The sequence below is a fragment of the Uloborus diversus genome, chromosome 9 (assembly GCF_026930045.1).
Source record: "Uloborus diversus isolate 005 chromosome 9, Udiv.v.3.1, whole genome shotgun sequence".
NCBI classification, from domain to species: Eukaryota; Metazoa; Arthropoda; class Arachnida; order Araneae; family Uloboridae; genus Uloborus; species Uloborus diversus.
This window is the reverse complement of record NC_072739.1, coordinates 152,147,066-152,219,154: the sequence shown is the minus strand read 5'-3', so window position 1 is coordinate 152,219,154 and position 72,089 is coordinate 152,147,066. Positions and strand designations below refer to the sequence as shown.

At 32.6% G+C, this 72,089-nt stretch overlaps 1 protein-coding gene across 1 annotated transcript; it reads right to left on the bottom strand.

Annotated features, from left to right (window-relative positions):
- Positions 1–20,449: 20,449 nt before the first annotated feature.
- LOC129229491 (uncharacterized) lies at positions 20,450–59,756 on the bottom strand. The gene is made up of 7 exons (XM_054863809.1): positions 59,683–59,756; positions 52,360–52,495; positions 50,674–50,807; positions 40,240–40,465; positions 37,928–38,064; positions 31,722–31,956; positions 20,450–22,514 (listed from the first exon to the last, which is right to left on the bottom strand). The coding sequence occupies exons 2-7, from the start codon at positions 52,463–52,465 to the stop codon at positions 22,429–22,431; spliced, it is 924 nt and encodes a 307-aa protein (XP_054719784.1). The 5' UTR covers positions 52,466–52,495; positions 59,683–59,756; the 3' UTR covers positions 20,450–22,428.
- Positions 59,757–72,089: the final 12,333 nt, after the last annotated feature.

Genomic DNA, 72,089 nt, shown 5'->3' with positions numbered 1-72,089 from the left:
AGCGAAATTGCTCGATTTCAAAGACCTGTATCTTTTTTACAAACCAACTAAACAAAACAATATATGTATATGATGTATAGTACTTGAATGGAATATTCAATTGGCCAAGAAATTTCATTTTTAATTCCATCCTCTTTTGGTTTACAGGGGTCTAAAAATGTCATTTTTCTCAATTTTCTGATCTTTGAGGGGCTGTAATTTGTAAAGGGTAAACAAACACACAATTACAGCTATATTCTCTCATTAGTGTGACTCCAGTGATTAGTTTTTGCCATATTTCATTTTGCGTTTCCGTCCCCTAAGCGAGTTATGACCCTTTGAAATGAGCAAAAATTTTACATTTTACCTTGAACTTTAACCTGTTGCCATTATTTTAATTATTAAGTTACACCCACGTAACTCAGCATGTGAGATTATCATCTTATGCACTTTAACATCAAAGCGTAAAATTAACTGCCATAAATGTAATTCAAATAGATTTTGGCCAAAATGCAAAGGTCTAAAAGTCCCATTTTTAACTGCAAAAATCACTTTTGATGACCCCTAAAAAATCAAGGGTTAAGATTAGAGAAAAAATAAAAGTGGTTTTAAACATCATTCATATGCATCTTTTTGGGATATGAGTTTCAAAAAAATTAAAAATGGTCGAGCGAACTCATCCGTTGAATCTGTATGGAATAACCCTATAATCAAAAAATGTTCAACAAAATACTTTTAAAAAAATGTGTATTATTTAATCGATATCTTATAAATAATTATTCATCAGAATCGTCATTCAATCATTAAAATGAAGAAAATACACATTCCTATAATTCCCAGCTATTTGCTGCATAACTTCATTGTTACTTGATATGTCATTAGCAGTTATCTCTTAAATGCGAAAACACTGCGAATGCCCGGCGCTAGAAGTAATTAGTGGCCGTAATTATTGGAATTCGAGCATAGCAATTAAGTGGAAACGAGCATATTGCTACGAAATGGTATTTTAATGAAACGGTAAGATTATAATTAAAAGGTGCGTCTTTTTTCTTAGTATATCTCTCACAATCTGTGGAAACTGAATTAATGTAGCATTTTTGTTTCTAGATAGTTATTCTCCTTTGATACTTAAAGTGTTATATTGTTCCTTGCTTTTAGTTTTATATTTACATAAGTCTGTGTTAAACATATTTTTTTAATGTTACGTACTAAGTATAATTTAGTTTCTGAACGGTAAAACTGTTTCAAAGTTTTATAAGGAAAATCAGGCTTTAATGTAGCTTTCCAATTTGCTTAAATTTAACTTATTGCTTTTGTGGTGCTTTTTACCAACCATCAAATGATCTTGTTTTTGTTTTTGAGCAATCACGATTGCTTATTGTTCTCACTTGACTGTTTTTGGCGTTCCTATGATTTTATTCTCCCACCAGCACCCTCCGCAGCATCACCGTCAGCCGGCTCCTCACGATGCTGCACATCTAGCAAAAACCGTCTCCAGGTTTCGTCAGGTTTCGTCAATATCCTACACTTACACGCATACATACACGCACTTACACACATATACATATATATACACCTACACACACATACATACACCTACACACATCCACAAACACATACATACACCTACACACATGCACAAACACAAACACACACTCACATACACACAACTACCCGCACACTCATGCCTGCACACAGACACAAACACATATGCCTACACACGCATACACATACCCCTCCCCCCACACACCTACACACATACACACAACTACCCACACATTTATGCCTGCGCACAGACACAAACACACATGCCTACATACATACACATACCCCCTACACACAAACACACATACACCCCACACACAAACACACACGCCTACATATACACACACACTCGTGATTGCGAAAAACATAATTTGAATTCAAGATGACAAAATTCAAATTTTTTTTTTTCATATGAAAGTTGTTCTTACTGTACTGCCGTGCTAAGTGCGAAACTCGTATATGCTGCTGAGTTCAAAATGAGAAATTACCATTCAATGTTTTGATCCTCTATGTATTTGATTCAGATAACAACATTTTCCAAAACATGTTTGCATTAACAAATAAATGGCCATAAAAGTTTGTATTTAGGTGAAATATGTGACAAAGAAAGAGCTGGTGACCGTAACTCAATTTTGATAAAAAGTGTCAATACGACTTTTGTGATATTATTGCAGTATAATCGGGGTATATTTTTATGCTCCAGAAACAAACTTACAATATTGTTCGATTAGTTCACTTGTATACAAATTGTATTACATAAAACTTTGAAAAGAAGTATTCTTACATGGACAATACCAAACTGGCAGATTTGCTGCTACGATTTTTGCTCTACTTGTTTCAATATTAGGATGTTATGAAACATTATTATTATTTTTTTCTTTTTTTTTTTTTTTTTTACTGACTTCATATAGGTTTACTTTGCGACATGTTTTACATTTTGGCTGATATTTATTTTTCCTTTTCATTCAACTGGTAGGGTTTTTTAAATATCAGTAGAGGTTTTCATGTAAAACGCTTGTTTGATAATTTGTTGGATTATTTGACTATGTAATATCTTTATTGAGATATTTAGCAGATTTATTTTCATTTCAGGATAACATTAAGTCTTCTTTACTAGATTGTTTTGTGAAAATTTTGATAAAGTAATTTTAAACTTTGGCAACATATTTGGCAAACATTTGGCAAGCAGAAAATCGCTTTGCTTAGACTAATTTGGCGGAAAATTTGAAAATGCAAAACTGTTTGCCCCTGTAATTACTGCCGCATTGCTTGCTGCATTCCTGGAGGCAAAGGTTTAGTCTTTTATCTTCACACGCAAAAACTGATTTTTTTGTTTGTTACATAAACCTATAGGATTTATGATGAGTAAAGAGGAATTAATTTTGTATTAATAGAAGTTTTGAGGTAAGAAAAAATGACTTGAAACGGAGAAAAATCATTATTAAAAGCATACAGCCTAAGTAACCTAAAGCCTAAAATATTGTCAGTTTCGATTTTCCTTCATTATTATAGGAGTTCTATTAGCAAATTAACACAATCCAGTGATTGAAAATCTCATATAGTTGTTTTTAAACAATGAGGTTTCATATGCTTTTCTAGACCAATTGGACACAAACTTTCTTTTATACCCTTCCAAAAAGGAAGCTACTAGAAATTTCATTATTCAATGGTTGGAGTATTCAATGGTTGTGTAGGCGAAATAACAATTGGAGTGGTTCAGTTTTATCAATTTTAATTCATAGCTTAAAGAAAACTACTATTTACAATCTGCAGATACATATCTTAAAAAAGGAAAGGTTCAGGAAGGAGTTTCGTCTTACAACAAAGAATGCCCATTGTTTTCTTAGACTACGATTGTTTTAAAGTTCGAGTTTTGCCATTACTAAAATGTTTCCATTCTTTTATGGAGTTGGGTTTGCATGGAGTAATTAATTGTAAACAGACATATTCCTTTACTGAATTAATGTCCTTTTCTTCCATTTAAAAGCCCTAAAAAATCTGCTACATATTTCAACTAAAGTATTTTTTCTGCCATGTGCCAAATGCTAGTTTTAGACAAAAATGATATTGTTCTTAAAATGTTCGTTTACTTGCAACAATGCTAGATATGTAAAAACCAAACGCATTGGACCATTTTTAATACAATATTAATGGCACACGAAGCACTAAATTATTTTTGAAGCAAAACAATTTTATCGTTTAACTGAAAAAATGCTATGAGTTCTAAAAATACATATTTAGATTTTTTAAAATACTTATGTGCAATATGAAGCATATTTAAATCCTTGCAGTTTTATAAAAACCTATTTGTCTTATTTCAAAGCTTAATTTTTATGTATTTATTTTCTCTAATAGTAACAATTCGTTGACGCACAATCACAACTCTTTAAATCATTCTTTCTTTGAGAACTTTCGTAGGAGATTTCTATTGATGCTTTGTCAATGATGCTATTCCGGCTTTAAAATTACGAAAACACTTTTCAGACTTCATCAAGACATATTGTAGTCGGAAAATTTGCAAATCTAGTGTAAAACTCTGAGTAAATAGAGCTAATTTTCTGGAACGATACCTATTTGGACGAATGAAAATTTTTAAGTTTGACTAATTTTAGGTTTATTTAATTTTGGGCTTTTTTTCAATGCGTAGCTCGCACTACAAAGTGAAAATTATTACGCAATCAGAAAAAGCTAGAGAAGTTTAACTGATTTAAAAGTAAAATTTATTTTTGTTTAATTGAACGTTAGTAGTTAAATAATTATTTAAAAGCACAAGTGTGACTCGCACTTATTTTAAAAGAAAGTTATTTTTGTACTAGAGTTAGATATGTGATATCTTTTATTTTTCTCATATTTAAAAATGTATTTAATATAACGGTTCTATTTTAGACTAACATAAAAAACGTATTCTGTACCTGGGATGTAAAGGGCATTACATTCAACAGCCTTTTTATTTTATAAAATGAAAACTTTAAAAACAATCAATCATAATAAGTTCAAAATCAAAAATTCAAGTATAAAAACGAGCAAATTTTAATTTTAAAACTTCATAAATGGAAATTCATTGAGCAAATAAATGCAAAAATAATCTTTAGGCATAACTGCCGGAACGTTTTGTTTGGTGATATAATGCCCTTTACCTACTAGACCCAGAATTAAAACGCACTTTTTTGACAACTCTGGAAAAAATTATAATGAGCCTCCAATGATGACCAAGTAAGACTTCCACTACAGCTCTTATTTTGTATGATGGTAAAAGATTTTTTTTTCTGTAATATTTATCCAAATTTGTGCATTATTTATTTTTGAAGAGTAAAAGACTCTTCACATATGAGAGGACATTTTTAATACGAAAATAAGAAAATTTCTATTAATTTCGTATTCCGTTGAAAATACAACCATTAAATATTAACAATTAAAACGTATAATAGCCAGTACAACATTGCATTTACCAACTTTGGTGCTTAAAGAGCCAATTCAATGCCAAAAACAACAGAGAGTTTAAAAGAAAAGACATTCGACTTTTCGAAGAGTTCCAGTCTTATACTGTACAAGGATTTAGCTTTTGTAACAACGCTTACTCCTGTTTAGCGAGTTAAATATGCATTTTCATAAACAATATTTTATAGTATTTTTTTTTGTAATCAATGTTATTTAAATGAGTTATTGTATAACTTTAGTAACAATTTTCGGTTTTTATTACAGTCGTCTAAATATACGTCTTAAGTATGAGTGGTGCGGCTATTTTGGGCGTACATTTGAGCAACATATGCTAGCATTAATGAAAGAATGCGGAATACATTAATGAAGGTGCTGCAATTTTGGGAGTACATTTGAGCAATATATGCTAGTATTAATGAAAAGAATGCGGAATGCATTAATGAAGGTGCGGCTATTTTGGGCGTACATTTGAGCAATATATTCTAGCTCTAATAAAAAGAATCTGAGCAATCTAATGAACTTTCTTGCTGTAAAATTGAATGCTATATTTTATAGTGAACGAACAAAAAAGTCATTTGAAAGTTTTGAACGTTGAAAAAAAGTACTTGATTATATGCAGATACTAAAGCAAACGGGAATGAGAAAGAGACAATATGACAAATTCGATGTTGCTATGTGGATAAAGAAGGACCGTTTTGCTATGATTGTTATTGTTAGTACAATAATTGTAAGCGCTGCTTATGTTACTGAATTTACAACTTTGCTTATTTAAAAAAGTAATAAGTTTTTTATTTATTCATCAATACATTTATATCTTATACGTGCATTTATTTATTTTTATACGTAGTCTGTTATTTATATGTCTGGCCTAATAGTGAAAAAACAAATTTTTATCATCAAAATTGGTTTTATTGTTTTTCAAAATCTTCTCCATGAAGTTCTATACACTTTTGCATACGTTTGAACTAATTTTCGAAGCAGTTTTTCCACTCCGATTTAGGTAACTCCAAAACATGCATTTTAAATGCATTAACCGCTTCTTCAGGTGTCGAAAATCGTTGTCCACGTAATTGATTTTTGATGTAAGGGAATTTAAAAATGTCATTGGGTGCTAAGTCAGGGCTGTACGGTAGATGACCCATTAGTTCAATGTTTTCGCCTTTCAGAAATTTCTTTGTTTGAGCCTATGTGTGAGAGCTCGCATTGACATGATGCGGAATGATTCGCCTTTTCTTCTGCCTTTTTCGAATTTCAGAATTGACTGTCCTCCGTTGCTCTAATGCCACTGTTGCCACGTGACCGGTTATTCCGAAGAAACAGGCGACCATTTGTTTCGATGTGCTTTTGACAGCCAAATCCAACAATTTTTGTTGGATTTGGCTCGTCTTGGAAGACCCATACAGTCGATTGCTGTTTTGTTTCCGGCTCATACGCATAGATCCATGATTCGTCACCTGTGCAGATATTATAAACAGCCTTTGATACCCCTTTAACATATTTTGTCAACATTTCTTTGCACCAATCGGCACGAGCCTTCTTTTGAACGTTTGTCCGATTATGCGGGATCCAACGCGAACAATTTTTTTTACGGCCAAATGTTCATGTAAAATTTTGTTGATGCTTGTCATACTAATGTGCAGAGCTCCCTCAATCTCACGGTATGTCATATGACGATCTTGCTTTATCAGTTCACGCACAACGTCGATAGTTTTTGTGGCACAACAACCGTTTTAGGACGACCAGCATGAAATTCGTCCTGGATCGAACATCGACTACGATTAAATTCGTTATACCAGTTTTTTACAGTGCTGTAGGATGTTGCTTTATCGCTGTATAAAGAATTGAGTTTATCAAAGCAATCTTGTCTCGACAATCCACGTCGAAAGTTATGAAAAATAATCGCACGAAAATGTTCACGAATCAATTCCATTTTTTTTAGCGAGATGATTTTTTTACTTTTACTGTAAACAACACAAATCAAGCAAAAATGGAAAATCTTTCGGAAGAATTTAAGTTCAAAAACATCAAACTTCCTATTTAAATCGTCTGCTGTCGCCTAGCAACGATTTCTGTTGCCAAGGCCAGAAATATAAAGAGCAGCCCTCGTAGAACTAAGAATAAAAACGAAAAAAAAAAACGAAAAAAAAACATATAATTTGCTATACTTGAGAATCAAATACTGATTTTCAAATATGAATGCAAAATGCAATACATGCACTTTCCTTTCCAAAAATGTCAAAAATGAAATATTACATATAATGGAACAAAATAAGTTATTAATCAAGAATCGGTCTAGAAACTTGTTTTATTCTAAAAGTTTAAAATAAGGAGAGAATGAGAGAAGTAAGTAATGTCATCTACAAAGCAAAGCAAGAATAGAATTATAATGATAAAATAAAATCAACTTAGTCAACTAAAATATGTATTGCAAGAAAACTTTCAACAAAAGCAAATAAAATATTTCGCTCACTTACATTACTTAGAATAAATGAGTGAACGAAATAATATGGATATCAAAGAAGTAATAGAAAACAAATTGATGATGGGTTAGCGTTGTTGTGCACAATGAGCTCCAATTACGGAGAAAACTGCTGTTATTAATGTTTGAAAAAATGTGTCAACACTAAAACAGTCAAGAAAATATAGGAAATTAAAGTATAAAGAATGACTAATAAGACTAATTTATCTGTGTAATTACAGTTCTTAAATATTAAACGCTGTTTATATACAAGCGAATGAGAAGTGAAATTATTTCTTTAAAAAGCTGTGATTAAGGTGTTTGTCACTCTTACATGTCGTAAACGTGTAGTTAATTCTACATGATTAATTTTTTGTTATGCTTCAAAGATTAATATGTCAAAGTTTATTTCTTTTTGGATGTTTACTGGAGAATAAATACAACTAATTGATGTGTTGTTTTCTGCCAATTAAATGAGAGGAAAAATAAATTTTCAAAAACAATCCTTTGTATCGTAAGAAAATATTTTATGTAATTACGTTTTAAGTTACCTCTTTGAAAGCTCAATTGATAAGTACTTAATGACACCAAAAAGTGATGTAATACAGTGATAATAACAAATGAAAAAGTCATATTTTTACACACACACACACACACACACATATATATATATATATATATGTGTGTGTGTATATATATGTGTGTGTGTATATATATGTGTGCGTGTATATGTATATATATATATATATATGTAAAGTTCGCAGTAACTAGTTCGCAGTAGAGAGGTGATACGTTGACAAATTTGCAATTTTTTAAAAATTATTTTGCTGATGATGCAGTTGGTTCAATTAAGTGTGTGTTTTACTGCTTTTAAATGTCACCAAACAGCGGTGAAAGACAGATTATAGAAGCAGCGCTCGAAAGACAACTAATAATAAATAATTAAAAGTAAAAGTAAATAAAGTAAACATAATATTTTACAAATTACTGTGTTCCTTTGAAAGTTGTTCGTAACAGGTAATTTTCAAAAAGATAATTGTTTTTGCTTACAAGAAAAACTTTTCTTTCTTGAAATACTAAAAACAAATTCCTAAACATCATTGGGGTATCAGTGTTACTTGTTTAAAGTGCAAATAAATAGTTTATGAAACGCAAACAGTTGTTTCGTAGTACAATTTTTCGGCATTTCATGAAAGAATGCATCCCGTGTAAGCTAATCATTTCCCGTTTTTTATTAATCAAATATTACAGCTAAACTTTCTGTCTCAAGTTTTTAAACTGAAAAGATCCTAGTTGCTGAATTCTTAATTTGATTTTGGCAAAATATTATATTTATTTTTTTAAACAGTTTAGTCGTTACGCACAATAAGAGGGCACTTCACATTCGTGCTTTTACCTTATATTATAGGATTTCCAAGAGGTAAAAGGTTATGTGAGATATTGATATTGAAAGTTAAGTGGAAAACTTTTTGTGAACACCTTACGTCCTTACAGCTTTCAATTCGAACAGAAAAAAAAAGGCAAGTAATATATTCTTTTGAGGCATTGAAATGCAGCTAAAAGAAAAAAAAAGACAAGAATAATAAGATAACAGCCTTACGTTTTACAAATTCCAAAGTAAAACATTTAACATTGTACAATGAATTGCTTTTGAGCAAAGAGAGATAAAAGCATAAACACGTATACGTTCGATTGGTTTCTATACGTTAGTACTGCCAATAGAAACCAAAACGGAAGTTGCACAAGTAGACGATGATTAAGTCCTAAAAACGTAATTTCAATAGATTATTTTTAAGGTCCTTCGAATCGTTTTTGGGTATATATATATATATAGAATAATGTATGTAAATGGGTACAAGTTTGTAAATGGTACGTATTCATATGTCCTTCAACCTTGTTAAATAGGACACGGTTGCACAAAATTGATTAAATTTTTGCCTACAGAACAACGAATAAACTGGTCATAATTGATACGATGAAAATTAAAAATGAAGTACAAGTGGATCTCCGTGGGGAAAAATTGAGCACAATGTTTTCCCTTTTCTATCCAAAGAAATGAAACTTTATAATAGTTTTCTTCTTTCTTTTGTTCTACATTCATAACTTGTGCTCCTGTGATAAGGTCTATGCTTTTAATGATACATATATATATATATATATATATATATATATATATATATATATATATATATATATATATATATATATATATATATATATATATATATATAGGGCCTTGTGAACTTTAGGACCAATCCCCCCCCTTTGAGAAAGTGTTGATCCTGTGTTCACTTTTTCATTCTCCATTTTGATGTTCTCGCTTTTTTCATTTGCTTTTTCATTTGTATTTTAACTGTTTGTGTGAATATGTTTGTACTGTTTTTGTTTCTAGCAGCTTTGCGCTGGCATTACGGTACACTTTTTATTTATTCTTTCAGTTTTTTTAATGTCGTTGATTTTTCAATTTCTTTGAATTTCTATTTTAAAATTATCTTAAATTGTATCTCTTGTTATATATATATATATATATATATATATATATATATATATATATATATATATATATATATATATATATATATATATATATATATATATATATATATATATATATATATATATATATATATATATATATATATATACCCCGCTAATTATATGAATATCCCGCTAATTAGAATAATTTTTCGTGGAGAATCGGCTATACCATAAAGCAGACTGTACGTGTTCTTGACGTAACGGTTAATAATATTACAGCTTGTTATATTTGTTAAACTTTGACTGTTAAAATGTTAGAATTTAGCAATGAATATGCAATTTGAATTAAAAACGACATTTCTTTTAAAAACTTTGATAATATTAAGTTATACTTGTTCTTCAACTTTGTTAAACTGGAAATCATTATTTCAGCAGAATTAACTTGCTGTAAACCCCAGATAGCACTTACATGTAATGTTTGCAAACTATTTGTGTTCTTTTTCAATGTCAATATAGAAAGTAATTAACTAAGTATTGCAATAATTTTGCTCCAGTGTAGAATCAAAGGACAGTTTTCCAGCTTTTGTCTGTGACAAAAGCTGGAAAGTACATGCTATTGTAAAGTACATGCTAGCTTTATCAATATTATCCTTGTATAAATTTTGGTAGTTAACACGAACCTTTTACGTTGCTAACTCTAAGACATACTCGTATCAGCGGTTGACAACCATTAAATTAGACAATGAAAAATTTTCTTTACTTTCAAAAGGCGAATTATTTTCCCCACGTTTGTTAGCATTGTATATCTTTCACAAGCTGGATATAACTACGCGGATCACGGAAAAAATACAATACCTATGGACACTTCCATATAATTATGTACACTATTAGTGTGGCGTCTTAGACAGAGATAAATATTTTTATCAACAAAATGGGGCGCTAACATTTTACTGCTAAACACTTAGAGCCAACCATTCTTGAATCCAGATAATTCTAATAACTTCATTTACAACTATGCGGTTCTTCGCAACTGAAGAAGATTGTGGATACAAATGATAATGTTTCTCCGAAAGCAGTACATTTATTATTGACTTGAAAAAAGTATAATGTAGCCTGGTTGAAATATAATAAGAAGCTTCCTGAATTCCGCAGCCAAATAGCACATGCATTTAACAGCGAAGTTTTCAAACTTTTTTCTTTGTACGGTAGCAATTACCATTATTTTAAACGATTGAAGTAATTATTGTATCTTTTTTTTTGCAAGATTCTAAACGGCATTTGTAGCTATTAGTTGAAAATTATTATAATTACCTAACATTTTATTTCACATTAAAATTATTGATTACTTTTAAATAGATATCTAAAACAAATTTTCTGTTCACCATAATGCTCTTTTCATGTACTTAAATTATTTTTCTTTATCAATGGTGAACACATTTTCCTTTTATTGTTCCTTTTATTTCCCCAAAATCCTTTTTCAACGTATTTATTTATGTTGCTAAGCATAATAGAGGCATTGAAGCCAAATGAAACAGCGTATTTTGATTTACTCAAGAAACTTTGAGTGCAAAACCATTCTGGATGCTTTCAGTATTATTACTCTCTCAAATATATGGAATGGCTTAAAAGTGTTAAACTGTGCGCTATTCATAACTTTTCCCTCATGAACATTTATTTTTATTTCAAAGACTTTGCCTTACATTTTGCCTTGTGTTGCTCTTCAGCTTTGCAGGAGGTATTTATGCCGTACCCTGTAACATGTAAACAACCTTTACTTTGCTAGAGACCATGCAAAAATTTGAAGACTGCTGATTGGCTACCACAAAAAAAAGTCATCCAAATCCTTTAATGATTACTTTGCACTGTCTAAATCTAATTGGTGTGTCATTTTAAAACAAGATCAAACAGACAATATTCGAGGGAAGAGGGGTATCAAAAACATTCAAACTTGAGTTCAGAGTTTCTGAGGAACGAAATTTGTTCACGTGCGCTGGATGTGGCAAAAAAACATGGCCGTCGAATCTTCGTCTGTTGGTCGATCAGGAGTCCCCCAAATATTACAAGGTCCCTAGCTGAGTAAAGGTTGTTTATATGCTACTTTGTAATACCATCGTACATCAGTTTAAATATGCGATTCGTGATACAAAAATATTATTTACGGATGTTCTTTTCTCATCCAGCTACTACGGGATGAGGCCGAAGAACTTGCTTTTTTGGTCATTTAAGGGGTATAAGGACCGTTAGCATTCTAAATTTCCGATTTTCTGGAAAAAAATATTATGCATAGTTTAGTTCTGAAATATTTGATACCTATTTCAATACTATACAATTAAAACTTTTCGAATTATCGTAAAAAAAGACAAACTATTCCCAATGAGGTTAGTGTCAACAATAGCTGCTTAAACCTCTTTTCCTCAGAAGTTTTTTTTTTTTTTTTTTCGTTTTGCAAGCACGATATTTCAAAAAGTTTTTTATATTTTCATGAAACTTTTTTTATGTGTTTCTAAATTTTGGCTTATTAAACTGCAATTTTTTATAACTTGACACTAACTTATAGCTACGAAACTATGAGGTTTATAATATTTTGTCTTTACCAACTATCAGACATGCACAGGAGAAAATTCATTCCGGTAAATATTAATATTTTATCAAATGTTTTTTTTTTTTTCCAATTTCAATACAATGTTTCTTTTATGCTATGTTAAGTGTTTTGAAAAGTTGATAACCTTCGGAGTAAAATTCTTCCCTTTCTTAGTCAAAATCTTGCGAATAAATTAAAATTGGTAATTTTGTGATAAATTTTTGCAATTTTGGGACTAAGTCACTTTTAAAACCGTTCAAAAAATAACTGTTCATAGCAAGTAATACTAATTTGTGAAATTTACAGCTATTCGGACAGATTACGATCCAGAATGATCAAAATCACATTTTTAAATTTTTAATTTTTTTGGTCCCCTAAATACAAAAAAAAAAAGTGTTATAGAATATTTAATAAAAAAGTGTGAACTAGAAGTTTGTCAGCGTGAGTTGGAGAGCCAATAATAATTATTTTCCTCGAAATTTGAAAATGCTAGTGTGTGTATGAGTATTTTTTAGAAATGATATGTAATAACAGGAAATAACAAACGTTTTGTAGTACAACTGTAGATTACAGCAGACAGTATTTCGGGGTTTGAAGAAATCTGTTTTTCAAAGCAGCTTTTGGATGTAAAGACGTCCGATAACAGATAGTTACCGGATTAGATTTAACCGGACACATCCAAAAGCTCACTATTTTGCGTTGAAAAATTGGGTCCTGTTTCGGGGTTTGGAAACCCCGAAACACTGTCTGCAATAATCGTTATATTTGTGCTTCAAAACTTTGCTTTTTTCCATTAATTCCCGCTTAAAAACATTTATTTATTTCATGATATGTAATAGTTTCACTTTACATCACATATGAATGAAATTCGTAAATTTTTAGCTAAATTTTACGTCGTCAAGTATGTAGTAAAATATTGTCGTACAAAACGGTAGAACAAGAATAAAGCATTTCAAAACTAAAGTACGACACTAAATGCAAATGAAAAGGAAATTGTTCTCAAAAGAAGATTCACGTAGCGAAAGAATTTCCCTTACTAAAGTTATACATTTTCCTTGTCCCTTTTTTTACAAACTTTCTTCTTAAAGATAAAGTTTTTACATTGTTTGTTGATTGTATGTAGTCGATTCACGCGCCATTTCGTCTTTCATGAATCATGAGACTAAAGAGCTGGATTTTCTTTCATGCCAAAGATAATTTTCATCTCAATCCAGTAAACTAGCTTTAAAAAAATGGGAGACACATTGAGGCTGACCTTTTTCTTCTTTAAATTGTTAGTTTTTTTTTTAGTTTCATTGGAACTGTCGCTGTTTGAAGATTTTTTATCTTTTGAAATGTAGTATAGTAAATTATAGTCAAGCAAAAGCAAAGCTTTTATGTTTTTTTTTTTTTTTTTATTGCTTACCAGAAAAATTTGGGTATTTCCAACTTTTGGGAAACAATCTTCTGCAAAATATGCTTATATCTTAAAATAGTACTTTGTTTATATGGCCTTCGCAAAAAGGATCTCCGATATATTCAGATCAAATTTGCAAAGTACAAAAAAAATTATATATATATTCACTTTAATGATCATTTAAAATTATGATAGCAACATGAAATATAAATACTCCAAAGATTAACTTTTTAGTTTCATTAATTGTACTTATAGTAGAACCTCGTTTATCTGATTCCCGTTTATACGGATCAATTTTGTAACGTTCTAAGAAAGCTTACATTCGCATAAATAATAATTAAAAATTCTGGTAGCTGAACCAAGAGTACGCCACACATTTGCTTTTTGCTTTGATTAAATATACAACTCCTGCATAGAACGTACAATAAAGCATAGCACTAATCTAACAAACATCATGATGTACTTGTAGCGTCAGTCTGACGCCACTGCAATTTAACTACATATGGTAAAGTGTTCGCGAAAACCAATGCCATATAATTTTGTTACAAAGCATCGTTTTTACTTCCAAAAAAGGAAGTATTGTATTCGTGAAAAAAATTCACTTGAAAATCGGAATTAATTTCCAGTTTGCTCACCCCCGAATGAATGTTGAATTTATTTTTCAACCCGACCACACGTGGATATATGCCTAGGAACGTACAGAAACCCGAAATATCCATTTTGACGATTCCCGAGTTAATTACAGCGAGTTTTCTCGTGACGTCTGTATATACGTATGTATGTGCGTTGTGCACCTCCCTTTTTGATTGCATTCGGATGCTCCAAAGTGGATTTATTTCCCCTTTTGTGGGGAATTCATTGTTAATTTCGATGTAAACTCAAGTGGTGTTATAATGTGGCGGACACTTGGCGATGTATCGCTTGTCTTTCAGTCGCCAAATTTTGTCGCTAACTTGGCGACAAATTTGGCGATTTTTTTTTAAAATCTGGTTTCAATTTGACCACTGTTGGTGATATTTAGAGAGTAAACTATTGAATCACATTAAAACTGCCAATAATGAGAAAATGATGTTTAATTGGAGTTAAAGGAAGTCATGTGATGCACACATCAGTTCGTTTAATCTCATAAAAGATAAATTTGGTTTGTTAAGAACGTGTTTTACGTATTATCCATACTACTTTGATTATTTGGATTGTCTTTGCACCTCGTTGTTCCGGATAAATGAGATAGTAGTGTGCTTTTAAATGTGACGAAAATTTTTTTAAAAAATTTTGATGCATTGAGTAAACTGATTTTTTACCTTTAAGAATCTTCCTCTTTTTTTTTCTGGTTTTTTGATAAGTATTTTTAAATGAACAGCATTTTTCACCCAAATGCAGTTTTCTATTTATGCAAACAAATATTTCTATCAACTGGAAAAAAAATGCCTCAAAATGCATCTAATTAACAAAACTAATTGCTAATTCATATCATCTTATTCTTTATCTGCTCATTGTTTTTAACGCAAATTCACTTTCTTCGCTTATCGCAAATGTTTACTTAATGATGAAGCCTAATAAATCTTAATAAGCAAAGATTTTCTGATGTTGCGAAACAAAACATTCTTTCCAAAAGAATGTTTTTCGTTTGGAAAAGAGATTATGAGGGATTACCTAAACTATCACACTGCAGAAGAATTTCTCGAATCGCAGTTCTTTGTGTTTCCATTAGGTAACCCTTAACATATCAATTATTTTGTTAATAAAGCTTGCTCTCTTGCATAAATGTCTAAATGTCACAGATTGTTTTAAAGCTATTCTAATTATAATTCTAAAACTTCTTAAGAATGAAATTTAATATAATTTTGTAGTTGATTAACTGAATATATTGATAATAGATATTTAACAAAATTCAACGGAAAGAGCTTCGTTGCAGAAAACTGTTAAGAATGTATAATTGTCCAATATGTCTTTAGATATGCTTATTGGCGGGCTAGCTACTCCTTCTTTTATTTGTGTCTTCTCATTTGGTGCAGCCCCTTCTTGAATTAAGATAGATTTATCATATCTTGTGCCCTCCCGTTTCCCTCAAATCATGTTCGACCTACAAAGGTTTAGAAGAAAAGGGGCATTTTCGCTTTAAAATGCAAAAAACGTTCTGACCCTTAAACAGCTTAGTGCAATGTTAATTTCTTCACAAAAGGCAATCTTTAACCTTACCCGGCCCCACTGTTGGAAGACATTTTAAACAACGGGCGAAATTGTATACTTGACTCTAAGGCCTTACCGTAAAATGGGGGAACATTGTTCCAAAGTTTTTTTTACTGATTTTCAAGGACTTCAGTGACAAAGTGGTTGAAAATGTAGAATTTCTTTCAACTAGGTAGGAGATAACAGTAAACAGGTGGGCAAGTTGCCAATTCGAGACCAAAAATCAGTAAAAAAACTTATACTTTTTGGAGCAATGTTATCTCTGCAGGAGCAATGTTTCCCAATTTTACGGTAGTTTTCAGGTTTTTAAAAACTCAGGACCACATAAATTCTCTCACAGATTATTTTTCATAAGTTACATGGTACATCGATAAACATGTTTTTAATAACGTGTACTAAATGCTGCAGCTTTAAAATGAAATTATGAATTCAAAAAAAAAAAGACTGTTCAGTAAAATAGTTTTGCTTTGAAAGTGTTAAGATGCTCAGCTTAGGGGGAATTCCTGCATAACCCACTCATTGCCATAAAAATTTTCACGCCAAAAAAAAGTTGTCAGACTGAAACGGAATTTTACATGATGTCCACACTGATATTATAAAATGTTTACAAAACGAAAGAAAATGGTCATTTATTACAGAAAAAATCCTAAAATGAATGGAGGTTTGAATATCCTGTTGAGCAACCTCTGGTTGAATTTACATGCAACAGCCTAGATTTGAGGCACAGCAGTCTCGTACGATGTCCTACGCTATTTCGTACTACGGTTAATATAAATGGACCAAAAATCATCTAGATTGCAAAACCCTTAGCGTGCCTTAGTCTATCTGCCCGGATATTTTCTTCCGACTACATGTCTCCCTAGGTTGAGATATTTATCATCGACTTGAACTAGTTCCTAAAGGTCATTTTGCTCAGTTTGATGCCTGTAGAGGTTTTATTGACGAAGATATTAACTGAACGTAGTTTTGTCAAATAGCTCGCAGCGAGAACTTTCGACTATGATACATTCATAATAAAATTTTCATGCATTTGCGAAGGATCAAACTTGCTGACACGAAGCGAAGTAACAGTGTATAGACCCGTCCAAAGAAGCTCCATCGAAGTGAAAGGGAATATGTATACCTCTACATGATATTTTGCACACACTGAAACGGTCAACACTTCTAGAAGCAAATGAAAATTCATCTTCACGTAGAGAGAATGAAATGAACGGCCAAGATATTCGTTAATTTTATTTTTATTTACGATACTCATTTATTTTTTTGCGCTAACTCTTTTATCGTTAAAGTCACCTTAGTCAATTATTTCTACATTTCGTTAATTCTTAATGCCATTCTAAAATTCTCTTCGATTTTTTCTGGCAAAAAATAAATGCTTATTTGAAGCTAAAGATGGGCAACCATTAAATTTGTACTATATAGATTTTAATATCTGATAGCCCTGGTAGCACATTTTAAAGCCCGGTATTAGAATATATCAAGGTTTTAAGCTCTGCTAGATTTAGATGATTTATACCCAAATATCTCATTGTATTCAAAAACTTCATAATATGATATGATTAGCTAGTCTGACCACCGATAAAATGGAATGGCAAACTGTCGGTTTACAGGTGGAAATGAAGTCATCTATTAGTTTTCAGTGATGCCAGCTTTTGCAGAAATATATTAGCCTCTTAGCAGAGTCACATAGAAATTAACAGAGCATGAGCATCAAATTTTTACTTTTCCTCCTAATTGAGATAGACTCGTCTTGACTGGATGTTTTCCTATTTCTTATCCAGTTAGGCTAGAGTGTAGTTGGTTTTTTAGACGGTAAACCAATTCATTCAAACTACCGACAGAACAGGAACTGCTACCTGTGTTCTATGACTTCCACATCGTTGGTAACGGGTTGTACACAATGTTCGTGACAATTTTTAAGGACAGTAAAACAGTAAGGGACAAAATTTTGGTAAAAACAATATATATTGTCCTTTCGTCAGTATGGGTAAATGAGATCCTACCAGAGGAATGCTGACTTAGCTCAATTTGTCTCATTCACAAAAAAAGGGACATTCTTGACTGTTCTAACTACATAGGAATCGGTTTAATTAGCACTGCTTATACAATCGTTTTCAAACCTTTTTTTTTAGGCTTCTTCCTTTTGTGGAAAATATCTTCTTCTTCTTACTTATCTCTCTGTTCAGAATCAGATCCGAGTCATGAGGTTGTTCGCCTTAATCAACTTCAAGACAGAAGCAGGTCTCTTCAGTAGATCCCCGCGATCCAAACCAACACAAAAAATCAGATGTTGTGCAGTGGCCTCTTTAGTATGACATTTAGTGCAAATTGGGAAAGTCCTATTACCATGGGAAAATCTGAGGGTTTTTAGATGACCTGTGCTCAGACGAGTCAAAGCAGTTTGATCTCTCTTGTCACCCTCAAATACAAGGGAAGCACCAGGATCCTTGCAAAAATACCATAGATGCTCAAGAGGACATCAACAAGAGCTGTTTATAGTAGCCTTACAACTGGAGTATAGTTCAAGGTACGCCAGAGGATCCCCACTACTCTGAGTCATAGTAGAGCCCTCTTTCACCAGTGCATCCGCAATATCGTTACATCTCAAATTCACAGGAGAAGGAATCCATTGGAAAACATTATCGAAGACTATTAGTGCGGGTTCCGATCTACCACTGATCAAATTTTTAACATCAGGCAGATCGTAGAAAAAAACCAAAGAACTTGTTATTGAGACTCATCTTTTTATAGATTTCAAAACTGTTTATAATTTCATAAATAGAAAGTTACTTATTGATGCTATGCACGAATTCAACATCCCCGATAAACTTTAATGCTCACCGCTCTTACGTTAAGTAAAACAATGCAAAGAGTCAAACTCCAAGGTGACCTTTTTGAATCGATGGAATTTAGAAATGGAGTAAAACAAGGTGACGCACTTGCATGCCCACTCTTTAATATTGCTTTAGAAAAGACCATACAGGATTCAAAGGTCAACACCAGAGACACCATATTCTTTAAATTTGTGCAAAAGTTTGCATTTGCGGACGATATAGATATTATTGCAAGAACTCTTTTCGACCTCAGACAAGAATTCCTAGCCCTGGAAGAAAGGCAAGTAGAATGCAATTTACTGTCAACCAGAAGAAGACTAAATACATTAAGTGCTCTGGGGTAACAGACGCTGCTACCCACCTGCAAATTGGTACATATAAATTTGAAAAAGTTGATAGTTTTATCTATCTGGGCTCTGAAGTCAATATTAACAACAATATTACTTCTGAAATACAAAGGAGAATTGGTGCTGCCATTAGATGCTTCTACGGAGTGAAAAAGTACTTAAAATCAAATTTACTCAAAAGAAAAACTAAACTTTTAGTCTATAAATATCATATCAGACCTGTACTCACATGCTCCTCAGAAACCTGGACACTGTCACAAAACAATAAAAACGCGCTTGGTGTCTTTGAACGCTGTATTTTAAGAGCCATCTTCGGAGGAAAGAAGATTAATGGTATTTGGCACAGGCACTCTAATTTAGAGCTGTATCATGCTTTTAAAAAACCTAATGTGATCAAAATCATGAAATTTAAAGCTGGCCCCGTCATAAGATTAAATAAAGAACGATCAACAAACAAAATGTTTTTGGCTAAACCTACAGGAGTTAGAACAATGGGGTCGACCTAACCTCAGATGGGTGATTGCCTTGATAAGGATTTTTCTACCATGAAAGTAAAGAATCGGCAAGCCATGACCAAAAAAGAGAGGCATGGAAAAAAATGTTGAGAAGAACAGGGCCCACCCAGGGCTGGCGTGCCACTGAGGAAGGAAGGGCTCATCCAGGGCTAGAGTGCCTCTGAGGAAGGAAGGAAGACAGTAAGTTAGTAGCATGTGTCACTTTTATATAAGGTGTAAATAAATGAGGGGCTGATATTTAGAAAACAGAAAGTGACAAATCTCAAGTTTTACGGGGTTTTTTTTCTTGTCACGGAAAAAGCAGTAAACGCTCAAGCCAATGGCATAACAGCAAGTCAATTGCCAAAATGAAGTAGTTTCTACGAGTGACGTAAGGTGGCGCTTGCACGTAGTCCCTTATTCTTGTCCTGGCGTTTTTTTGCTTCCGACCTAAAATTTATTTTTTGTGACTTACTATCTTCCCCATGTCAGCCCCTCAAATGGTTAGATACTGTTAAAATCCCAATCTCCGCAAATGTTGCATTATTTCAATAATTCTAATTATTTCGTGAACATGTATAATAGTATTACCTTTCATGTAGAAATGTGTGTAAAGAATAAGTGAGAAAGAAAATACGACTCCTAGTCTGGTTAGAAATGTAAAATATTTTTTTAATTTTTTTGTATATTATTTTACAAACATGATCTTCTACAGCAATAATACAGGAAGAATATATGTAAAACAATCACTTGATTTGGAATGTATTATTAAAAAGGAATTCATTTTTTTTTACAATGCCTTTAAAGCTTTTCAAGAAATAAAAAGTAATTAGACTTTTAGCAACTTAAATGTACGCCGAAAAGTAGTAAACCATCAAGACTTATTTTATATATCGGTTGTTTATAGAATATTTATCTGAAATTATTTTTTTGCCGATAGTGCATTATTCATTGATTTAACATCATACTTACATTATGTATTTAAATTATATTTTTATACCATTCAAACAAAACCATTCAGGCCAATTTCACTTAGTATATTTCTATTATCGCAAATTCACTTTCCCTTTATTATCCTTATCTGCGTTGAAAAAAAAACAATAACCGTCCTCCCCCCCTCGTCTTGCGCTCCTGAATTGGAGAAAGTGGTCACAACTGTGACTTTTACAAGATTGTTCAAATCCACATTTTGTAGTTATGCTTTCAGATACTTATCTGTGCGAGGTATACACGCAAAATTATTAAAAAGTTCAACAAAAAAATCAATATTTATATTTGGAACAAAATTACATGCTTTAGTGACTCGTATCCACAAGTTTATTATAACTGTCTTTAACTGAAAAGGAGAACGATCAAAGAAAATGATGTAATCCCGATTGTGTCTGAATGATAATCTATGAAATTGGCCTTTACATGCTCATAAACCATACTTCAGAAATACACCGCCATTTCAGTCAACTCCAGCCGAGGACTGCAGTTTCCTGCTTATTAGCACTCATCAGCCCTGCATAGGAGTGACTGAGCGGGAGGTGGAAAAACCTCTTAATTAAGCTAAGAATGCCAAACAAACTGGTAGCTAATACAGAATTAGTACTGACTGCCTTAGCCCTGGCTATAGTGCGGTAACTTACTGAATATACCTGTCTTGCCTTCTATAATCGACTTGCATCGAACCATTGCTTCGGTCACTCGTTTGGTCAGTGCTAATTCTGTATTAGTTACCAGTTTGTTTGGCAATCTTGGCTTCCTTAAGAGGTTTTCAACCACCAGCTCAGTCACTCTCACTCCTATGCCGGGTTGATGAGTGCTAATTAGCACGAAACTACAGTCCTCGGCTTGAATTGACTGAGCAGGCGGTGTATTTCATGTATTTATGCCTTAGCCCTGGCTATTAGGGCGGTAACTTACTGAACATACTTAATAATTCTAAAAATTTGATTTCAGTTTAAAGAAGAAATTTATACATCGGGAAGTATAACATTCATTTACATACATAACAGCATCAGTTAATATGCTCAAAATATGTACATTTCTAGACTTAAAAGTGCATGTAATAATACCTTGATTTTGCGAACAAATTAATTACTTTATAAAAAATATGTTGCAAATTTGCTCCAATGTCTTTTCAATTCATTAACACATATCATATTGCTGATTTTGGAGTAAAGATTATTTACATGTTCTGTGCGTATATCATTATTAGAAAACTGTTTACATAAACAAAAAAATATATGTTTCAATAGCATTATTTTTAGTTAAACTAAATATGCTTTAAATTTTATGAAAACACGCATATTTCTAGAGGTGAATAATTTTGTGTGTAAATTAAGGGAATATTAAAGCCAATGATTTAGAAAGAAACGATAACAGTTTTAACTAAATGTTTGCAACTCTTAACGGAGTTTTTTTTTTTTTAAATCTTGGAATTAGTCCATTATATTACAAATCACCATTTGCATGTTGAGTAGTTCAACAAAGCCCATTTCATCTAAATCATGTGCAGTTGACTTTCATCCCGACTCGAGATTTATTGTTGTCTCTGCAACAGAAATGAAATGTTTTCTTTCTTCAGCCACTGCTCTGAAAGACCTCGGGATGTTGAACAGTTAAGGTCTCGTCTGAAAAGATCACTTAGGGGATCAAAACGTTGAAGAATTCATCAGTCATTTCATAATATTACTCTTTTTTTTACAAAGACGATAAAAGTAATGTAGCAGTAATAATTATCTTCAATGTGCTGGACACGACAGTCCTTCTGGTGCAACTATTGGACACTATGAAAGAAAGAAAAAAAAACTATTTAGTTGACACTTTATTTTTTTTAAAAACGACAAATTTTAGTTTAGATCAATCAAAAAACTATAGTCTAAGCTCTCTCGGAGATTTTATACTGAGATCTGTTCATCAAACAGAAGATAACTTTTACACATATATATGATTCCGGTGACAAAAGGACAAGTCTGCAGACTATTTCTGCCATGTGCAGGTAAACGGCAGTATCTGCAGAAATGAGTTGAGATATTTGAAGAAATTAGTTTTTGATTCAATACGAAAAATGGGGAAATGTTGGAATTAGACGCTTTTTTTGAGCTTTTTTTTTCAATGGAATCCAAATAAGCGAGCTTGTACGGTAAAGATAACGTACAATAGATGACAAAAATGCAAAAAAAAAAATGAAAAATTAAAAATTTGCTGTTACTGCCTTTTACCTGTACACGGCAGATTTCTCATTTGGAACGGAAGAAAAACTTATTTTTAATAGAAAATAATCTTAAATTTCAGCTAATGAAGATTTGTACAGCATATTCTGAACATGCTGTTCAATATTATGAACTTGTATTAGAATCTTTTTTTTCGTAGACCTTCCAAATAGCTCAAATCGGTCAAAAATATGATTTTTTTTATTCCATAGAAGTAACCATATGTGAAGTGTACTGACTCGTATGAAAAAAAACCTCTTGTTGATCTGATGTTTTATAGCGAAGTTATATGCGTTTAAAAAAAGTAAACAGAGCGTATTTTCCATTAAAATGGCTGTAAAACATGTAAACTAAGTTTCAATAAATTCTTACATTAGTATTAATGTCAAATATTTAGTCATCGTGAAAATATCTTTCGGGAGGTATTAAAATACGAAGAACATGAAATGTAGGTGAAATTAGTCTTTAATGTCATTTATCTCGGAACTGGAAAATTCGATGCGACACAGATTGAAAAAAGCTCCATGCGACTTAATTTTTGTTCGATATGCTTCAAATTTCAGAATATGATACTTTGGTAGTTGTTTGATAAAACTGGGTATGCATTAAGGTTTAAGAGAAATTTATGTTGCTTAAAAATATTTAAGTTTTGATTTTTATGTAATATTCGCAACAAAAACTATCGCTTTACGCGAAAAAAAATACTGTGCAGTTAATAATGGATCAATCCTTAAATGGATACCCAAAGTTCTTGGCAATGTTCTGTTCTTTAATAAAATGCAAATTGTTTGAGAAAAGAGCAAAAATTGAGTCGCATGGAGCATTTTAAAATTTTTATTTTTAATTTCAAAATTTTTAAATTGAATTAAATTTTTATATTGTTGCATTTTTTGGCTTGATATTTTGCATGCTAATAAACTAACTAACTTTTATGCCCTGTTTCATATTTCAAAATTAATAAACAAAAGAAAAAGCTTTCAAGGTCCACGGTCCCCTTAAGTATTTTTTGATGCCGATGAATTTAAACTTTAACTGTTAACATTGAAGACTATTTGTGTACTTGGTGGGTGGCGTTGACTGCCCAAAAAAATCTTCTACCGGGATTATGATTAGAGGAATATTTATTTCCCCTAGTTGCCTATCAAAATATTGCCAGAAGGAGGGAGACCTCTAGCCGCCATCTCTGATTTTAGCAGCTTTTTTTTTTTTTTTCAGATTTTGTTTCATATTTCAAAAGCATTTACTTAACAGAAAAATCGTAAGTCGATTAATTAAAAAACAAAAAATTACCTTTGAAAACGTCTATTTGTGTTGATTGTAGCTGTAATAGGTGAAAAGATATTTAGATCAAAGTTCGGTATTCTTTTTTTCTTGAAATCTGACTCCCCCCCTCCCCTGTTTTATTTCTGGGTCTCTGCAAAAAGCCTAAATATCACTTCTCTTTTTAGCTGGGATGCTGGGTTTAAAATAGATGAACTTTGAAATTAAATATCTCCGCACTTCCTACAGCTGCAATTAAAAAGAACCCACTTTTTCAAAGTTAATTTTATGCTCGTTAATTTGACAATGAATGATTTTACTGTACCCCGCCTTGTCTAATGGTCAGAGAAGTCTGACTGCGATGGGGAGGTCCCGGGTTTGAATTCTGGCTCGGGTATGGATGTACTTTCCTCTCTCTGGTCCTTTCTTTGTGTGATTAGCTACCCTATAAACGGGTCCTTATTGCATGTATGTACTGTAGAAGTCAAACTTTCAAACCAAATCATGGTGCAGTTTGAAAAGTGAAGCAGCGAACTCCAAATTGCCAGCTTAACTGGCACACGACAACTACAACGATTTTATTCGCAAGTAAGTAGTTTTCGAGAAACGAAACAAAAACTAAAAAGCCAAAAAAAAAGCGCAGATAGAATCTAAGATGGTGACACGAGCCATTCTCTACTTCTGGCCATAGTTTGAGAACACATGATATCACAGTCCAGGGTCACCCGCGTTTACAATCCTTTGTGGTTTTCAACCGGTTAGATGAGGCCCTGAAGCAATTCTGCTTTTTCGACCAAGTTTTGATAGGCAACTCGGTTCAAACAAATCTTTATAATCTATGTATAAAAACTTAGTTTTAGTTTTGGTTAAAAAAAAAAAAAAAAAAAACAGATAGGATAGAGAGGGGGGGATTTTGGCATTGGGATCTTAGACTATTGGGAATGTTTAAGTTATAAATTGGTTCAAAAGTAAAGTAAGAAGTAACAACGTCGAAAAAAGCACAAATTGCAGATTACTGCAGACACGTGTTTCGGCGTTACAAGGAACGCCTTTTTCAATGCAAAAAGTAATAAGCTTCGACTTAGAGCTTCTATCCAGGAAACTAGGAAGCATTTATCGTTTATTGAACGTGAACTTAATGATTTACATCTTTCTGTTTCAAATTCCGTTTCCGACTTTGATATTATTGATAGACATTCTTGGTCGGAACGAAGAGTTCTAAGACTTGGATAGAAATCTTAGAACCCTTCGTTCCTCTGATAAACATCAAAATATTTTCAAAAAGAAATTAACTAAGCTCTGTAACACTTCTCATTTGGTTCCTCCCGATAATTTACCCGTTGTTAATAAGAATGTTGTTAATCTTTCTAGTATTCCATTAAGCAATTTCAAAATTGAAGCTCTAAAATGTAATGATAATTTTGCTGTGAGTGTTAAACCATTCTTTTCAAAGCTTATTGGTCCTGTTGAAAAAACTTTTAAATTTAGTGCCTTGACTTCCTCCCAAAAAGATTCAGTTCGGCATCTTATAGCTTCTAACATTGACTTTAACTCGAAAATTTCTAAACCGGTATTTGCTAATACTGTTAGCCGTTTTGTTAAAAATTTAGTTTCTAATTCTGATCTGGTTGTTACCAAAGTTGAAAAAGGTAGCCAAATTGTTGTTCTTGAGAAATTATCTTATGTTGATTAAACTAATGGTTTGATTTTTTTTTTTTTAGTCCATATGTAGAAATTTTTAAAGATCCAAGTGATAAAGAGTTAAAAAATATTTTGTCTGCTGTCAAGTCTGTTCAGTCTATTCCTTCAAACGTTAAACGCTCTGTTGCTCCATCTATTGCTAGTTGTGCTAAATTTTATGCTTTACCCAATTTGCATAAAGCTGGTATTCCTTTCAGGCCGATTGTTTCCGATATTGGTACGGCTTCGTATAAACTTGCAAAATGTTTAGTATCTGTGTTTTCTAATCTTAGGAGTTACAATTTATTTACTATTAAAAATTCTGTTGGTTTTGTTCATAGTAAAAAATTCATAGTTTCGTTCCAAATAATTCTTTTATGGCTTCTTTTGATGTTAACTCTTTATTTACGAAAGTTTCCGTTGAGGGTTCATTGTTATGCCTTCGTAGAAGACTTTCTGAATTTCATTTCACCTGTACGGAAATTGAGGATTTAGTTTTTCTTACTCATACCCGTTTTAAGCAATGCTCTTTTGTTCTTAATGGGAAATTTTATATTATGTTAGATGCTCTGACTATGGGAAACACACTTCCATTCTTAGTGATATTTACCTGCATTATTTTGAGGTTAAGCTATTCCAAAAACTGCAGTTTCAATTTTATGTTCGGTATGTTGATGATCGTTTTGTTCTAATGAACCAGAATCAGTTTGGGAGTGATGAGGTTTTATCTATTTTAAACTCCATTGATTCTCATATTAAATTTTCTCGTGAGAAAGAACGGGATAATTGCATTTCATTTCTTGATGTACTTGTTTCTCGTACTGAAATTGGTTTTGAAACTACTGTTTATCGCAAACTTTTGCTGTTTCTTTACCTCCTATTAGACTATCGTCTCATCCTCCAAATCAAAAATATTCTGTTTTCAATTCTTTTGTTTGTCGCGCTATTAATATTTGTTCTTCATCAGAACTTCTTAATGTCGAACTTAATTATCTTAATGCTTTGACAGTTGATAGAGACTATCCGGCAACTTTGATTGATTCCATTTAAAATAAAAAACTTCAAATAAATCTCAAACTAATGTTCTTAACCGAACCTTCATTCGAAAGAATTTGGTTGTTTTGCCATTCTTTCCATCTGTAAGCTATTAGGTTGGTAAGATTCTAAAACGTTTCCAATTCCAGGTGTGATGTTCTCTCCTATTAATAAACTTTCATTCTCTTCTCTTAAAGATGCTATTCACCCTCTTAATTGTTGTGTTATTTATAAAGTTAATTGTAGCTGTAAACTTGCCTATATTGGACAGACTCGGCGTGCTTTAAAATTTCGTTTGAAAGAGCATCAAAATTATGTAAGAATTATATAAGTCTAGTATTGACGAATAACGGAACCTTTCTCTGAAAATTAAAATAATCGTTATCCAACGTTTTAAAGCACAAAAAATGCAAGCTACTGCAGAAACGTGTTTCGGTGTTACAAGGAACACTTTTTTTTTCAATGCAAAGAAGTATGAGCTTCTGAGAGAAAAGTCATCCGATAAAAGCATTGGATTCCTTTACGTATTTTCTCGAATGACTTTTCATCCAGACGCTCATACATCTTCCCATTGAAAAAGGTGTTCCTTGTAACAACGAAACACGTGTCTGCAGTAACTTGCACTTTTTGGGCTTTAAAACGTTGGATAACTGATTATTTGAAGTCAAGTATTGCTCAACATTGTTGAGATTCGAATCACCCTTTTGATTTTAACTATTACCAGATTATCCAAAAATGGCTCAATTCATCAGATCTTGACTTTAAGGAATCTTTCTATATTTTGAGGAACAGTTCTAACTTAGTTAATTATCTTGAACTAGTTCCGTATTTTTCCAATGTATGGCTCTCATATCTTTAATCACTGTCCTTCCCCACTCATTTTTTTTCTATTTTGCATACTTTACTTTTATTTTTCCATTAATTTTTATATAACTTGTTTTGTTTAATTTTCTTGTCATGGGTTGACATTTAACTCCTTTTCTTCTATTTATCTTTATTTTTTCCTTTTCCTAAAAATGTTTGTTTTTGTTTATTTCATTTCCTGATATTTTTTCTTACATTCAACTTTTCCTTTCTTGCGGTTCATGGTTATGAACATTTTCTTTTTGTTTCAGCATTGGCTTAATCTTTGTCCAATTGAATTCTTACTTTGAGCTTGACAGTGCCTGTTAGAGAGCCCCTGCCCTTTGTTCGCATTCCTATTGGTTCTTTATTGGTTTATAATTTTCTCATTGCTGATTGGTTAATCCGCTATTTTTTTTTTTTTAAGCTGTTTGCTTATCTAGCTCTTGGCTTTTGTCGGATGTCTTTTCATCCATAAGCTAATTTTTTTAGCATTGAAAAAAGCGTTCCTTGTAACGCCGAAACACGTGTCTACAGTTATCTGCAATTTGTGCTTTTTTGATGTTGTTATTTCTTACTTTACTTTTCCGCATAAAGGTATTTATTTGTCTTGTTTCAAAAGTATTTTGACCAAATTCAACTATTATCATTTGTACAAGGTGCGTTCCGCAAGCAATGCAACCAATATTTTCCTGACGCAATGATCCGGCGCAGCGTGTTCTAACCTTCTGGACAGGATGGATTAGCTAACAATGCTTCAAAACGCGCCTGGTCTCATTTGGCTGCGAGTTGCCGGAAAATCTGGACGTGTGTTCCCGTGAACCCCGTTTTACTTTTATGTAACACTGCGCAGTGAATATTTCTGTTTAGCTATTAAATTTTGTGTTAAACTTGGTAAGTGTGCCACCGTGCAAATCCGAAGCGACATCTACGACGCGTGGTAACTTCATCACCACAAAACGCCGTGTCACAGTGCCCTCATTGTCAGTGACTTCCTCGGCAGAAACCACACCCCATTGGTTCCCCACCCTTTTCAGTCCTGACCTGGCTTCTACTGACCTTTATTTGTTTCCTCGGTTAAAAGGAGCCATGAAAGGAAAACTTTGAGACACGATTGAAAGCATCCAGGCGCATGTTACATCAGCTTTCTGTTACACAGGTTCGAGAAGCATATCGACGCAAGAGGGTGATATTTTGAAGATATATTATTCATTACAAATATGTTTAAATAATGTTCTTTTTTTTTGAGCAATCCGAATTGCTTATTATTCTCACTTGACCGCTTTTGACGTTCCGGTTCCTTTTTCCATGTTCCCACGTAATGATCATCTCTAGTAATATATAACGCAACACCTCAGCCATATTTGTATTGTACTTCAATTGTTAAATATATTTATTTATTTCATTTTACACAAAATACCGAATAGCAACTCCTCATTGTTGAAAAGTAAACGAGGCACGAGATCGTGTTCGATGGATTTTTAATTTAATTGAGTTGCGACTTCTTGAGATGCAACAAAGTGATGTGTGATGTTAATAAAGTTTGATTGCATTTTATAATGTAATTTGGTCAAATTTATATACGAAATTAGGGAGTTGGTTTATACCTTCCCGACTTCCTGCTTATCTTAGGTTGGTTTGTAATTTTGTCGTGCTTCGACGAAAACTAACCAATGAAGAGCGTGCTATCGCACTGCTAACGTGCTAAGATGCTGTCGCAATTCGGATTGCGAAAATATCTTTTGAATGCAACTTGCCAGCATTCAAATGAAAAGGGCCCAGGACTCATCGCCAGATGCAGATATTTTATTTTATTTATTTACTAGCTGCACCCGACGCACGTTGCTACGCTAAAAAAAAAAAAAAAAAAACACATCATTATACTGATTTTCATGACAATCGGTTGAACGGGCAGAAGTTGCTACTCTGAAGTGCCACCTGGTGGCGAGTGGCTTCAATGAGCATATTATGCACCTTCTCCGTGGAAAAATACAGATATATATAGCAATTTTCATAATAATCGGTCCAGGTATCAAGTGAAGCCGTGACTATACTTAAATTTTGTACTCAAGCAGTTTGCAAGATCAATCAATCGCTTAAAATATCAAATAGAAAAAGTTTTAAATCCCACCGTTGCATGAATAGCCATAAAACAATAAAGAAAGAATTTATTTGTTCAAACTCAAGAAAAATGGCAACAGCTAACTTCTTATCAATGAGATCTTTCACGCGAATTAATTTCTGCAGCCAATAATTTTATTCGTATTTATCCAATGCATTGTGACTTAAATTGGAATAAAAAAAGGAACTATCGATCGGATTTTTTCGAACTGGTCTATAAACATTCCCAGTACCAAAAATAACAAACGGTGAATGTTTCAGCCAAATCTGCCGGGTAGTTTTTAAGTTCATGGATCACATACAGACAAACATTCATTTTTATGTATACAGATTATGATTATCATTTGAATTTGGTCGCATTACTGCAACACACCTTGCACTTACAACTTGACAGCCAACATTCAACCCCCCCTCGAAGAGTCTCAAAAAGAATAAGTACATTCATTACTGAATGAGAAACTGGTATAAAGAATGCTCCGCTTTCTGTTATCGTTTTGTTTGGATTACATTAAAGTCAAGCATCATTAAAATTACGAAGAAGAAATATTTTGAACTAATTCTGGTTTTGCGCTACATATGGTGCTAAAATTCCATTTGTATATAGCATTTTTTTTTAAGCTTTCTAAATTTAAGTTAGACACAAACTATTAGAACCATTCTCTGGCTAATGGCTAATTAACCAGTAAGCTTGGTTTTATTAATCGAATAAGTCTAAGTTTGTGCAAAGTTACAAGAATTAAATGACCGTCGCAATTAAGTTTGCTGTATGTTTTGATTCAGTAGTATGTCTGGCTAAGAGTTTACAGTTTAAAACTTTGCGTACCATTTAATCTAAAATAATAACTCACTTCCTTCTGCAAACTAATTTGGCGTGAATGTTTACATTAGTTTCTGCTGATAAAATAATATAAATTAACGATGATAAATGTGACAAGAATATGACTTATTTTGAGTATTATATGGAAAGCGTAGAAAATAAACTAACTCACTTAATGATAGGCAACTATGCAGGGAGAATAAAATCAGGTTATGTTCCTTGCAAGTTTTGTAGTTAAAAGGAAGTCAGTACCCCCCATACTGTCAATGTTAATTTGCACAGGTTCATGTACCTTTTTCTAAAATGGAATTAAAGATACAATTATGAAATTTTTTTTTTACCTTAAGTAGTACCCTTTTCTCTATACTGAAGTAAAATTTTACAGAAAGAAAGCTTAGTTTTAAAAAAATTCTAATGTGTAAGTCACTGTATTTTTTTTTTCAAAAAACGCCATTTTGAAATACGAAATCAGCTTTATAAAAAATATTTTACGAATATGAGAAACATTTTACTTCAGTATATGCAATTAGATGTATTTAATAGGTTGTAAAAATTTCAGCGCCTAATGCAGTTTAGTTACTGAGAAAAAAGAACATTTAGTTTCCAAAATACCATTTCGAGATATTGCACTTTAAAATGGAAAATCATACCTCATCAAAATAGCTTTACATTCTTTTAAAGCTTATTTTAACTTACTTCTAATATAAGCACGATCAAGAAGTTTGTATCATTAAAAAGGTATTGTTAAAATGGAGTTTCAAAATATATAAAAATCAAAAATCGAATTTTTGAAAGTATTTAGGATACTGACTCATCTTAATATAAAAGATTTCTCAACTTAAAGACAAGATTTGACATTACTTTTTTTTCCACTGAAGCAGCTTGAAGCAATAACCAAATAAAAAACCCTTATTTTAGGCCTTATTTGTAGTTAACCAATTTGCAGTTTAAGACATCGATGAATAATCTAATGTGGCAGAGAAAAATGCTAAGAAATATAGTTTTTCTGTATTGATTTCCATTACCTGATTCAACATTAAAGTCAACATGCAGATCAGACCTCTGCTGTTCTGCGATTTCTGCTTCCAAGGGCTCACTGGACATTTTCGTAACTTCTGAGAGCGTAGCGGTGCAACGAAGTCGCATCTCATTTCGTCTGAAGTGCAGTGACTTCACTTCAAATCTGAGACCAAGTACTGTGGATATTTCTCCACCTTTGTAAATGATAGGAGGCATGGGAACGAGAAAATCTGGGCGAGCCTGCAAGTTGAAAACATGTGTTTGCATACAGAAATAAATAGTACGGGTAAAAGAAATAAATAGTGAGAGTATTCATTTACGGTTTATACTGCCGTGCTAAGCACAAAAGTCGTATCTGCACTTTTTATCGAAATTGAGTTACGGTCACCTGGTGGTTCTAAGTTGGATATTTTACCTAACTAATATATATGTTATGGTCATTTGTCTGTGGGAAATACTTTCTAAAAAAGTGAAAAAGTTGCATCTGAATCAAATACATGGAGGCGCAAAACTTTAAATGACAATTTCTCATTTCGAACTCGACTGGACTTCTGCGCTTAGCACGGCAGAATACTTTTATCGTTAGTGTAATGAGACATGTACATGCGCAGTTTTTACTGTATTTAAAAGCCACAAACTCTTTCATTAATTTTTTTATACTCCAAAGCTAAATAATGTTTGCTAACACAATTATAAACTTTTTAAAGCATTATAATGGAAAATTTATCGTTGGAGACACGAAATTAGAACCTTTGATTTAAGCTGCATTTGTTACCGCTAAACACAAAAGCCAAAATGCAGAAAATTTTCTATAAAAAATAAATAAATGCTGATCAACTAGAATAATTCATTTAAGTGCTGAAAACTCAACCATTTATAAAACTATATCAGTAAACTGTAAATTATCTTGTCAATCATTATCTACTAGACACTCGTTTAAAAAAAAAGTAAAATCGTTCAGGGAACAACAACATTTATTAATAATACATAAAGAAGATGTTTTCAGTAAGTTACCGACCTATAGCCACGGCTAAGGGCAGAAATACATGAAATGCAGCGCCAGCTCAGTCATTCCAGCCGATGACTGCAGTTTCGTGCTTATTAGCAATGATCAGCCCGGCATAGGAAGTGACTGAGCTGGAGGAGGAAAACCACTTAAGGAAGCCTAGAGTGCCAAACAAACTGGTAGCTAATGCAGAAATAGCACTGACCAGACGAGTGACGGAAACATTGGTTCGGTTCAACTCGAAGATTGAAGGCAAGGCATGGTATTTTCAGTAAGTTACCGCCCTCTATCAGGGCTATGGCAGAAATACATGAAATACACCGCCAGCTCAGTCATTCCAGCCGAGGACTGCAATTTCGTAGCAAGCTAATTCCATATTAGCTGCCGGTTTGTTTGGCACTCTTGGCTTCCTTAAGAGGTTTTCCACCTCCAGCTCACTCACTTCCTATGCCGGGCTGATGAGTGCTAATAAGCACAAAACTGCAGTCCTCGGCTGAAATGACTGAGCTGGTGGTGTATTTCATGTAAACAAAATGTTGTTTAATTATTGTAAGATTCGTAAAAACATGGCAAACAATTGACACTGAAGTTGATAAAATTTATCACCATTAAAAAATGTGGTAAAAAAGCGGTTTAAAATATTATTACAATTAAGAAAAATGACATAACAGCATGTATTATATTTTTACTTGTCAAAATAATCAAATTAATACTTTTGAACAAATTATTTATTGAATTAACTATCAACCAATTAAAAACCTATTAAATAAATAATTAACCATAGTCAAGTCTTATTGTATTAGGTAAATACATATTTAAAAAACACATCAAAGAATTAAACTTATTTGCAGGGGCATTTCTCAGTGCATGAGAAAGTTTAGTGTGACATTGTTTTTGAAATATTCTAGTTCTGATTAAATGGATTACCAAGGTAATTATTATTTTCCCGGCCTTTGTCGGACACCCTGATCATTTGTTAAAGCAATTGAAAAAAAGTAACACTGCTTCCTTCCTTTTTAACTTTAACGTCACGGGATCCGTATATGTGCAAATTTTTCCTAGGTAAAATAAAAAAAACTCCTTTAATTCGTATGTTAACGTAACAAATCAAATGATCTCTAGATTAGCTATGTAATTTGCACACTAACCGTTTCTGAGCGTTCCCACAACACATTTACTAAATGCGTATCCTAATAACCACTGGATATGAAACATATATTTCACTTTGAAATTACTGCCATTTGTTAGCATCACCCGAACACAGATAATGTATTACCTAAATTCAATTAATTAACTCCCTCCTGCAATACATTTTACTTACGTTCAAATTTAACCGCGAAAAATTAAAGCATTAAGTTTAAATATTACAGTAAGGACGAGCGAAATTCCGGAACAATACATTAGAAGCGGCTGCTTATTTCAAAATCTTGTTCATTAATTTCAAGTTTTAATATTTTCTCTTGAAAGATAATTTCTGTTTCTATGATAGATGTGTAGCAGAATACAGTAGTTGTAATTTAGTGTAAATGAAATAAGAGCGCAAGTTTACACAATGCGGTATAATTGGTGGTTTAAAATGGAATATTGTGTGCGAGATGTTACATGAACTAAATCTTAAGTCTATTTGTCAGGGAATATAATTTTACAGTAATGTTAGTTTTAACGGTAGAGTGGCTTATTAATTAATGCAATTAAGTTGAAGCATTAAGAGAAGAAAAATTAAGGGAGCGTTTATTGTAACGTTAAATGAATTGTACGGATTTGTTTCTTAAGCAAGCGAGGGAGATTATAATCTACGAAAACGCTGTTTTGTAATTGAAAATAATTATAAAACTTCATAATTCGTATTGGTTGGTAGGGTGTATGTATTTTATTAATTCAAAGCGAAATGAGCTATTTCAAAATGAGCATTTCAAAAAGAGTGAACATAATTGCTTCAATTTTATGCGAAATTCTAAAGCAAAGCGTCCGTACTATTAAACGGGAAAACATCTGTGAATTTATAAAACTACTAAATTATTTAGAAGAAGATTCGGATGCGGAACGATTTAAATCTCAATGGAGAGTAAAGAAAAGATTTCAGTGCACTTTATTCTTGTCCTTAATTAAAAGAAACAAATTGTTTTTGAAAAACCTTCGTTTTTTTTTGTCCTCGATTTTTGGTATATCATATGCGTAAATAAACAGTAATTTGGTGTTGGATAATTGAAAGCGTTTTATGACAGGCCGTAGGAATTTCAACTACGTGACCCACTGTTGCCTTCTAACTGTGTTAACTTTTAATTTCTACCATTAGGTCATTTTAGTTAGGTCATCATCTTTTTACTTCCTTTTAAAAAAAAGGAAGTATTGTAGTCGCGAAAAAGTTTTCGCTAAAAAATCGGCCTTAATTTCTATTTTGTTCACCCCAGAATGAATGTTGAGTTTTTTTTTCAACTCGACCACACGTGGATATATGCCTAGGAACGTACAGACACCCGAAATATCCATTTTGACGATCCTCGAGTTAATTACAACGAGTTATCTCGTGACGTCTATATGTACGTATGTATGTGCGTATGCGTGTATGTGTGTATGTATCTCGCATAACTCAAAAACGGTATGTCCTAGAAAGTTTAAATTTGGTACGTGGACTCTTAGTGGGGTCTAGTTGTGCACCTTCCCTGTTGGTTGCATTCGGGTACTCCTAAAGGGGTCTTTTGCCCCTTTTTGGAGGTAAATCATTGTTAATTTCGATGTAAACTCAAGTGGTGTTATAATTTGGCAGACCCTTGGCGATATCACTAGTTTTCGGTCGCCAAGTTTTGTCGCCAACTTGGCGACAAATTTGATGATTTTTTTTTTTTTTTTTTTAAATATGGTTTCGATTTGGCCACTGTTGGTGATATTTAGACAGTAAACTATTGAATCACATTAAAATTGCCAATAATGGGAAAATGACATTAAACTGGAGTAAAAAGAAGTCATGTGATGCACACATCAACTCGTTTTCTTTAGTGTGCTTAGAGTGGGTTTGCCTAAGAGTATAGTAACGATAATTCGGATTTAGTGAGGAAATCAAAAAGATTTGGTTGGTACAGTGAAAGGTCTATGGGATCAGAACTCGCATTTAACGAGCGAACCTCGCTTAAATCGAGCAATATATTTGTAATTCGTAAAATTTCAGTTGATTTCCTCCTCAGTATAGATAATTCTATTTTCGAAAAAATTCCATTCAAATTATGAATTCAACCGAAAGTTCGTGACGTCTGTATGTATACATGTATGTGCGTATGTATGTCGCATAACTCAAGAACGGTATGTCCTAAAACGTTGAAATTTGGTACGTAGATTCCTAGAGTGGTCTAGTTGTGCGCCTCCGCTTTTGGTTGCATTCGAATGTTTCTAAAAGGGTCTTTTGCACCTTTTTTTTTGGGGGGGGGGGGAATCATTGCTAATTGCGATGCAAACTCAAGTGGTGTTATAATTTGACAGGCACTTGACGATATATCGCCAGTCTTTTGGTCGCCAAGTTTTGTCGATAACTTGGTGACAAATTTGGCGATTTTTTTAAATAAAAATCTGGTTTCAATTTGGCCATTGTTAGTGATATTTAGAGAGCTACCTATTGAATCACATTAAAATTGCCAATAATGGAGAAATAACATTAAATTAGTGTAAAAGTGTAGAGGTGTAATTAAGAATTATATATTTATTTTAGTCAATGCTATAATTTCCGAGAGATAGTTGGAAAGATATTGTTGCTGAAAGTCTATCTAATGCAGATGAGAGAGGAAAAAAAAGGGAAGCGACCGAGCGAAAATGACAAATTAATTTGAAGTTAAAAAGTCTTCGACGTACTTGACTTCTAAAGTTCGGGAAAACACCAGTTTATTTCGAAGACACGAATGCAAATGACGATGTTTTTCGAACCCCGTATTCCTCGAAAACAGCAAGAAGAAATAGACAGTAAGACAGTTGAAATCAAATAACTAACTTCGTTGGTACCTGTACAGACATATAAAACTGACAAAGCAAGCATGTATAAACTTTTATAATATTTTTCACGAACCCGTTTTTTACGAGCACTCGGTTATAACGAACAAATATCGCGGCCTCACTGCGTTCGTTATAAACGAGTGTAATCGTATCTCTTTTTCCGTAAAAGTAAAGCCGTACAACAGAAGATTACGTCATTTGCTGATTTGAAAAAAAGTTGCGAAAAACTAATATGAAACATAATTAGGATAAACGACAGAAAGAAAAACAATTTAAGATAAAGGTATACTTGCGTGCATAATGAAGGTTTTCCTTAAAACACAAATAAAACTGATATAATTGTTATTATTTTTTACTTTCTGAGAAAATAAAAATGTTTTACACCGTATTTGCTAAGTATACTTTTATGTTCTTCAACTCACCATCTTTTCTGCAGAACATATTTTCTTCCAAATTAAAAATAAAAGGATCGAAGCTTATCTTATCAAGAGCCTTATTTTTTGCATACGTTGTTAATAAAGGTAGAGTATTAACTCTAAAACAAGCCGAAGTAAATGCAAGTAGAAAATTTACATATTAAGCATAAGAATATAAAAAGTCATGAACTATTCATATAATTTTTATAAAAATTCATTTTAAAAATGTTTCATTATAATAACGATTTTTTTTTGTCTAAATATTGAAAAAAAACTTGCGTATTCATAAAAACCTGTATTTATTAATATTTTTATAATTTCTTACCTTAGTGTTTTCGTTTTTTCTAGTTTTATGCAAAACTTTGATTTTTGTTACTACAACTAAGATGTTACACCAAATATGATCTATCCTAAGGTATGATAGTATTAATTTAAACTAATAACAGTAACTAAGTATCTTTATAGTTAAAACCAGTACATTTTATTCCTTAAACGCAAGTCTTATGATTATTATTGGAATTTTTTGCTAATTTATTTGAGAATTTTTTATACACACTAGTAAATGTTGTAATGGTATAAATACGAGGCAAATTCATGCAATATATTTACAATTATGTAGGATTTTAATTAATCAATTTCCCAAAACATATTTTGTGAATTTAGGAAATCTGCGAACTATTCTTTCTAGTAAGAACACTGTGATTTTTTCTCAATTAAATCCTTTGTTATGAGTTCCATTAAGCAAATGGTGCTTCCCATGGTGAAGGACACTACTTCGCCATTAGTGACTCAGCAAAACAAGATCACTTACCTCTTTGTCGTTGATGTACCACTGCAGTTCTGCTGGAGGCTGTGATTTCGACGCCATGCAGCTGACATTCACTATATCCCCCACTTGGTATTCAGATTTTCCGCCAGATATTACAGGGCCATCTTTTTGAATGGAGTCTGAAGAGACAAAATACATTCTTTTTTGTAATTTATAAATGATAATGAACTTTTTATGCAGCAGAATTTTAACCTAACTGAAATTGCAGTAGAATTATTATGAAGATGAGACAAAATAAAAATCTATTTAAAATCTTACAAGGAAACTCAATTATTTATAATATAAATAATAAATATATAGATTGCTGCGTTGTGCTGCTTTGCACGGTCTGCCTCTAAATTTTTTTTTTCTTCAAGTTACGCATGTTCAACCATCAAGCTTATATGAAAAAAAAAAAAAAGTACCCCGTCAACGTGTAGAAAAGAGCGATTTTATGACTCAAAGTTTTAATTTAAACTTCTCTGGATTGTACTAAAATATTTCAAAAAATCATTTATTGCTATTAAGAGACTTAAAATCTCTGTTTAACAGATTTCGTTGTGAACATCCTCTATTCCTCTATGTTAAATCTTGATCATCAAATGACGTCTGTGCTAAATTTGGTGAAGATCCAACTTAAACTGTTGATTTGTGCATCATATCATATCACACTCTAGGGTCCAGCGTACCTACCATTATTTGTGGTTCTACCGGATGGTTGGGGTCCTCATTTGGATCATAACACAGAAGAAAGAAACACTCTATTTTATGATCCAAACCAGAAACCGAGCAATCCCTTGTCCAGTAACCTCAGATCTATTGGTTCACTTGGATGACTTTGTGAGCACGGGATATTTAACGTACCCCAGTCCCCATTAACGATCACGTAGGATCTTTTACTGCTTGGTAGAAAACCACAGACCCTTAGATTACGAGGGCGTTTTTTGCCACCATCACAGGAGTAAGAAAACGCCCTTACCTAAATTCCTAAGCATCAAAGGACCTTTGATCCAAGTTTGGCAAAGATACGACGAAAACTGTGAATCTGCACAAGGAAAACCCACTTATCGGAGGTTTTTGCTCCTCAAAAAAGAACGACCGAACTGTGTCTGACGTAAACTGTGGATTCATCAGAAATAGACATACACACATAAACAAATAGCCGTATATGTGTACAGACTTGTATCATCTTCTAGAAAACTTGTTTTTTTAAAAATAAAAAAAAAAAAAAAATCAGAGTACATTTTGAGAATATGGTAAAAAGAAGTTTATAACGGTAATTTTTGCAAGAAGAGTGTGTTATTCTATGTTTTAAAAAAGTTGTGAGTTTACATTCTAGCAAGACTGAATTTGATAATTCATTCATAAAATAATTATTCAAACAAGTCTGCGTAACATTTCAGATAATACATCGTTATTATACTGTTGTTTTCTGTTTGAATTTTTTAAACTTTCCAAAATGCAACGATAACTGCCAAAAATTCAACGATTGTGCTAAAACTTCAAGCATCAAAATGTTCCCTACCATTCCCCACCATTAGATACTTGAACTTTAAATGAGTTCATTGGATCAATGCATTCATTTTATTCAATAAATTTGTTTAACACTCTTCTACTCCAGTATCATTTTAATCCACGGCAAATTACAGCATTTGATCTATTTCAGTCTTTCTTAAGGGGAGTCAATACCCTAATTACTTTCAAAAATTCGATTTTTTAATTTTTATATATTTTGAAACTCCATTTCAATACTTTTTTAATGATACAATTTTCTTGATCGTGCTCATATTAGAAGTAAGTTAAAATAAGCTTTAAAAAATGCAAAACCTATTTTGATGAGGTATGATTTTCCCCTTTAAATCGCAATATCTTGAAATGGTATTTTTGAAACTAAATGTTCCTTTTTCTCAGAAACTAAATTGTGTTAGGCTTTGAAATTTTTACCACCTATTCCATACATCTAACTGCATATACTGAAGTAAAATTTGTTCTCATATTCGAAAAATATTTTTATAAAGCTGATTTTGTGTTGCGAAATGGCATTTTTTGAAAAAAATACAATGACTTACACACTAGAATTAAAAAAAAAAAACTAAGCTTTCTTTCCGTAAAATTTTACTTCAGTAGAGAGAAAAGAGTCTTCAAAAAAATTCAGAATTTTTTCTTTAATAGATTTTCAGAAAAAGGTACATGAACATGTGAAAATTAACATTGACAGTATATGGGGTACTAACTCACCTTAAAATTTTAAAAATAATTTAGTAAATTCAGTCCTACTTTTCAACATTGTGGACATTTCAGCAACTAAGACTCACCAAATGCCTGCGATGTAATGGCAGATGCTTTCGTGGTATTGTTGGATACGGTGATTTCATCGCTACGAAGCGTATGAGCTTGAGATATAATGGCTTCACACTGCAACCGCATTTTTCCTTCCAAGAAATGTTCTTGTTGAGCATAGAATCGAAGCGTTTGCATTGATGTGAAGAGACCTGCAGGACTCTCCTTGCTCTGGTGGTACCTTAGCTGGTGGTCTGGAGGCTGTTTCCAGAAAAAAAAAGGAATAAATCAGTATTTATCTAAATGAAAGTTACTATAATGAGCTTTGTGCTAAAATGTGATTGAAGTGAAAAGCTCAAGAAAATAAATTACAATCTATCAAATGATACAGGATATAGCTGTTTCTACAAGGTCCGGCTATTAATTTAGAAGACTAAGGTAACTGTAAAAGAACGAAAATCGGAAGGTGGCGCAAATGATTACATATTGAAGAGCGTTTTCTTGCGCATGTGCTGTGCCAGAGCTCTTCATTTCCTTGTCACCATAATGCGAACTTTTCCAATTGCTTCCAGCGTGCGTACGGACTGCGACCGACCTGTGTGTGGATCATCATCGACGCTTTTGCACCCGTCCCGAAAGAGTTTAAACCATTCAAGAGTTCAAGTGAATTTGTTTCAACATTTTGTATGATTCTGCAGCTGTCTTGTCCAATTTGAAGCAAAATTTTATGTTAATTCTTTGCTCCATTTTCACTTCGACGACAGGAATTTGCGAGCTATGTTTAATGCGCCTTTCCGCGAGAACCACTTACTTTAGAATGACGCTAATTGCACTGCACATGCGCAAGACAACGCTTTTCAATATGCAATCATTAGCGCTATCTTCCGTCTTTTCTTCCTCTTACACTAACGTCAATACTAGAAATAAAAAGCCAGACCTTGTACAGTGGAGCCTCTTCACCAGCTCAGACTGTTGAAGAAGCTTCACCGACGTAAATAAAGCACAGATTATCAAAAAACACAGCACATAGCTATTTCTGCAATGGAGCTTCTTCACTAGCTCAGAATGTTGAAGATGCTTTTCCGACGTAAATAAAGCTGAGATTATTAAAAAATACAGCATATAGTCATTTTTACAATGGAACCTCTTCACCAGCTTAGACTGTTGAAGATGCTTTACTGACGTAAATAAGCACAGATTATCAAAAAATACAGCATATAGCTATTTCTATAATGGAGCCTCTTCATCTGTTCAGCATGGTTGAACTTCTGGTAAATGTTATTCGGTTATAACCTCGGTTTTTTTTTTTTTTTTTGGTTACTACATTCGGGAAAATTATCATTTTTTGGTCAATAATTCTTCCAGTTCACCATTTTCCCTATACTTGGAAGCAATTCTTATAATTGCTCGTTTCTCCAACTCCGTTTGCTTTCTTTCTTCTGATGTTTTTTCCATTACCGCGCTATCTGGCTGACTTGCAGTTTGTTTACTGGCTGGTGTCTTTCTCTTGTCGTAAATTTGTATGTTAGCTTCTAATATGACCCAATCCACGTCGTTAACGTTCAGTTCTCTCACTCTTTTGTTGTGTGTTAAACTTTTTTGCACCGATGAGGAGGGTCCATTGTAGCCTTCAAATAAAGAGTCTCTCAATAAGAGCTGGTAGATATTGCAATGGAATAGAACAAGCTGTGTGTAAGGCATTAACGAATTTCTTTCTTTTATTTTAAGTTAGGGGTAACTTCACAGCTTTGACCGTAGTAGAAAAATTAAAAGGTCATTTGTTTCACCTGTATATTTACAAATAATATATGATGAATTTTTCGTCAATTTTATATGTTCATTTGCTCGTTTATGTTATGGTAATTAGCTCGTCCACGATATGGTAATTTAATCGATAAAATGTTCTTTAAATGTGTATAGAAAAAGAACAAAATCAAAATTTCGAAGAATGGCTTTAAGGTGCTAACCCCTTTGTCGCGAACGAATTTTGTGCTGAATTCATGAAAATCAGCAGAACGGTCTAGGCGCTATGCGCGTCACAGACATCCAAAGATCCAGAGTTCCAGACATACAGACTTTCAGCTTTATTATTAGCAAAGATACCCATGTATGCCATTTTGTATGAAATATACCATCATTTGACTTTCTTCCATGGCTTCCATGGTAGTGCAAATCCGAGTGGTCAATTTTTCAATGAGTCTGTTGAATATAGGGTCGGCTGAATTGAAGCGTTGATCCGGGTTTATGTTGACTTTTAGGATATCGGTAGAGTAAGGCTTATTAGTATAGACCTGTGACTTCAGGAAACCAAGCAAGGGAAAGTCGAGTGGGTCAAATTGCACGATCTTTGTGGCCAAATCATGTCATCTCTTTGGTATATAACCACACAATAAAACCACTCATACAAAATGTGCATCACGGCGTTTGCAGTGCGGCACGCAGCACGGTCTTGCAGAAATTACCTGGCTTATGCGTCCATAGCATTCAGTTTGTGCCAAAGGAGATGCTATCGTTCTGTAGTGCACACTGTTGACGGTGATTGATACACCAACGTCGTGTTCAAAAAACTACGAAACAATGACGCCTCCGATCCAAAATACACACCAAACAGTAACTCTTTGTGGATTCATTACCACCTGTTGAACCTCGTGTGGGTTGGCGTCGTCCCATATACGACTGTAAAGAACTATCCCATTTGCCGTAAAATGGTTCAACGCTCGCAACGTTTGAACTAACGATCACTCTTTTTGAAAATTAAGTTTTATCATTTGGACATACTTCTCAATTGTGTAATTGGCCATGGTGATATGGCATCATTGACTGAATATAGATAGTGATAAACAACGGATTATGCAAACACCACCAAATTACTTGGATACCACATGCCGGTAACATCTACCCTTGCGAAATTAAAGATCCTTCAGCTATCTGCAGTACTTTCTTGATAATTTGTGCTTTACATTTATTTTTCCATTCAATCACATTATTAATCTACATCAACATATATGACACTGGTCTACGCTCAAAATCTACATGGAAAAATAATAGTTTCTAAAAACCAAATAAACACGCTTTCGTAGCAAAATGAACTAAAAAGTGAAAAATAATCTTTGGATGATAGTAGTTGACCAATCACTTAATTTTAATGTAATGCAAAAAAGCGTGGGGTGCTGTCCATTTACATTTTTGCTTGGACAACAAATGGAAGAAATTCAAGACAACTGATAAGAAGCCCCCCCCCCCACGCTTTTTTGTATTACATTAAAATTAAGTGATTGGTCAACTACTATCATCCAAAGATTATTTTTAACTTTTTAGTTCATTTTGCTACGAAAGCGTGATTTTTTAGTTTTTTAAACTATTATTTTATTTTTTTGTTTTTTAGTCTTATGTTGAAGAATTATCTGGTGACGATTGTAAAATGAGTACGAGGTAATATCTTAAAGTTAAGACAAGGGCACCACCCCACCACCCCGAGGGGAAGCTACTGTGAGTCATCGATGTATGTTTGCGGAAATCATATTTATATTACTTTGAAAATTTGAGATGCATTTGAATAAAAGTTTTGTTCAACAATGGTCTGATCAGCAATGAATTTCCAATTAAAGGCTCACCTAAATTTTGGCATGAAATTAGTTAGAAACAATTATATTTCATGTTCTAATTACCTTGGAACATCGGAACAAATTTTGTCTGATGCAGAAAAATTAAAGGTTTTTGTAGATATTTTTAAATAATTTTTGCGAGCATTTTTTAATGTATTTTTTTAAATTTTTCCTTTTTCACATTGTTGGATTTATGCCAAAATATTGATTAAAATTGGAGGAAACTAACAATTAAAAAATATCATTAATTAATTTGATTACACAATATTGCATTGTCATCGCGTCGGAGGTCGCGTGCCAAATTTTAAAAGAATCCGATCGCAGGAAGTGGCCGAAATTTGAGCTGCAAGATTCCTTTACAAGATACATACATACATACATACAGGTGAAGCTAAAAAAAGCCATGAAAAAAAAAGCTTATTCCTACTCATATTTATGTGATATAACGAACATAATGATTTAAATATTTTTTTTAATCTCGTTTCCTGGATAAACATGATTTATATTCATGATATATGGAAAGTTTTGATAATCTTTGCGCTTTACGTACCAAGCAACTTATGCACTGCCTTAGGCTGGTAAACCGCAGTATCTACAAAAATGGGAGCTTGCGATTTTTAAAGAAACCTGTTTTTAATTCCTTAAAAAACTAGTAATTTCAAAATAAGTCGTTCCTTCCATGTTTTATTTTCATCATGAACCAAATCATCAAACTTGTATAATAAAGTTAAAGTGAAATAGATAGCAAAAACGCAAAAAATGAAAGAAGAAAAATTTGCAGATTTTTCTTGCCGGGGGACTGTTTCCCAACCCCCGGAAGTTACCAGCATCTGGGTTGTAATAAGACAATTAAAATATTTTTTTGACTGTCACCTCAATTTATTTCAAAGCAATTGGGCATTGTGAGTGACGAATCCTTGTCCCGCTTCGAGAAAGAAATTTAATCGAAAAAAAGTTAAGTGGAACCCAGCTAAGCTTGAAGACTATTGCTGGAATGTCGTGAAAGAATCCCAGAAGTAGATTACAAAAGAGACTCAAAACATGCTCAGAGAGAGCTAAAAGACCAAATACAGAAGTACATTTATATCTTACAACCAAAAGATAACAAACAACTTCTGGTGCCATATTTAATCCTGCGAACGGATATTGGTTGGAATTGACTATTTTTGTTTATGATAGAGATATTTTTTATAGAACGGTTTAATCCTTAAAAATAAAAGAAATTGAAGCACAAAAATATTAAAGTAAGATAAGAAAAAACGTCAGAAAAGCACGAATTCGAAGATTACTGCAGACTCGTGTTTCGGCGTTATAGGGAACGCCTTTTTCAATGTAAAAAGTAATGAGCTTATGGATGAAAAGACATCCAACAAAAGTTTTAGTCGGATGTCTTTTCATCCATAAGGTCATCACTTTTTGCATTGAAAAAGGCGTTTCCTGTTACGCCGAAACACGTGTCTGCAATAATATGCGAATTTGTGCTTTTCTAATGTTGTTTTTTCTTACATTACACTTCAGCACAAAGGAATTTATTTATCTTACAAAAATATTTTTTGATAAAATCAAAAATTTTGAGAACATTCTTTTCAGTAGGATATGTTTTCATATATTCAAACTAACTAACTCGCTTTATACGCTAAAGCTTTGCAAATGGTAATATCGTTCTCAATATGCTTTACAAATGTATAGTTAAATAACTCCTTATTACCTCCGCATTTAAAAAAGTTCTTACATTCTTTATCTTCTCAATTCACATTGTTTATATTAATATCGATTTTTTTTTATTTTACAGCTACCCTCAATACGATAACATAAGACTAATCATTTGCTCCAAATACAATTAGTAAATGAGTTAACTTATTCGAAATGTGCTAGACTAGAAATCTATTTTTCGATAAAAATATTTATCTCACACACACACACACACACACAGACAGATGTTTTATCGGAAAAACAATTTCTTAACCAGCACATAGAATTATTATAATCAAAAAAAGTCTTTCCTTTGTAAATTCCTTCATTCAGTTGGGAAACCATTGCATAAATCACAGAAATATTTATCGAAAGTTACCTTTAATCGACAAATAAGTTCATTGGTATGCTTATTTATTCGCTTATTTCATTGACTGGTTCGCAGGTGTGTTTACTTTCAGCATTATTAGCTTCAGAAATATATTAGATTGACCAGACTTTTTTTGGCGACTCAAATAACTAGTAATTTTACCAAACAATTTATGAAATTAATAGTAATGGAGTGGGTAGTAGTTGTGGATCAGAACATTCGAAGGGGAGAAGGTCCTAAGGGAACTAGAACCTAAATACTAATGTTTACTTGCAAGTCATCGTGTCTGATGACACCAATTGTATTAAATTTCGCTCGCACGTAATAAATTTAGCATAATTTCTGACTTTATATAAAGACTAGCTGCGTTGTCCGGCTTTGCCCGGTCCTCCTTAAAAATACAAATTGTGTCAAGTGACGTATATACAAAAATCAGGTTTAAATAAATAAAACAAAAACATCATGCAAAATTTCCCTTCCAAACAATGACGTTAGATATTAAAATACTTTTAAGAAATTAAATCAAGGAAGATGGATTTAAAAAGCGTAACCATGGAAACACAAATAAAATAAGTTTAAGGAATTGAAATGCGAAAGAAAATGGTTAACAATTTGAATGGAATTGCGATTTTTTGAATTTGATTTAAAAAGGCTTGTAACTTGTTTCCCTTTGGAGATAGAAGCTTAGTTTTCTACCATAGGTCGAGATAGATCTGGAGTAAAAAATGTCGCTTTTTCCAATGGTGTCAATTGATAAATTCAATAAAGAAAGTAGTGCCCAAATTTCAGCTAAGCCTAAACAAATTCGAGCTAAAAACGTAACTCCCGCCGTAATCAAGGAAGAGCATTGAAACAAATTGAGTAGAACGCGGAAAATTCTACTCTTTCTAACGATATATAATATCAAATGTGCAAGTCATTTTTCACCCCCATATTCGGAAATTTATGTGAAAATTGGGCCTAAATTGGAATAAAAAAAGAACAATTCATCGATTTTTTTTTCAAAGTGGTCTGCAAACCTTCTCAGGACTTAAAGGAACAAATTTTGAACGTTTCAGCGAAATCAGCCGGATAGTTCTCAAGTTTTGCGAGTTCGAACACACAGACGCTTTTTGGAGACTTCATTTTATCTATATATATAAAAATGGAGTTTGGTAAATTTGTTCCCTAAGATCTCAGAAACTACCCGGCAGATTTGGCTGAAACTTTCACCGTTTGTTCTTTTTGGTACTGGGGAGGTTTGTAGATCAGTTCAAAAAACATCCGATCGATAGTTCCTTTTTTATTCTAATTTGTCCAAATTTTCGTATAAATGCCCCAATATGACGGTGAAAAAATACTTGCACATAATAAAATTATGTGTCCATCGAAAGCGCTTATTTTTCTACTGAAGATGGCATCTGTTAAAAAGTTCTAAGTTGTATGAAAAACGAGTTATGAGCTTTTTTGTTCCCTGTTCGAAGGCTTTCATCAACCCAAGTCATTATTTAGTGTGTCATCTCAACTCCCAAGAACTGTTGTATTGTTGAATATTTTTGTGTTTCGTCTGACTTTTTGAGGCTTTTCTCAAGTCAAATCTTAAAGTAACTTTTTTCCACAAGATTGGCTAAAAAGGAATGGATTTGGCTGATCATTTTACTTTTAAACGGAACTTATGTAATTAATGGTTTATTATTATTATTTATGCTGATAGGACACTTGCTCGCCAGAATTTTTTCAGAAAGATTTCAGTAGCTGATGCATTTGGCAGTTTTTTCCACTGTCGCTGTTTTCGAGCCCAAAGACTACGTAATAATGTTTCACAGCTTTCACCATATAAACAAAACATCGCCAATCAAAGATACTTAAAAAAAAAAAAAAACTGTGTAAAATAATTCAACAACTAAATTAGGCAAATCATTTCTAAATTAGGCACAAAAACTTCCATTAATTTTTCTTTTTGCACGATTTCAAACAATCGCCAAATTTTACTACTTATTTTGGAAACATTTCGGATGAAACCGTTTAGCGCCATTTTTTTTTTTTTTTTGACCAAAAATATCTTAGCATCTGGCAACAATATTTCTACAATAAAAATTAGTAAGGAGGGGGAATATTATCGAAAGTGTCCCAAAATGATTCTCGCAAATTTGGTAAGATTTTAAACCGCACCGTTTTAACCGTTCACAAAACTTGAAATTTCCCAAAATAACTAAAGCAAGTGTAATGGGAACACGGGCGGCTACATTTTTTAAAACAGTTCGTACATCAATAGCCATACAAAGAAGGTTTTAGATTTAAAAAAAAAAGTACTAACAGATAAATCTTTTTAAACATGTAAAGTTTAATTTCATATTTCGGAAATTCTTCAAATTTGTATATGCTTAAATGTCGTGCTTTCGTTTCTAACTGAATACTATTTTGTTCTTTATACTTATTGCTATTTTAGTTTAATGAGTAAGGAAGAAGCTCGATTTTTAATCACGTCAAAAAGGTTTGTTTTAAATTCCTTCGCTTAAAACAGAAAACAAGGGCAAGTAACGATTGTTTCTCATAATTATTACTGACCCAGGCAACGCCGGGTATTTTTTCTAGTACTATGTAAAGATTTGTAAAATATATTAAAATAAACACGGAAAAGATTATTAAAAGAAAATGTGTTACAATGTCTTTTATTTTGTCCACTCAATTATTCATTTTTTGGCTATTGTAATATTCATAAAAGCTTGTTTATGAAAAGATATGTGTTCACTTTATGATGAGTACAAAAAAGGATGCGAGTACTTAATTTTTCCATTGGAGTAAACAGTAGTAAAGTTTAATGATTTTTAGCCGAGACGTTCCGAAAGTGTAAACCGAACCAATTAGATCCTTGATTTACTTTCCCAACAAATTCATGAATAACAATTTTGTATAACTTTTTGTTATAACATAATAAAATGTTAATGTTAGAAAATTCAGTGCAAACAAGAATCAATGCAAGCAAAAATAATATTTCATGCATACTAGATTAGTATTTTTTCTCCTAGTGATCGCAAGGCTCTAAGCGTTATAAATGTTACAGCTATAGCGCAGTTGTTTCAAATGTGAATATTAATGTTAAAATAATATTATTATTAATGCTTATAATGCTGCAAATGAGTGCCTAGTAGTGAATATTTTAAACAAGCTTGAAGAAAAAAACACAGCATAAAGCATCAACCAGGCTTTAAGGAAACTGCTAATAGAACATTTTGCTGAGAATACTTACTGTGCACAGCGTGTATGTACCAGAATATATATACACCAGTAGAGAGCCAAAATCAGTGTGTTGACATATTTCAATTTTTGAGCATGTCGAAAAAAAGTTTTAGATTTTAATAATATCACCTTTTGAAATAACGTCAACAATTTCATGCCCGTGCAGACGATTGTGTAAAAAAATCCGCTGGAACTTAATCTTGTGTTTCTTTAAAACGCAAGAATCTGTTTCTGCTTTTTGCGAAAAAAGGAAAACACAAGATAAAAGAATCTGCTGAAAGGAATAATTTTACCTCTAAAATTTAGGCTGTCAATGATGTTGGTTCAGAATAACGTTACTAAACATAACAACATTTACTCGTTTCTTTCTCAAATTTTTGCTTGGATAGGTCTTTAAGTGTATATTTCTGCAGCGAGTTTTATCGTGCAACGATGTTAATTTCAGGATAACGTTACTGAACATGACGACGATACAATTTTTTAACCTTTTCCCCCGAAAGTTTTGCTCGAATAGTCCTCTAACGTGTACATTTCCTGGCACATTGTAAGGTGGGAGCATCAAAGAGGTTATTTAAACCAATCAGACCAACCATACTTTTCTGTAAAGGTTAGCGAAATTCGCTTAATCGTGATTTTAAGCCTAATTGTTGATAAAGCGTTATCATCAAGCAGCTTGCTATCAGTGGGCAGAAATGTAGCATTAGTTATTACAAAAGAGTCTGTATGAAAATTGCCTGATCAGACTTCAAAGTAAATTTTTTCATTCATCGTTCATTGTAGTTTACTAGAAAAAAAAAACCTGTTAACTATTCATGAAAATCTAATTTATGCATTTGACAAATTAAAAAAAAAGTTACGTGCACCTTCAATTTTCCTGCAATCTATTAACTAGAAAAAATGGCCCTGTCCCAATGAGTCCTGTATTGACCTTATTAGGACTATGCCCTTGTTAAAGCAACAATGGATTGTATATGACAATTTATTGATCTTTCTCTTTTCCATTGAAGTAAATATGGAATGTTTGATAATGATTTTAAGTTTTTAAATGCGATTTAATATGTTTTACATTAAGAATAAAGTTTCCTTTTTTCAAAAGTAGTTTTAAAGTACTTTTTTTATAGTTGACTCTAAAGTGGACCTGTGTTCCTAATAAAGCCATTTCGATGTATTTGTTAAACTACTGAAAAACATAACGTAGATTTACTTTTTACATGGAATGATTTTTTTATGAGTCGTTTGATGAATGTGCAAAAATGGGAGTCAATTAAATTTTAAATAGATGGGCGAGCTATTAAGCCCGAACATTTGGTTTGCCTCATTTCATACTCTTGCCTTACTATTAAGAAAAAATTAACCTCAAAACTTTGTGAAACAACTTGTATGAAAGTTAGTGCCTCATTATATTGCTAAAATTATATTATTGTGCTCCACCGTTTGATCGTACATACATTTACATAGAAATACTAATTTTGAAAACAATGAAAATATTTTTATATGATTTATATTCATTTTCTACGTATAGTGTATAGTGATTTATGCATAATTTGGAAACTTAAGTAGATATTTAAAACTTAGTTCCTCACCTCTCGACCATTTATTAGCCACTTCAGACTTGTTTGTGGCCTTGAAGGCGCTGAAATACATGTTACATTTACCAACTCTCCTATAATGTAGTGTTGCTTGTTTCCAAGTATCTCTGGTTTCCTGCTTGGATTAACTGAAAAAATATAAAAAAGCCACTTATACAAACAACATTGTAAATAGTTACATAGAGGGAAGGATTCTTAAATGTCACGACTGCAAAAATGTTAAATACAGGATAATACAATCACCAACGTAGTCAAGTGGGTCGTAACATTATTTTTATGTACAGTACGCGCGTTCCCGTGTAACCTGCAAATTCTTTATTTTCGCAACCTTTAGTCCAAGATCCATATTTCCAATTGAAAAATAGTTCAAAATAAGATACAGAACTCAGACAAAGGGTAAAAATAAATTAGTGTAAAAATACTAAATATGAATGCAATATAGCGGGCAGCCGCAACCGGGATATAACATCCAGAGACAGCAGTTTTGTTCTTATTAGAACTGATTAATCTGGTTCAGTGAAAAACACTCTAGTTTTCCTTTCAGTTCACAAGTAGAACTGCAACGTGCTGTTCACACTCGCTGGTGAGATTAATTTCATTTATCTACCAGTTTGTTGGCGTTCTCAGCTTCAATGAGATGACATCTGTCTACAATTTGGTTATTCGCTAATCCAGACTGATAAGTTCCAATATTAAAGAAACTGCGATTTCTGGGTGTCATAACCGTGCTGTATGGTATATTGCATGTAATTCTGACCTTAGCTCTGGCTTAGAGGCGGTAACTTATTTTTAAATACCCAAGCTTTGCCTTCAATTCACGAGTCAAAACACACCACGCTGCGGACACTCGCTGGTGAGAGAAATTTACTTTATCTACCAGTTTATTAGCACTCTCAGCTTCAATGAGATGATATCTGCCTACAACTTGGTTATTCTCTAATCCAGAAGTATGAGTTCCAATAAGAACGAAACTGCAGGAAAACCACGTGGAAAACCACGGAACAGTCAGATATATATATTGTACCTTAGGACGTGTTCCAAGGTGCAACATATGCATGGTTCTTAATAATTAAGATACGTTTAGGAACATGGTAAAATATTCTGATCAGACGTAGTCTTTTGAACAAATTTAATGTTCGATAATAATTCAATATTTCATTATTCATAACTTAGTTCATTGCCACGGGAAACATTTTTTTTTCCTCTGTTGGTGCAAAATAAGTTTAAGTATATATCTATTTCTTGAATCATGAAGGGTTCCGGAAGTAAAACAGGATGTGTCCAAAGGTACAATAGGATGTCGTACCTTGAGACAGTTTGTAACTCTTACTTTAAATAACAGGCAATATTTTATTCTCAAACAGTCTGGATTTTTAAAAAAATATTGTAGAGAAATATATATTTTTGTTGTGAGTTTTAAATTTTAAATGTGATTTAAATAGCTAATGTTAAAATTTAAATTATGAAAAGTACCGTAAAGTGCAACGCTTTCCCCAAATGTCATCTCCTTCACACAGAAGTACACTTCTACATTGTACAACAGATATTTCTATTTTGATCTTCACGTCAATCACTTCTGGAGCACTCAGCGCCCTTTGATTTCTAATAGTTTGCACTCAATGCTGCACTCAATACAAAAAAAAATTCAATTTGCTACCAATAACTTTCATTAATAATTACCGTATATCCGCATTTCGCCTTCTCCCATGACCGTTCTAAAAGAAGGCGATTCGGTAGAAACTTCGCATCGATACCTTCCTTCCGAGCTGACATCAGTTGTAAGCATAAAGATGTTGCCTTCGCTGCTTTTGTCTAACTGAAAAATGAGGAAATATATATGTAAAAAGTGCACTGGTAATGATTTAGTTTATGAATTGATTATGTTTAGTTTCAGACTCGATTCATTGCTTATTAGAGGCAGGAGTGGTGTGAATCAAAACGTTTTGAAGTCACAATAACATTCCTCATATATATAAAAGCCAATTCAGTGATCGAGTAACGCTCTGATGTCACCAACTATAACCTCTTGCCATAGCATGAGTGACGGCATTATTTTATTGTTGAAGCACCAAGAATTCAGTTAATGATTTGAAATTTGAAAATATTTTTTATCAATGTTTGAACTGAAATGCTTTATTTTTAACCGACTTCAAAAAGGAGGCGGTTATCAGTTCATACCGTATGTATGTTTTTTTTTTGTTGTTGTTGTTTGTTTGTCCACTCACAGCGTCTCACCTAGTGAACCAATTTTGATGATTCTTTTTTTAATGGATAGGGAATGGCTCAACTTAGGTCCCATTACTTTGTTTGACCATATTTGTCCTTTAGAAAAAAAGTTATGGGCAAAAACCAATAAATTTCATGCAATTTCCCTATTAAATGATTAAATTTAAAACCCATTGTTATGAAAGTTTGGTGCCATACGACAGTAACATTAATAGTAATTGTAATGATAATTTTGAATGAAAGCTTCTCTGAAGCAAGCATCAAATTTCTTCAGGGGGGTATTTCGATAATAATCGGGAGTCTGGCGCTGTCGTCTCATTTTTGGATTGAATAATTTTATTTTGGTAACTTTGCTGATTTATAGAACCCTATGTGAATTATCGAAATCTTCCCTTCTTCAGTGCTATTGCTCCATAGTGGGGGTAAACCTAACCTGGAAGCGAGGTGATGCAGTGATTAGGATCTGCTTAGCCTTCACAATGCTACCATTAGGTTTGCCTCAACTACAGTAGTATTTTTTTCGTTATCATCTATACCAATAACAAATGATGGGAGCTAAGTAAGAAAATACATAATTGCATCATGAGCAACTTAAATGCTTCGAAATGTAAATTAGTTAGGAAAAACGTAATACTTAAATGGTTATAATTAAATGAACTACATATTAACTCCAAAGAGGAACAAAGATAAGTTTTTAGTGCCAATCGCTTAAAGTTTAACGCGTGTTTATAGTATTTTTTTTTTTAGTATAGAGCATTTTCATGAAAAAAATAAGGTGAAGTTTCGTGATTGTAACTTCTTACTATTTCTGAAATACCTACCTTTCCACTAAAAAGAATGAAATAAAAAAATTTTGAAAAAAAATAGAACCGACTTCAAAATTGCTCTAAAAAGTGAAAAATAATTTTATTCTTTAAACACCATCGATAATGCTTTTAAGCATAATTTTTGAAGTTGGCGCAAAAACGATAGATAAAATCATTCATAGCCATAACTCAACTACAACTATAAATTTAACCAGGCCCAGTTTCTTCACTATCACATAAACTATGCATTGAACACAACATATTTGAATAACGATATAAATGTTTCGTTCGTAACTTTGGATGCTTTTCTGAAAAAAATATGCAGGTTACACTGGAAGCATGGTTACACTGGATTTTACGTTTTGTTTTTCCGCCAACTTCAAAAATTATGCTTAAAAGCTTTATCGATGGTGTTTAAAGAATAAAATTATTTTTCACTTTTTAGAGCAATTTTGAAGTCGGTTCTATTTTTTTGTTCAAAATTTTTTTTACGAGGCTAAATTGGATCCGATAATTTAACTGTTTTACTGGCAAGACTGTCATTTTAGGAAAATGAAGAAACGAAAAAGTAGTCAACAGTGAACGCCATCTACTGGAGTTGATGGTTCATCTACTGCAGTTAGGGTTAAAATGTCAACTATCACAATATCACCAAGCAGGCAATTGCTTCGTTCAATTGTAGAAGCAATTTTCGCCTATCATTACCTGACGGGTGATTTTCTAGTTGATTTAGAAAATGACTGAAATATTTTTTCTTGCCACAGTATAAAAAAATACTAGTTTACATAACTTGTCCGTGGTGGAGTTTAAATGGTTAATCAGCAGTGGCACCTCATTTAGTTTTAGAATTCAGAAGGAAAAAAAAAACATCAAATTTAATTTACTGTTACGTAAAGTATACATAAGTAACTAGTACACAAACTTCGTGATTTGCTGTAGTATATGGCTTTATGTTATAACTAGTAGTACCCGCACGGCTTTGCCCATAGTAGAAAATTAAAAGGTCTTTTGGTTCGCCTGTATATTTACAAATAATGGATGGTGAATTTCTCGCCTATTGGCTTGCCCATGTTACCGTTCCACGTTATGATAACTTGATAATTTACTCGTCTATTTTATGATAATGTTGCTAGGGAAAACGTCCTAAACATTGGAATAGAAAAAAAAGAAAAACGAATTTTCGAAAAATCGCTTGGAGGTGCACACCCTATGCTACAAAATAAATTTCATGAAAATCGGCCGAACGGTCTAGGCGCTATGCGCGTCACTGAGATCCTTACAGAGATCCAGACTGACTTTCAGCTTTATTAATAGTAAAGATAAAGAAGATAAATCAATTAAAATAGTAGAGGAGACCGGGGTTAGTTACCCAGGGTTAGTTGTGCTATCGAGCCTCCTGACTTAGCCAATAGGTTTCCAAACCTGCTGCGTCAAGTGAGTGAGCAGGTTGATGGTATCAGTGTTTTGTGTAAGTTGTGCATAAGCTTTGGACTGTTCTCAAAATAAAAACATTTATCGTATTTTCTACAACAAAAGTAAATTCTGTGATCTGCGTTGGAATTGTCATTGTCACTAAGGACACTTAGGTGTGAAAACTTTCCTAACATTATTTATATACCTACCTTGAGCTAATATTCTATGCATTTGTTGATCATGATAATGTTTCGGAAACTATTGAGTAGAGTTCAAAATGGCATAACAGGGAGTTTAGTTGTGATAAAGGTCAAGAAGGCGCGCTGTGACCGTGACACTACTTGCCCCGGTCCATTATCGGCCAAAGATGAGAGCTTCGATGACCAAAATTATAGTGAAAACAGTAAGTATGAAGATTTCATCAAACTCATCGCTTCAGCAATAAATTTAGTCAATGATACTAAGAATGCAGATTGCAGAGCAGTCTTCAGAAGTGAGAAATCTCATTGAGTTAAATGAGCCTATGACAGTTGACATTAGCATTATAAGAGTGTTACGTTTCATACAAAAAAAAAAAAAAAAAACGGCCACCTAAAGCTGGAAATCGTAAGTGCAAGCACTGAGCTCGTAAATATTTTAAAAACTGTCTTTCCAGCAATCGCCCCTAAAGAGAAAATTCGAGCAGAACAAAAAGCAAGAGAACGCAAGAAACTAATTCAAGAAGAAACAAAATTTAAACTGTATAGAGATGGCAAAAAGTGCAAAAACATTACACCAGCGTCATTAAAAAAAATTGAAAAAGAAAGATTCAGATAGTTCTGAAGATGATAAAAATCAATTATGTCTAGTGTGCTTGGAGCAATACAAACTTTCTTGATCCGTAGAAGACTTAATACAATGCCTGACGCTTAGAAACTTGTATCGTGTTAAACGTATCAAAAAAGAAACCTTATTTTATTTGCATTAACAGCACATCTGATGTTAAAACAAGTGAAGATAATGAGTGATTATAAAACTAGATAGGCCTGTAGGATATAGGCCAAATCAAAGATTAATGTGGGCAGGAATTAGTGTTTGTCTGCGTTTTATCTTTCCTGAATAACAGTTTTTAAATATGTATCTAAAAAAGAGTTCACAAGTGTTAAATTATTAACTATTTTATTTTCATTCGGTTTAAAGTGTTATTGAAAACATTTGGTTGTATTTTTTTTGTATTAAGAGCATTATAAATGAATAAGTATTTTTATTTCTAACATAAAATATCCCATCTAATTGCATATCTAATATAATTTGTACTTCTTACAACGTATTTGTACACATTTTTTATGTAGCACAATGTGCCTCAAGCATTTCACTACTAGCTGCGCTATGAGGCAAGTTGAAACAAACTTAGAGTCTACGCAAATTCTATATGATGTCATGAGAAACGTTTAAAATGCTAATAATTGTTTTATAAATACATTGCTGAAGATTTATTCTAATGATATGATGCACTAAATGTTTCTCATCAGTTCAAATCTCATGGTGATATCAAAACTGTCGAAAAAGTCCCTACTAGCCCCGATCTCCCCTACAACATAAAAATCTTGATCCTCCCCTTTCTTTTTCTTTTTTTTTGAGATAGATGGCAATTGTTGACTGTAAGCGAGATATGTCAATTTTTCTTCCTTTTTCGGGTCTTGTTATACCTTAACTTTGCGTAAAAAGTCAAAAAATTACACTAGAAACTTTAAAAGATCATATATGTATAAAATATTTTCTATACAAAGCTTAATTTCTTCTTTTTTTGTAACAAAACAATTTAAATTAGAATCCCATTAAAAAAATTACATTGAATGTAGGTATGATTTATGACTATGATTTATATATAATTTTTGAAACAAATTGGAATACTCTGGTTCAACCAGTAATGGTCACACTCGCTTAGTTATAGGAATACTTAGAACTAGTAATGCTCATGGTAGATAAGTTTAATTACTTTCAGAAAATGCAAAAAACGTAGTCAACGGTATTAATGCATTTATTTTTCTTACAATCCAATCAAATTTCAAGTTATCAATTCGAGAATCTTCAAACCTAAAAATTGTTAACTGACCAATGGTTTTTGAAAGGTTTGTATGAACAACATATTATGCATATTTCTTTTAAATAAATGTCATACTAAAAGCAAATGTTGCTTTATTCAAAATCGGTAAGCATCATGGGGAAAACAAAAAATATTTGTCCTGTGTTTGAGACAAATTCGTAATTTCCGAATAAAATATGTTAATGAGTAAACGATTGCCAACTAAGCTAAACACAGGTCAGTGCTTCAGAAGTGCTTCAGTAGTTGCCACTTCAAGGTTTATATTTTAAAAAAATAGGATTCCAGGTTCCTTAATGGATTCAAAACTGCATCAAACGCAGCGTACTTCACGTTTGATGCAGTTTTGATTTCATTGGAAGACTTGTAATCTTATTTTTTTCTAATATAAACCTTGAAGTAGCTACTACTGAAGTACTAGCCACTACCAGTGTGTTCTACCTTATTGGATATGTCAACTGCAACAGCCAATTAGGTGAATTGAAAGTCGCCCGAAAGTTTTTGGAGCTATAGAAATCGGTGTTACACTAGCAGAATAATCACTCTACCAATGTTACCCACAGTATATGAGAAAATGATACGGCTGTGTGTTTTCTTGTGTTTAGGCTGACTGTTGTTAAATGCTGCATTAATATGATATTTGAGATTTGGTACAGATGATGCCAAAACGATGAAAAGTGCAATTATATATTACAAATAAGAAAAATACATTGGTCCGTACCGTAACTTTAAAGATAATTAGACAAAACATGTACCATTGGTTATTTAAGTCACTACCACAAAATCCCAGAAACTGAATATCGTGTTGCACAAGGGATGATAAGAAATTATAGTAGAGTTTAAATTAGGGGTGGAATTGGGTTTCCTGAGAAATATGTCTGGTTTCAAAATACTGGTTTGCTCAAAAAAAAAAAAAAAATACTCATTCCAGATCATCAATTTTACATCACGTGCGTTTTAAATCATCTGCAACATAAATTTAAAGCCGTTATATGATGGTCAGGTAATAAATAACGAGGGCAGTGGGTATAATAAGGCTATAAAACAGATTTTATTCGACATTCTGGAAAAATACTGACCAAAATTGTTTAAACATTTATCCCACTGGGAAATTAGTCGCATAATTCCGTGTGTTCATAAAAGTCCTTTGGCTGCTGCTAGAACCAATTACGCACGCACTTCTTTACTTCGCCGTTCGAATGAAATCGTTGTCTCTGAAGTGCCTTCTTGAGTTCCCCAAAGATGTGGAATCACATGGGGATAGATCTGGACTATTAGGGGGTTGGTTAAAGACTTCCCACTCAACTTTCCTCAAAAGTTCCTTCTGTTGCATTGGTTTTCTGTGGTCTAGCGTTGTCATGCAACAGGATGACAGAACGTGAAAGCTTGCCGGAACCACACACAGCAAATTCAAAGAAAGAACTTTCGCTGAAATTTAAGTGGGAAATCTTGAACCACCTCCCTTACAGTCTAGATCTATTCCCATATGATCCCACATTTTTGGGGCACTCGAGATAGCTCTTCGGGGACAACGATTTCTTTCGGACGATGAAGTAAAGGAGTGCGTGCGTAATTTGTTCCAGCAGCATTCAAAAGATTTTTATGGGCACGAAACTGTGTGACTAATTACCCACAAGGATAAGTGATAAAATAATTTCGGTCAGTATTTTTGAAAAATGTGGAATAAAATCTGTTTTATAGCCTCTATTTTATTATTTTTTGACTGACCCTAATATGATAGAAAAAGTACATTAAATCGCATTGTATTCCGTCAAGTAAGCTAATTAAGCTTTTTAAAAAATATAAAATATCCTACCAGTATCATGTCATTGATACTGTTCCCATTTTCATTAAAATGCAAAATAAAAGCAAGATTTACAGACATCTCGGTAACGTAGTCAATATTTTTCTTTTTCGCCAAGATAGAAAGCAGATAAGTCGCCAAACACCAAATGTACCTCTTTCCGATACTCTCACCCATTATTGCATACATGGAGCGTTTTACCACAAAATAGATATTACACCGAGAAAAAGTTTTTAAAAAATTACATTCGTGATTTCCAATTTTCTTGAAACCTTTTGTTTCAAATAAATATGAGTCCATTCATGTTTTCAAATAGTGTGTTGAATTATTTCGTAGTCAAAAATTAGTACATATCAAAGTTAATATTCAATTTTGAAATTATTACATATTCAAAAATGAGCACAAATGTCTCAAAAATAAGCATATATTGATTTGAGTATTTGATGAACATTTGAATGTTTCGAAATTAAATACCACATAGCCGGAGCCATTTTGACTCTGCGATATGTTCAAGTTCTAGTACTTTTTTTTTTTTTAATCATTTATGAAATCATTGTTTTTAGAGTGTAAGAGCAAACGGAAAAAATGAGCATATAGTAATTTTTCCCATTACCATTTGCAGGATTATATCTAAATTTTTATCAAAAATCAAATTGAATGCACGTACTCACATCTATGTGTATACCATCCAATTCATATTTTTGTCCTGGTGGTCGATCTTCCGGTAAAAACCTATAGAATTCTACATTGTTTTTATGCCATTTAATAGAATACAGTTTTTCATTTTCTAAGTCGTACGTGCAATTGAGCCAAACTGCATCGCCTTTCATTACTACTGCAGGCACAATTACTTCTCGTAGTTGTAAACTTACAGCACCTAAAAATAAAACGGAAATCATGTGAGTATACGTGCTTATACAAAAAAAAAATATAAATAAAAATATTAAAAGTAAAAGCAACACTTTTGATGACAGGTTTACCATGAAAGATTATCCCGGTTTCAAAAATTTATATTTCATTAACAATTACACTTAGCACTGTTAACAATATAAAAATGAAGATAAACTGAAAGTTTTCTTTTGAGCAATCACGATTGCTTGTTGCTTTCATTTGACTGTTTTGATGTCCCATCATTTTATTTTTCCGCCAGCACCCTCTGCAGCATCACCGTCGACCGGCTCCTCACGATGCTGCTCCTCTAGCGAAAGCCATCTCCAGGTTGCGTTAATATCCTACACTTACACGCATACATACACGCACGTACACACACAAAAAAAAACACATACACACACATACATTCACCTACACACACATACATTCACTTACACACACATACACACTCAAACACTTCCAAACACATACACGCATACATACAGACACCTACACATACACACACACACACACACGCATACATACAGACACCTACACATACACACACATACACATTCCCCCCCATACACACAAACACTCATACACACAATTACCCACTCACTCATACCTGCACACAGACACAAACACACATGACTACACACACATACACATACCCCCTATACACAAACACACATATCCCCCCCACACACATAAACACACACGCCTAAATACACACACACACACCCGTGATTGCGAAAAACATAATTTGAATTTAAGAGGTCAAAATTAAGATTTTTTTTTTCACTCACAAATGTTCGATGTGTGCGCCTTTCGTAACGCGAGACACTTCTATAACATGCATTTTTGGGTGTTTTACTGTCAATTTTTCGTCCTTCCACACACGGTTTTTCAGTTCTTGTAATGTTGTACGCAATGGTGGTGCATAAACACTGTCTTTGAAGAAACCACATAAAAAATATCACATATCGTTAGGTTTAAGTAAGGCCCCTATAGTGGATGAGTCGACTCATCCGCCATTTTGGAGCAAACTTGATCCAGTGCTTTGTATAGCAACAGCATTGCTGCTGATGTTTACATTTCTTTAGCATGTGTTAAATTGAGTCAAATGGGTGGTTGTTCGCCTGTTAATTGTGTAAACAGCTCCAAAAAAGGATTTCAGCTCTTCAGATTTCCAGCAGATGCAGAAAGAAGAAAGAAATCGATAAATAATAGCGTGCAAAGTGACTGGCAGCCTGAAAACGACGCCAACTGTTTCCAAAATTTTGCCAATGTTCACCTCCGTTCTCTAATTCTCGTTCCCTGTTTGACGAATGATTGCCAATAAAGGTAGTTTTCCCCGTTGTACGCTTGCTCCAAAGTGGCTGGTGCGTCGGCCTCTCCAGTTATAGGGGCTCTAGGTTTAAGAATCTGGCTGGCAAACGCCTAAAGGTAAATAATCATCAACTGCACTGCCAATCCATCGTTGCGGATCGTCAGTGGCGCAGCAAGGTGGTTGTTTTGGGGGTTAAATCACCCACCACAGATCTTGGTTTTAACATTGCTGCCAATCCTAACACAATAGTTAATACACTTGTAAGGACTCTAGTGACGAAAAAACCCCGCTCAGAAGGAATTTATGGCTGCGTTGGTGCAGAACGTGCATGATTAAGTAGTTACGTACGTTCAAAAAATCTTGTAAGGTTTATCTTTTATTTTATGTATTATTTTCTACTAGCAGTACCCGCACGGCTTTGCCCGTAGTAGAAAATTAAAAGGTCTTTTGGTTCACCTGAATATTTACAAATAATGTATGGAGAATTTCTCGCCAATTGGCTTGTTCATGTCACGGTTCCACGTTATGATAACTTGGTTAATTACTCGTCCATCTTATGATAATTTTTCTCAGGAAAATGTTCTTAAAATTGGAATAGAAAAAGAACAAATTCGAATTTTCGAAATATCGCTTCGAGGTGCACACCCCCATGCTACAAACTAACTTTGGGCCAAATTTCATGAAAAGTGGCCGGACGGTCTAGGCGCTATGCGCGTCACAGAGATCCTGACAGACAGAGATCCAGACAGAGAGATTTTCAGCTTTATTATTAACAAGTGATTAACAAGTGGTACCCGCACGGCTTTGCCCGTAATAGAAAAAATTAAAAGCTCTTTTAGTTCGCTTGTATATGTACAAATAATGTAAGGTGATTGTTCTCGCCAATTGTCTTGTACCCATGTTACGGTTCCACGTTATGATAATTTCGTATCTCGCCAATTGGCTTGTGCCCCTGTTACGGCTCCACGTTATGATAATTTCGTAATTTACTCATCCATCAATTTTGTTCTTAAAATTGGAATAGAAAAAGAACCACATCGAACTGAAAAATCGCTTCGAGGTGCACACCCACATACTACAAACTAACTTTGTGCCAAATTTTACGAAAATCGGCGAACGGTCTAGGCGCCATGCGTGTCACAGAGATCCTGACAGACAGAGAGACTTTCAGCTTTATTATTAGTAAAAATTTTGAGATAAGTGTGATAGCTTATGAAATATACATTTTTAAAATCAAGATATTATTTTATACTGACCCTGTATTTAAGTTAATTTTGACTTTGTATGAGACTAGTGATCTTTACGTTTACCGTTTTGTAAATTGAAATACATATTAACGTGCAGTACAAATTAACGTTTTATAATTAAAGTGCAGATTACTGCTGTGAAGTGCATGAAATATTTTTGAATAATTTTAATGTAAGTAAAATTTAGAAGAACATTCATCGAAATTATAAGCAAGTAATTCTTGATGCAATCTCAAACATAATTCAGAAGAAGCATCTCCACATAGTATAAAATGAAGTGTCCAAAAAGCGTCTGTTTGTTTGAACTCGCAAAACTCGAGAACTACCCGGCCGATTTCGCTGAAATTTTCACAATTTGTTCCTTTAAGTCCTGAGAAGGTTTGCATACCAGTTCGAAAACAATTCGATGAATAGTTCATTTTTTATTCCAATTTACGCCCAATTTTCACATAAATTCCCGAATATGGTGATGAAAAATTACTCGTAATTAGTAATATTATATATCGTTGGAAAGGGAAGAATTTTCCGCGTTTGTTCCGCAATTTGTTCCAACTCTCTAACTTAATTGCGGCGGGAGTTATTTACGTTTTTAGCTCGAATTTGTTTAGGCTTAGCTGAAATTTAGGCACTTCTTTCTTCATTAAATTTATCTATAAAAAGTGAAGGAATTGTCCTACAGTTTTCTTTTTGACACCATTGAAAAGAGCTACCTTTTTTTTACTCCAGAACTAACTCGACCTATGGTCGGAAGTTTAACCCTCTATCTCCATTAGAAAAAAAGTTACAAGCGAATTAAATGAAGTTCAAAAATCTGTTCTCTATTCAAGTTTTTAACCATTTTATTTTGCGTTTCCACGGTAACGCCTTTTGAATCCAATATTTCCATCTTTCTCATTTTCAATTCTGAAACTTATTTTATTTTGTGTTTCCATGGTTACGCTTTTTAAATTCATCTTTCTCATTTTATTTTAATTTCTTAAAAGTATTTTAATATCTGTCGTCCTTGTTTGGAGGGGAAATTTTGCATGATGATTTTTTTTTCTTTTATTTATGCCTGATTGTTGAATATTGACACAATTTTTGTTTTCAAAATAGACCGGGCAAAGCCGGGCAACGCAGCTAGTTTTAAATAAATTTCAAAAATACTGAAATTAAGACATACGCATGGATGGAAAAATGCCGCCGATATGCTCCCAAACTGCATATCTGAATATAGAAAGTATTTTAGTTTAAAGGATAAGTAACAAATGGAATACCTAAATGATACTGTATTGATATATACATGTTGTTTCCTATTGAATGGGACAAAGAGAATAGCATCTGATCTGTTTAGACAAAACTAATAATTCTGAAGCAAAACTCAAACAAAGTTTATACAGAAATGGCAAAAACTCTCTTGGCGACGAAATTTCACCCAGGGGCTTTGTTAAGTAAAAGGCACCTTCCACGTAGGAGAAAGGAAAGACAGTTCACTTTGCTTTGGAATACGCCAAAAATTTCATCGTTTGTCGTCATTTTCAGGCATTTTTGTACGAAATTTGGCGCAGAACCACTTCATAGTTACAGCTTAAACAGAGAATGTGAAGAAATCTCAGAGGGGAGGGTGATCTACCTCAACACAGCACACATATCTGCAGTGTTCTGTCAAGCAACAGTGCATTGCTGTCTTGGCCACCGAAATCATTAGATTTATCTCTATCATAAGATCTATCCTACAGATACTAATTAGTCATCAGAGAGCTAAGTATTTCACATTTTATCAATTTTCCATAAGTTTGATTTGTTAAAACAAAGTAATTCCTACGTCCACTCATGTGCTTTATTTTTGAATCATCCAATATCAAGCACTCTGCATTTTATGAAAGCTATTTTTGAATAAGTCATTAAAAAAATACAGGAGCCTTATATAACTCCAAACCGAAAAAAAAATTTTTTTTAAGGATAAAAATTTAGTTCTTCCGTACACAAAAATTGACGACAAGTAACAATTTTTAAGATTGCTTGCGTTTAAAAACACTCGGATATTATAAATGAATTCAAGATAGAAGCTGTTAGGATATATTAGCCGGTATTAAAGGACAATATTTTAGTTTACACGTGACTTTTGCATGACATGGTTGGTCGTTCGTGAGAATTACTTCGCCCAAACGCCCGTGAAACTAAGTTTTAAACATCCTTCCTCTGCCCTCTCAGACATTTGGAATCCCTTTTTGATAAATTTTGGATTCCAAAAGAACAGAGTGGATCAGCTAATGTTCAATATTTCAATTGCAATCGTTTTGTTTTTAAGTGATTTTTCAACTTTTATATAGTAGGTCTTCAGTAAAAAATATTACACTCGCTCTCGTGTTTTCAAATTAGAAACACACTTCGTCCTTTAAGCATCTACAAAGCAAATTGGCTGTACTTGAATACAATACGTCGATTATAATACTTTGCCATCGAAACATTCAATTATATAATTTGGCAAGTCAATATTATTATTGATATTATTGAGTCAATAATATCATTAATTCACCGCATTTTTGAGATCAAAAAAGATAAAAGCAGCTGGTCCGCTTGTGTTATACCCAAAGAAAGTGCGCTAAAAAGGTAAACATGTTTCATTTCTGTTGGAGATTAAACTTTTTATCATGTCTACATACTCGGGTAAAGAGTAAAATTAGCGGCCGCAACTGACCACAGGGCGAAAAATAGGAAAAAAGAAAATGGGGATTAAAAAATCATCTGCTATTTGTCGACACGTTCTCTACCTAAAATATAAATAAATATAATAAAGAAATAAAGAAATAATAATAATGATCAGAATGAAACAAACAAAATGTCATTCTTGTGCAAGTAATAAAGGGAATATTTTTTACTAGAATCAAGAGGCTGCATTAATGATCTATTTTTTTTTGAAATACATTACTTACATTAATTAATGTATTAAGATTCCTTAATTCAATTTATAAAATATGTATTGACTTGCACAACTTTTTCACAAAAGCGACTTTTAATAAATAATTTAATAAATGAAATAAATAAAAATTACAATAATGATGATTGTAAAAGAAAAGTTATGTCCTTCTAGTTTCGAAAAGACTTAAAGTAATAGGGAAAATATGTTTTCTAGAAACAAGAGACAGCCTTTATGATCTAATGTTTTTAAAATATATTACTTTTATTGATTAATGTGCTTGGGTTAAAATACGTAAAACTTCATTAAATTAAAAACTAGTTGCAATGCACAACTATTTCAAAAAAAGTGACTGCTAATAAAACTTACACCGATGGTGACTAAACATTTTTCTCAATTTTCCCTTTTTGCACATTTAATTATCATTCTGAATTAGAAAAATAATCGAGACATGATACATCCCTTATTCCTCATAAATTTAACTACAAAAGCTTAATGTAGATAAAAGATAGAATTTAATCTGCTCAATGATGTATTACTCGGCAAAAGGATTTAGCTAATTTCCTCGCTGAATTTGAAAGTCCGTAACGACAGAATTTTACATAAGTTCAAATTTTACTACCCGAAAAAGAATTAAGTAAAAGTTATAGCTAAAACATATGTAAACTTACTTTTTCTCCCCTTATAAACTGGTCAGTGTTTGAATTTATTTTCTTCTCTCTCTCTCTCTCTCTCTCTTTTTTTTTTTTTTTTTGTCGGCTGTTGGAGTGAAATCGTATATGAAGATAAGTTGTTACTTTTGTAAATTTTAACATTTTTTTTGTGTTGTGTCCAATTTTCACGAAACTTTGTCATTTTTTTTATCACTACACTTTTTAGTGAAGTTTGTTTCAAAAATTAAATGGTTGATGCTCTTTAAATGAAATACGTGCTTAATGTGTATTTGGGAGATGCTTGAAAATCTGGTGTATTATATCGGCCTATTAATCTTACGCCACAAATTCTTTTTAATTTCTTATTTTATGAATTATAAAATTTAAAAATATATGTGTAGAAGAAAAAAAGATGTTAGTTCTAGTTTTTTTTTTTTTTCAAGTTTATTAAAAAAAACCCTTGTGCTATAAAATTAAGAAAAAATAAAAGAAAACAGTTTAAACTATTATTTTTATTAAATCTTTTGAAAGCAACACGATTTTAATTTATAATAAATTATGTAATGAAACGTAGGTTTTCGTTAAATCTTTGACTGAAGGTCCTGAATCAGTAATTAAAATAAACTAAAAAATAAAACTGGTAAAAATTAAAAAAAAAGCCTTTGAACTATAATTTGAGAAAAACTAAAATTATTTTTAACTATTATTTTTACTAAAACATTTTGTTTCGCAACAAGATTTAAATTTAGTGTAAATTATGTCCCCCCTCTCCCCCCCCCCCCAGGTTCTCGTTAAATCCGGGCACGCATAAACCAAGTTTAACTGAAGTTCCTGAATCAGTCTTAAAAAATAATTTAAAAAATAAAAGTAATTAAAAATTTAAAAACAAGTCATTCTACTATAAATTGAGAAAAACTAAAAATTAAATATTTTTAAATATTATTTTTATTAAAATCTTTTTTTACGCAACACGATTTAAATTTTTGCAAATCCTGTTACTGAACCCAGGTTCTCTTTATATCCGGGCTTGAACTAACCGAGTTAAACTTGTTAACCATAACTAAAGTTCTTGAATCAGTTATTCATACTCACAACACTATTCTTCCATAGTTGAAAGTAAGGATAGGCAAGATTACATTTCAAACCGAAACATATTTCTTTTCCTTAGTAATTACTACAAGCATGATTACTAGTATGTTTGCCATTTTCCCCGAGAGAAAATCTCGGGATTTTATTCTCCAGAAAACTGCCATGTTTTTGACGCAGAACAATGTTTGTAGAATGTTTACTTCTAGAAATGTACTGCTGTTCAAACAAGATGCCAAAAAGAGCACATTTAGAATGCTGATAAACAGATCTCGTGGAACGAATATAATGATCTGGAGAAATTCGTGCATTAAATCTGCACGCAAACGTAACGGATGGGATCCAAATATTTTATGTAATTCCTTCTGCAATAACGGAATATCTTTAACACGCAAAATGTGCATTGGTTTACGTTACAATGTTTCTTGCTCAGAACTCCTTTCTCTTTACTCAATTGCATGCATAAAATACGGCAGCCGTGAATTGTTTTAATCATTGTAATTTTGCAATGAGATGTTTTGGAATCTTTTCAATAGGGATTTTTTTTGGTCTTAAACACACAAAATTTGTCTAGTTTAAAACTGTACCTACTTATAGGTTTTAAGCTTCTGTTATTAAAATGTATTAAAATTATTAGAGTTATTTTTTTTAGAGCAACAGTGGTATTGATTATTGGTAGTACAGCATTATTTAGTACTAGTGGCACCCGCACGGCTTTTCCCGTAGTAGAAAATTAAAAGGTATTTTGGTTCGCCTGTATATTTACAAATAATGAATGGTGAATTTCTCACCAATTGGCGTCCCATGTTACGGTTCCACGTTGTGATAATTTTTTAGTTTACTCGTCCATCTTATGATAATTTTGTTCTAAAAATTGAAATAGAAAAAGAACCACATCGAATTTTCGAAAACTCGCTTCGAGGGGCACACCCCCATGCTACAAACTAGCTTTGTGCCAAAGCTCATGAAAATCGGCCGAACGGTCTAGGCGCTATGCGCGTCACAGAGATCCTGACAGGCAGACAGAGAGAGATCCGCACAGATAGATATCCAGACTTTCTGCTTTATTATTAGGAACGATTAATGTAATTATTATTATTGTTATCATCATCGCTATTATTATTATCATTATTATTGTTCTTATTTTTATTTACAAATAAATAATAGCAATTATAGTTATTATTACTGTTATTTAGTTGCTAAAACCATCCTGTACTGCAGTAAACCGTTTTCAAGTTTCGAGTTTTTTTTTTTTCGTACTTGCTGCAAGAATAATAGAATAATGAAATTGTTGCACTTTCGGGGGTGGCAAAAAGGAACCAATACTTCAAATGCATTTAGGAAATTTAAAGATTTTTAAATTATCTGCAGTTACCTGCAAAGCTTCAATAATGAAAACAAATGCAAGAAATCCATTTCTTAACGCTCAAGCGAGAAATAGCAGCCCATAATATTAGCCAGCAATTTCTTCAAGCTAACTATGCCGCGTGAAAAAAAGCAAAAAATTAAAACTAATAAAAAAAAATCAATTTTTACTTACATACAATTTCTTATAGCTTTTTTTCTAGCCAATTTAGGGACTTCATGTTTTTGAAACATATACGGAAGTAAATGTCTTAAAAGGTATTTTTTTGCGGGCTTTCTACTATACCAAGCTCAAAACACTGAATTGCATTTTTTTGTTTAGAAAGAGTATAATGAATAAAATATGAGTTTTAAATGACAGCTGCAATTCAAAAAGCCGTGACCACTAACAAGAAAAATGTTCATCAACTCATAGGTATCAAAAAGAAAAAAAATGGAGTAAAAACAGTTTACTACTAATGAAGCTATGGCAGAATACATGAAATACACCGCCAGCTCAATCATTTCCAGCCGAGCACTGCAGTTTCGTGCTTATTAGCACTCATCAGCACGGCATAGGAAAGTGACTGAGATGGAGATGGAAAACCTCTTAAGGAAGCCAAGAGTGCCAAACAAACTGGTAGCTAATATAGAACTAGCACAGACCAGACGAGTGACCGAAGCAATGGATGCCGGGCTGATGAGTGCTAATAAGCACGAAACTGCAGTCCTCGGCTGGAAATGACTGAGCTGGCGGTGTATTTCATGTATTTCTTCTTTAGTCCTGGCTAATGGGCGGTAATTTACTGACTATGGCAGAATAGTTTCGTTTAAGTATAAAAATTTGGAAATAATTCGAATTATTTAAAAAGTTATCGCCTAAGTGTTAGCCGCAGAAAATATGAAGTGAAAATAACGCTTAATTTTCTAAAAACAATATTTGTTTCCACGAGTACATGCACTTTTTTTTACTTCTAGCATAAAAATATTCTAACAGTTCTTGATCGCTAGTATCTTGGGATATTATGTTTGTAAGTATATCCGTCAGTTCTTTCCTTTACAATGTGAAGAAACCTGTTTTGTTTTCGAAACAGCCGAAACTTCTCTGTAACATTTTCGATTCATACGAATGTGAAGATATTCTTATCTTAGATAAAATGATTTGAATTCTAAACATTTTTCGTGTTTCTAACAGAAAAGGCGCCTTCGATTATCTTCTTTATTTAAGGATCTGAATTTTAAATCTTTAGATCATTGGATTACAGATTCAAATTTGGACTTTGTGAAAAATTTTAATGCTGCATAAAATGGATAAGTGTAGAAGAGATGCGTAAGCCAATATATCATGGAAATAAGATAACTTTTTTTCCGTTCTTTTTCAGCCTAGGAATTCAAACTATAAGGTAAAATAATCTGTTTTCTCTTTGTTAGGATTTTTGCGTTACAGTTCAGCAACAAAGCATACTATTTTAAGTAAAGAGAATTTAAGAACAACAGTTTTTAAGGAATATAGCAGATAATCAAAAGCTGCTAAAATTGTAAAGTTTAAAAAAAATTACTTAAGTGCTTACAATGATTGTTTACTTCAATCAAAAGTACTACTTTTATTCACTGAAATTGATAGAATGAGTAAAAAAACATAACATGGACCCAGAAAGTACTTTCATTTTCCCAAAAGTTTTTTTTAAATTAATTTTTTAAAATGTCCGATTTTTCAAACAAGGCATGGTTTTGATGACGTCACAAATGATGCACTTTGCCGCATCTTTCTACTACGTTTCCACGTTATGATAATCAAGAAGCGAATTAAATATTGCGCTCTACGCTTGCTATCAACCATATCGTTGCCAATACACGTGAGTAAAGATGCGAATTAAATATTTTTCTTCACGAATGGCAACACTGAATGGCATCATTTGTGATGTCACACGACAGAAACGTAAACAATGAAAGCGCACCGATTTAAGTTTTTTTTTTTTTTTTTTTAAATATTTAACTTGAACAAATGATTTGAAAAATAGTCAGATCCTACATTTTTAAGCATGCTCTTTCAGAAAAAAATACTTTTAAAATTTTGGAAACGATCCCATTGTACTTCGAAATGAAAAATAGTTTTTTTTTTTGAGATTTTTTTATCAGTTTCCTAATTTAGCTTTGAACATTGAGTTTGAAAAACTTTCTTTTTTTTTCCAACATGGAAGCATAAATCGTGTACACAATGCTTTACTGGAGTGGGGTATTTACCTTCTTGCATGTTAAAAAAATAAAAAATACCCCCTGCTATTTATTAAATAATATATTTGGGTACATTATACACGAATAGTTTTAAAAAAAAATAACGTAAGAGGTAATGCAAAAAAAATTGAAGCCAGTTCTTACTTTGGTACAGTATTTGTTCCTTAGCGGATATCCTGCTAAATATCTTATATGGGTCGTTCTTCAAAAAGTGCAACTTTTCTGTCACACTCCTTTTACAGAAAAAACTTTAAGGAACAATTCATTTAAAAATGATTTTTAATTTCATCAAAAATACATGTTTTTAAACCTGCCAACAAGTTTTTAATAATAATTTTTATTTTAGTATATTTTTGATTCACAACATGTGAATTCTCACCTCTGTGGCATGTCACACACCTTGTGTGACTGTTTATGTTGCTTAATAACTTGTTTAATTAAAAGTGTAAACTTGTTTCTTTATTAATTCTTTCACAAGAGTCTCAAATACTAATTGCTTAGGTATAGTTATTTTTTTAATATTGTGTTTTAGTTCGTTTTAGTAGGACAAATCATGGCACACAATAAACTCTCACCTCCGTTACCTAAACACAAATGCCATTCCTCATTAACACGTGGCAGTAATGACATCAAATTTTATTTTCCATGTAACAAGGGAACCCCCTTGTTTATTTTCAGCCATAGTTGAAGTTGTGAGATTTTTGTTGAAAAACAAGGAGATAGATTTTGCTGTAAAAATTTAGTGTGGTTACTCTGACTTCTCACCTACGTGAACTCAAATTTCAGGCATGTAAATTAATGTAAAAAAGAATTGAACATGTTTTTATATTCTTGACATGTGCAAAATGTTGCAACGAAGAAAAAACATATTTCCATGAAAAATGTATCCATTAGTCCTATATTAATGGAAAATTCCTCACCTCCATGACAAACCATATCAATATCATTATTTGTGAGGTGAAAATAAATGATGGAGGTTAAATGCATCAACCTTAGGCACTTTACCACAATTATAAATTGCTAGTATATTCTCAAATTTACTAAATACTTTTTTAACACACATTGGGACTAAAATGATAACTACTAAATTAAGCCCTATTTTAATTAAGAGAGCTTAATATTAAATTCCCACTAATCATTAAAATAGCTCATTATTTGCACCAATTAACAAAATTACTACTTTGATATTTAATTGGCATCAAGTTTTAAACATTAAAAAACGATTTCTTTTTTTTTATTATTTCCGTGAACAAGGCATTTTTTTTATTCTTTTATTTATGAGTAAAATAATTGGAACTTAGCTGGTCCATTGTTTATGGTTACTTCTAGTAGGTAACACTTGCATGTAAGGATGAAAAAATAAAACAAAAGGTTTCAAAATTGAAAAATATTTGCGTTCAAAAGTTACGTT

What these genes read in the sequence shown, in the direction of transcription:
- LOC129229491 (XM_054863809.1), bottom strand. Translation starts at nt 52,465, where the DNA reads ATGCTTACAACTGATGTCAGCTCGGAAGGAAGGTATCGATGCGAAGTT. An exon ending in AGGCGAAATGCGGATATACG is followed by an intron (nt 50,808 to 52,359) that starts GTAATTATTAAT and finishes ATATTTTTTCAG; the next exon opens with TTAATCCAAGCAGGAAACCA. An exon ending in CATTACATCGCAGGCATTTG is followed by an intron (nt 38,065 to 40,239) that starts GTGAGTCTTAGT and finishes TTGTCTCTTCAG; the next exon opens with ACTCCATTCAAAAAGATGGC.